At 38.3% G+C, this 72,089-nt stretch overlaps 3 protein-coding genes and 1 long non-coding RNA gene across 5 annotated transcripts; all 4 read right to left on the bottom strand.

Annotated features, from left to right (window-relative positions):
• Positions 1-323: 323 nt before the first annotated feature.
• LOC110702393 lies at positions 324-1,278 on the bottom strand. The gene is made up of 2 exons (XR_002507460.1): positions 647-1,278; positions 324-533 (listed from the first exon to the last, which is right to left on the bottom strand). It is a non-coding gene; the product is annotated as an uncharacterized LOC110702393 (long non-coding RNA).
• Positions 1,279-16,045: 14,767 nt separating this feature from the next.
• On the bottom strand, positions 16,046-32,142 carry LOC110702619 (sialyltransferase-like protein 1). The gene is made up of 11 exons (XM_021880357.1): positions 31,724-32,142; positions 31,534-31,613; positions 30,617-30,703; positions 30,448-30,525; positions 30,278-30,369; positions 29,912-30,113; positions 29,204-29,294; positions 28,820-28,878; positions 28,138-28,286; positions 17,090-17,171; positions 16,046-16,979 (listed from the first exon to the last, which is right to left on the bottom strand). Exons 1-11 carry the CDS (start codon positions 31,830-31,832, stop codon positions 16,587-16,589), a joined length of 1,422 nt encoding a protein of 473 aa, XP_021736049.1. The 5' UTR covers positions 31,833-32,142; the 3' UTR covers positions 16,046-16,586.
• A 1,008-nt stretch (positions 32,143-33,150) lies between these two features.
• LOC110702618 (serine/threonine-protein phosphatase 7 long form homolog) lies at positions 33,151-35,068 on the bottom strand. Of its 2 annotated transcripts, XM_021880356.1 has the most exons (4): positions 34,872-35,068; positions 33,878-34,784; positions 33,717-33,804; positions 33,156-33,627 (listed from the first exon to the last, which is right to left on the bottom strand). In XM_021880356.1, exons 2-4 carry the CDS (start codon positions 34,176-34,178, stop codon positions 33,624-33,626), a joined length of 393 nt encoding a protein of 130 aa, XP_021736048.1. In that variant the 5' UTR covers positions 34,179-34,784; positions 34,872-35,068; the 3' UTR covers positions 33,156-33,623. The 2 variants fall into 2 exon arrangements, with proteins under 2 accessions (XP_021736047.1, XP_021736048.1); XM_021880355.1 differs by lacking the exon at positions 34,872-35,068 and having other exon boundaries at positions 33,151-33,627; positions 33,878-34,811.
• LOC110702330 lies at positions 34,868-37,433 on the bottom strand. Its single transcript, XM_021880034.1, has 2 exons — positions 36,789-37,433; positions 34,868-36,700 (listed from the first exon to the last, which is right to left on the bottom strand). The coding sequence occupies exons 1-2, from the start codon at positions 37,431-37,433 to the stop codon at positions 34,868-34,870; spliced, it is 2,478 nt and encodes an 825-aa protein (XP_021735726.1).
• Between the last annotated feature and the right edge of the window lie 34,656 nt (positions 37,434-72,089).

Below are 72,089 nucleotides of genomic sequence, written 5' to 3'. Positions count from 1 at the left end.
ACAAGAATTCTGGAAAAAATGTCCTCTTTCCAAAACATGTTGAAGAACCACTATCAATATATGCATATAATTTATATTTATTATAAGGAAATTTTGTAAAAAAAAAACCATTTATAACAACCTTTTTGTTGGAAAAAACCTTATAAAAAATTTTTGGCAAGGAGAAACCAGATTGTAAAATATTTTTGTTGAAGACAACCAAAAACCCCTAATTCACATAATTAACCTCTAATTTCTCTTATTTCTTCTAATTACACTTTTAACTCTCATTTAACTATTTAATAATTAAATTAATGTACAATTTTTTTTTTTAAAAAAAACAAAACAAAACAAAACAATAAAAAACCACCACCACCCAGCCACCCCTTTCTCCTCCCTATTCAAGCCATCGCCTATATTCCTATAACCCCCACTCTCGGCAACCAATCTCCAATCCACCACTGCGTTCGCGACCTTAGCTGTTGCCCGCCGAGCTCCCCTGCTTCGACCAACCAAAAGTTTCTTCCATTCTTTTCTTGTCGTGCCATTTGCTCCTGCCGACAAACAATTCCATGGCAAAATCAACATCTCACAACAAATTTAGGCAATTCAACAACAACAAAAACGAGAGAAAATCACAGAGATAAGAGAGAGAAAGAGAAAAAACCTCGAGGATTGACGACGAAGACGAGATCAGAGCGGAAACAAAGAAGATTAGCGGGGGAGAGAGAAAATTAAGGTGGCATTGATGGAGGATTATTCATTCTGAGCCTCACAGTCACTATATTGGGTGATTTTTTGGGTTAGGGTTTATGAGAGTGGTCTCCGCGAAGATAAAGGGGAAAAGGAAGAGGTCGGTTCGGCGGTGGAGGTTGGTCGGTGGGGGTGGGGGGTTCCAAGCAGCGGCTGGGGATGGGGGGGTTGCTGCCTGCTGCCATGGGAGGGGGAGAAGGAGAAGGTGGCTGGGTGGTGGTGGTAAGGGTGGTTTTTGTTTTTTGTTTTTATTACTTAAATTAACTTAATTATTAGTTAGTTAAGTGACAATTATTAGTAATTAGAAGAATTAAGGGGAAATTAGTAGTTAATTGAGTGATTAGAGATCTTAGGTTGTCTTCAACAAAAATATTTTACAAGCTGGTTTCTCTTTGCCAAAAACTTTTTATAAGGTTTTTCCAACAAAATAGTTGTTATAAATGGTTTTTTATGACAAAATTTCCTTATTATAATCATCAATGCATATATCAATTGGAATATAAATGCTATTAGGATTAGTACTAGATATTTCATTATAAGCTTCCATTTGCATATTAATTTCATCTTCATATACTGGTTCACTCACGGTTTTAGTTTTATATCCAATTACCTTTCTAATATGATTATTTGGATCTTCATTTAACTCTAAAATAGAACATGACCCCATATCAATGCTATGCCTTGCCGGTTGTTTTAAGGCTTTACTTTCATATTTTTCATTTACTTTCTTTAGTAGAACTAATATTTCTTCTTCATCCTCTTCTGGCTTTTCATCACCTTGTTTTTTCATTCTTTTTATTGTTGAATTTTGTCTACTTAGACTTGGTGATCTAAAACTCAGATTTCTCTGTATTTTAGGTTTTTTATTCATTCCAATATGAAGTAATCCTGATCATCAATTAAAATCTTACTTGATCTATTACTAACTGCAGGGTTCATAAAGAATTCCTCCCAAGTTTTTTCAATTTCACTTTCATTAGGATTTACTTTTATAGGAGTAAATTTCTTCTTAGGGTCTCCTCCTTGCTCATATTTCTGAGCATCGACTATTTGTTTCTTAAAAGATGAGTCTATAGTGTTTACCAACTTATAAACCACCTTCCATCTTAATTGTATTGGTCGTGTTCCTTTATGCATTTTCACTCCTTCTGTTAATAGCTTGATAGCTAAAAACTTTGACGCAAAGGAATCCTCTATGCTCACATAATATCTAGGTTCACATATATAGCTTATCGTTCCTTGACTTAAATGACATGTGATACCACTGATTATTTGATCATAAAATTCTTTATGTCTAATATCACAAACCAAGCATTTAACATCCTTGCCAAAATCTTGTAAAGGAGTTATGTATACTTGTACTGCACCAATACAAATATAGCTATAATTTCCTTTTTCTTTATGTTTTTTTTTAATACTTTTCCAGTTTAAAGTATTAATTTCGGCTGCTTTTTGTTCATAATATTCGATTACTATGCGTCCTTCCTTTTCTTCACATACATATTTAGTTCTAGTTTTAAAGAAAGAAGTTTTAAATATTTTATCCTTAGTAATCTGGGGAAAATTCCAACTTTCTTTGTTTACTTGATCTAGGTCATTATCTTCAAATGAATGCTCAGCTCTTTTTAGTTGACCAATCGTCATTTTGATTTTATCTTCCTCATTGTCATCTGATTCTAATTTTCTGACTCTTCTCCTTCCATCATATTATTTATTTCTTCATAATTTTCATCTTCAAACTCATCACTAACTTCAGGTTCTTCATTATATTCATTTTCCTCTTCTATGATTTCTACTATTCCTTTATTATTACATAAAGCCAATTCTAAAGCCTCGTCTTCTGGTATTTCTATGTAATCCCAACTTCCTAAGGCTTCCATTAGTTTATGATTAGCTTTCTTACATTCATTAGAATAATGTCCTAATTCTCCACAAGACCAACACTTACATGTCTTCTTTTTCTCAAGACAATATGTTGCCTTTCTGAAAAACCTACTTGGTTTCCTATATTTATGTTTATGATACTTTTTCTTATAAGTTTCTCCTCTTGATCGGTCAAATTTATTTTTATTATAATTCCTTCTTTTATTATAGTTTTTTTCTTTCACATCCATAGTTGTTTGGGAAATCCCAACAAGTGAGAAATTGTCTCTTCATTTGTTGAGTTCCTGCAACCTCTCTACATTTCTTTTCAATCCATTTTCTTAGAAAAGCAATTCTATTACCTAGGGCATCCCTAGCTAAGAATTTCTCTCTCCATTCTTGATATTTTTCACTAATTTCTTCGTTAAGGGGACTGGGTAAGAGCACTCCAAGATTTGTTTCGTTTTCACCAATTTTATAATAATATGTTTCAAATTCCATAATGTAATTATCAACATATTTCATATTACAGATGGACAAATTACTTAACTTCCTTTGATATTCCATTCGTTTTTCATTAGGATCGGCTCTAGGACTGATGAATTCTAACTTAATATATTGACATAACTGTCTGAACATTATATTAGGTGATTCACTAGCTCTTAATGCAATTTTGACTTCTTCCTCTATTATTCCATCGTACCAGTGTTCTGAAAGGAATGGTGTCCTTCGAACAAGTGTACTATTCCGTTAGTGGGTTCAGAATTATTAGAAAGCTAATATATTCAGTGAGGTTAAGTGATCGGAATGCCTGGGTGGAGGCCGCTTCCGATCAGTAATATTAATGAATAATTAATATTACAACTTAATCTTGACTGAACCCTTCGGGTCACACCCAAGCATTCAACAAACCGAAACGACGAATTAATTCGAAAGGAATTAATGAGTCGACCGAGTAATATTTATTTAGACGTCGGAAATTCGAGCTTAGAGCGTCGAAACCGAGCGTCGGAAGTCGAGTCGAAAAATAGTGAAAGACGAGATGAGAAATAGTAATAAATCAACAAAAGACCAAAATACCCCTAGCATCGGAATGCCCAAGCAAACCGAGTGCTAAGGGCGTATGGCCTAGCAAAGTGGCTAGCATGCGCACCAAACCGAGCCTAGGCTGGCTGGTGCATGCTAGCGCACCCATGCTAGCATCGCAAGGCTAGGCGCTGCCTAGTGCTTGGTAGCATGCTAGGCACAGCCTTGTGCGCGTAATGGCTAGAAAGCCATGCCGCAACAAGCTGCAGCAGCTAGCATGCTAGGCGCGCCAGCTCGCCACAGCTAGTAGCAGCATGGCTAGGCCATTGCTTGCTGCCTAGCAGCGCTGGCCAAGGCACAAGGCCAGCAGCAGCCCGCACAAGCATGTTGGGCTTGCTGGCCAGTAGCGCCCGGCAGCCCGCATGCGAGTGCTGGGCTTGCTGGACGTGGCTGCCACGGACAACAGCACATGCCAGCCCACCTTGGCTGCCTTGGTGCCCAAGGGTGGGTGCCATGTGGCTTGTGGTCCTTGAGTGTGTGTGGAGTGAGGTGGCCGGTTATGGGAAAGGGAGTGGGGAGCAAGTTTGGTCCCCCCCCCCCTTCTCCAAGTGGTCCTCACCTAACCACTCACATGAGCTTGCCACTTGTTGATTTATTACTAGCTTGATTATTAATTTTATTTTAGCTTTAAAATAAAATGGAAAAATCATACTATCCCACATTGATGGGAGAGTAAATGATACTCCCATCATTTCCTATAAATACCCAAGTATGGGCATTGGGAATGATGCTTGAGTAAGAGTTTGAAAAGGCATCACAATTAGTGAAAACCTTTGAACTCAATATAATTACTCGGGTTTTATTGGTCGGGTCTTGCTAACCCCAAGACATTGGACCTAGTCGGCTTTGTTGGTGCGGGTGGACTTCGTTGGAGGTCTCCGTGTGAGCGGGACTTGAAGCTTTCAAGTAAGAGCTCATTTTGGAGCGAAGCACGCGTCAAAGGTAATTAGCTTATCTTAATCTTGTGATTAATTTAATTATGTTTATGGTTATATTTATTGCGAGTGTGGTCTTGTTTTTGGGTTTGTTTCCGCGGTGAGTCAGACTCACCAAACCCCAACAGCGGTATCGGAGCCTCGCTCGTTTATTTTTAAAATCATAATATTTTCAAGGTGTTTTTATGGCTTAATTTTTCTGGTTTTAAGTTGCTAATTAGATTAGTAACTCGTTTTTTCAATTTTTACCTTGTATTAGAGCTGTCTTCAGCTCCCGAACCCAGATTTCAACCCAAAAATAGTGAGTTTTGGGTGGAAAAGGCGTTATGGAAATGGTTTTCCCCTTACAGAACTCGGTTTTAGCCAAAAAAAGACCAGAAATGCATTTTTCGAGGGATTTTTCGTTTTGACGAAAAATTTGAAGTCTTTCTAACCTTGAAAATTGATTGCATATTTATGGTGGTTATGAATTTGGTTCTTTCCTTTTTTTATATGCAATTTTAGACCACTTTAAACATGATTACTTGGTAGTAATTGGTGCTTGAAAGTTTGGTTTTATTTTTCACATAATTGCAAATTGATTGCATTAAGTGTGAAATTGTTATTCTTTGTTGCTTCCAAGTACTAAAGATTCAATCTTTATTTATGATAAGTGATTGAAACTTTGAGTTACTAAATTCCATGAATTTTGGTTAAACTTTGTTGATTTAATCATTTTTTAGTTGATTGGAATCATAAAGTTTAAAACTTGTGATTGAAATTGGTTTATCTTCATATTGCAAGATATAATTTTTCATGAAGTCACAAGTATTAAAGTTGGAGTCTTTATTGAACTTATGTTCATTTTTTACAACTCCCTTTTATTTTGTCAAAATCTCAAGATTAATTTAAAGTGATTAAATTAATAGTGAGAATTGCCCTAATTTATTTCATTACACCAAGTTAAACCAATTTATTAAAGAATGGTTCTTGGAAATAAATTTGGTTAATTGCTTTTGGATGAATTATTTAAGTTGGACTTGTAATTTTTCATTTTTCCTCAAAATTGATTCTAAAATTAATTTAGAATTGATTTATAATGTCACACATAAAATCGATAATTTTCGAAACATTAGCACGCAACACGAGGCCTAAGAGCCCCGAGCTAGCTCTCGGCCAGCTGGGCTGCTCACGCAACCCATATGTGGCTGTCAAGGCTGCTGGGCGCTTCGTTCTTAGGTGTGTGGTGTTGTGCGTCTGTGTGTGCGAGGAAAGGCGTGGGCTGCTGCTCGCTGCCAGCAGCATAGCGCGCCAGCCAGCAGCAAGCAGCAGCATGGCGCAGCAGCATAAGGTTGTACGCGCTGTGCGTGCTGCTACGCTTGGCTGGGCTGGGCGTAGCGCATGCGAGCATAAGCAGCCCACATGCATGCTAGGTGTTGCGGGGGTGCGCATGGGCATACTACGTGATTGTTGTATGATACGTACAATCCCATAATTGGCACAATAACCCCGGGTTATTAAGGCGATGCTATTTTAAAGTTAATTTTAGCGTTGCTTAATATGTAAGTAAGGATAATTTTTGGACTCCAAGTCTTAGTGCTAGGCACTTAGACATTTTGGAAATACGTATTTTGCTTAAATTGTCGTTTTAATTATTGTAATTATTTTGTTTATTTAATTAAAATTTTTGGAGGCTAGGCCTCGGGTTTTGAGAGACATTTGCAAAATTAATTTTGGCAAATATTTGGGTTCACCGACTTAATTAATTGGATTAGTTAAGTTGGATGCGGAATTTAGTGGGAGCGTCTCTAAGTTATTACCATAACTGGTTAAAACAACTTTGACTAGTTTAATTAGGCGTGTTAATTGGATTAACCACCTAGATTAGTTACTAGTTCTCGCGCGTTTTATGCATTGTTACTTGTGTATCGTTGTAAAATTCAAGGGCCATTCACAGATAGTAAATGGATGAATGGAATGTAAATTCTCTCACAGGTTTTATGAAATGGCAACTAGTGGGGCCCGATTAGGATAGAAAATACGGACAGTGATCCGTGATGTATTTTTGTAAATCTAAATACGGTCTGCGAACCGTTGAGTATTTTTGTACCTTAATATTTAGATTAGTCCTAATCGTAGACACTAGCAATTGTAATATTTTGGTCAAGTCTTGAAGACGGGGTTCTTAGAAGACAAAGCCATGAAGTTGCAAAAGAAGACCTTTTGAAGACTTGAAGATCTCAAGGGGTCATGCTAGTTGCCAAATGCATCTCTATTTATGTTTTCGATATATATTTGTGTTTATATATATATGAATTATAAGTTAGATGCATGTTTAGGATTTTGAATGTTGAGATGATTAATTAAGTTCACTTAAATCAACCAATATAGAAACCCTAGGTCCCTAAAATATTGAGTAAAACTTGCCATTCCAAAACACACTTACCAACCGAACGAGGGTAGTGGTGGGCTACGCCAAAGCGAGGCATCACTACTTCTCCAAGGAACGTAAGGCATACCGGGTATGCAAGGTGGTTTTGGTTATACTCAAAGATATGAGTGATGGAGTCCTAACATGTCGTGGCAAAGTGAATAAATTTTTTAGAGAGCATTGGATGCGACGATTTATTCAACCAAGAGTGGCTTGGAGCCATTAGCAAAGCGTTGCTTACCTTAGGATATTGAGTGTTAAGACAAGCCAAAGCATGCTTAACCACTCTTTGTTTCTTTGGATCTTGGAATCGACTTATTCTCACCTAAAATGAGGACAATCTTTAATGTGTGAATAAGACGTTTTAAATAAGTTTGATTAAAATGCATGAGTTCAATCTTATTTAAGTATAATGAATGGTTTTTCATTTCAAATTCTTTCAAGTGTAGAATCATGTCTTCAACTAATGTCAACGACCTTATGCTCCCGGAATTGCCCGAAAAGTTGCCAATTTCTCTGAACTTGGTAAACTTTAAGGAATGGGAAGAGGAACTCCGAAAGACCCTCCGAAATTGCTACCTAGAGCACATTCTGGACACTCAAATCCCAAGTTTCTACTCAAAGGGGATTATGAGTGATGAGGCACATGAGGTATGGAGTGTGGATTGTAAAAGAGTTTCCAGACTCATGGAAAACTCCATCCCGGTACAATGGAAGTGGAAGTTCTCCAAATATTTTCCGGACATGATGCTCAAAGCTCTAGAAGATGTAGTCAATTTGAGAGTCACCAAAAGTACCAGAGGCAACTATGATGGACTTGTGGAAGATGTGACTAGGTCACTCTCGAACATGAGGATCAAGCCACCGCAAGATGGGTGTCTCACGAAAGAGAGACAAGAAGTATGGGCTAAGGTCTATAATGCAAGACTTAGACCCGGGATGCCACTTCAAGCTCATGTGCTCAACATGACAAGGCTATTCACTCATCTGGAGCTAATTGGCAAACCAGTGGACGATGAGCAAGCGGCTCTCATGCTACTAAGCTCACTCCATTCGGGGTATGTTGCATTAAAGATGCAGCTTACGGCCAAGCGGAACAAACTGTCCTTGATGGAAGTTGTTCAAGAGCTCCAGAAAACCTATTCTTGCAAGAAGGCTAAAGTTGCTCTGAGACCAAAGAAGAAGGAGTTCAAGAACAAAGCTAAGATGCGCTGCTTCTATTGTAGTAGACCCGGACACTACAAAAGAGAATGTAGCATGTATCTAGAAGATGAGGCGAAAAGAAAAGTAACCTCAATCTCAGGTATCATCTTTACACTTGAACATAAGCCATTTATAAGGTATTAGATACCGGAAAATTGGCTCACTATATGCTCCTGTTTCAGGAACAAAGTGAGCGGTGCTTTTCAAGTGGATATGAGTACACAAGTGGAAGAAGAAGATAATCTTTCAAAGAAAGCTTGTAATCTCATATTTTGTCTAGATTTAAAACTTGTTTAGTTTTATCTACCATATTTTGATCTTGTGGCGTTGGACGTCATTTTGAACTTGATCACAAGATATATCATCTTGTTTATATTTATGGAATGACACGTTTGTGTCTTTGGACAAATTGTTTATAATGATACCAAAAGAGCTAAGACCATAGAGTCAAATCAGACTTACTTGTGGCATTGTCGTCTTGGCCACATCAACATCAAACGCATTAAGAAACTTCTACAAGAAGGTGTTCTTGACTCTTTCAATTTAGAATTGTTTGAGAATTGTGAGGGATGTCTATTAGGCAAGATGATTAAACAACCATTCTCCAAGTTGGGAGAAAGGGCAAGTGACTTATTGGGTCTTATACATACCGATGTATGTGGACCAATGAGCTCAACCACAAGAAATGGACATCGATATTTCATCACTTTCACAGACGACTATTGTAGATATGGATATGTCTACCTCATGTCGCATAAATCTGAATCATTTGAAAAGTTCAAAGAATTTCAGAGTGAAGTTGAAAATCATCTTGGCAAGAAAATCAAAGCCCTTCGATCGGATCGAGGTGGTGAATACTTGAGCCAAGAATTCAATGACCATCTTAAAGAAAAGGGTATACTTACAGAATTGACACCTCCAGGAACTCCACAATGGAACGGAGTATCCGAAAGGAGAAATCGAACCTTGTTAGACATGGTACGATCAACAATGGGTCTTAGTGATTTTCCTATCTCTTTCTGGGGACACGCACTTCTAACTGCGGCACTAACACTGAACCGTGCTCCATCAAAAGCTGTAGAAAAGACTCCATATGAATTATGGACGAAGAAACCTCCTAGGTTATCTTTTCTAAAGATATGGGGATGCGAAGCATATGTCAAGAAATTGATTTTTGACAAACTTCATCCCAAATCTGACAAGGTTTACTTTGTGGGATACCCAAAAGAAACCAAAGGGTATTACTTCTACAACAAATTGGAGAACAAAGTGTTTGTTGCTCGCGATGGTGTCTTTTTGGAGAAGGAGCACCTTTCCAAAATGACAAGTGGGAGGAAAATCAAACTCGACGAAGTTCGTGAGGATGAGCAACAAAATCATAATGACAGTCAAAGTGCTCAAACAGCATCTGTTGACGCAGGTCAAAATGATCAAAATGTGCAAAGTTGAACCGACAATGCAAATGCTCAATCCATTACCCTACGTAGGTCTCAGAGGCCGAGATCTCAACCTGATAGATATCTTGGTTTAGTATTAACCGAGAATCAGGACATCCTGATTATGGATGGAGATGAACTGGCAACCTACAAGCAAGCGATGGCAAGCATCGACTCTGCTAAATGGCAAGAGGCCATGAGATCTGAAATGGATTCCATGTTTGAAAATCAAGTCTGGGACTTGCTTGACTTACCCAAAGGTTATACACCTATCGGATGTAAGTGGATTTTCAAGTTGAAAACCGACAAAGATGGAAATGTATTCATTTACAAAGCTAGATTGGTGGCAAAAGGTTACAGACAAGTTCATGGTATTGATTACGACGAAACCTTTTCACCAGTCGCAATGCTTAAATCCGTTTGGATCCTCCTAGCGATTGCTGCATATTACAATTATGAAATATGGCAGATGGACGTCAAAACCGGCTTCCTTAATGGTTATTTGGAAGAAACTGTGTATATGACACAGCCTGAAGGTTTTGTCCACCAAAACAATGCTAGGAAAGTTTGTAAGCTTAAGAAGTCCATTTATGGATTAAAGCAAGCAAGCAGAAGTTGGAATCTGCGATTCGATGAAGCCATCAGTAAGTTTGGTTTTATCAAGAATCCAGATGAATCTTGTGTTTACAAGAAGGTCAGTGGGAGTGACATTGCCTTCCTAGTCTTATATGTCGATGACATATTGCTCATTGGAAACAACATTCCGTTGTTAGAGTCTATAAAGGCCTGGCTTGGAAAGTGCTTCTCAATGAAAGACTTGGGAGAGGCTCAGTACATACTAGGCATCAAGATCTATAGGGATAGATCGAAAAGGATGATTGGATTGAGTCATGGTACTTATATTGATAAGGTACTTGTTCGATTTGGCATGGAGGAGGCCAAGAGAGGTCACCTGCCAATGTCACATAGCATAACCCTAAGCAATAAGCAGTGTCCACAGACACCTGATGAGCGGGTAAGAATGAATCAGATTCCATATGCTTCGCTTATTGGATCGATCATGTATGCCATGGTATGTACTAGGCCAGATGTATCGTATGCCTTGAGTGCTACGAGCCGTTACCAATCAGACCCAGGAGAGGCGCATTGGACTGCGGCCAAAAATATCCTAAAGTACCTGAAAAGGAACAAGGATAAATTCCTGGTGTATGGTGGTGCAGAGGATTTAGTTGTGGAAGGTTATACTGACGCAAGCTTCTAGACAGATAGAGACAATTTCAAATTGCAATTTGGATATGTGTTCTGTCTAAATGGAGGGGCGTTTAGTTGGAAGAGCGCAAAGCAGAGTACAACTGCAGATTCTACAACTGAAGCCGAATACTTAGCAGCTGTTGAAGCAGCTAAGGAGGCTGTTTGGATTCGTAAGTTCGTTGGTGAACTTGATGTTGTACCCTCTATAAAGGGTCCAATAGCCCTCTATTGTGACAACAATGGAGCTATTGCTCAGGCCAGAGAGCCTAGGGAACATCAGAAGGTCAAACATGTCAAGCGGCGATTTCACATGATTCGAGAATGGAAATCAGAGGGTGAAATCAGAATTTGCAAAGTTGGAACGGATGACAATGTAGCCGATCCACTTACTAAACCTTTGCCTCAAGTGAAGCACAACAAGCACGTTTAGGAAATGGGAATCAAGCATGTAAGAGACTGGCTTTGATTTCCTTGTTTAGTGTTTTAGTTAATTTTGAGAAAAATTAATGTAAGACGCTAAGGAAAACCATTCATGTTTTGAAGTAATGTAAAATTTCATGCAATATTTTATTACTCCGTTATGCAATTTAATTGTGGTTTAGGATTAAATAATGAGTCCATTCGATTTTGAGAATATTCAAAATAGGGTATCAAGACCAGTCTTGGTAAGGAAACACCTATTAAGTGAACATTGAATATTATAATCGAAAATTATCCCTAAAAGGTCATTTAAACGATGGACGATTAATGACCAATTGAGATTAGTGTGTAGTTTGATTTATAGCACCGTTTCATGTGCTACAAGGACATGATTGTCATAAATCATTTGCACAGGTATTGGTTTAGAACCATACTGGATCGACCTATGAGAATACTTTAAGAAATTAAAAAATTTGTCATAAGTATACTTCTCATTAGGCTATCGGAACCTATTTCCTCGACCATGAGTATTGTGAATTCTCTTGTTTGAGTACTAGTTCGCTTTGATGTTGTCAAACGTCTGCCGTAATAGGGGATTATAACGGCAACACTCGGGCGACTAGGTCCTCTCAGTAAGAGGAGCTACATTACAAGACTGGGAATGTCCCCCTACTAAAATATGGAAGATGTTTTTGTTGTATACAAGGCCTCTTGTAGAGCGAGACTGTAAAATGCATGGCCGTGCTCGGATGGATTTTAGAAATCATCTGTTTATTGACAGTCGGACTCGGAATCGGGAAACACTTCTGAGGGACGTAATAAGGATGAAAAAATAAATCTTACCTTATAGTTCATGAAGAGACATTAAGCGACATAGGAAAAAGGCTGTACACAAAATGCGCACTTGTCCGGAAGGACAAGTGGGAGATTGAAAGGAATTGTGTCCTTCAAACAAGTGTACTATTCCGTTAGTGGGTTCAGAATTATTAGAAAGCTAATATATTCAGTGAGGTCAAGTGATCGAAATGCCTGGGTGGAGGCCGCTTCCGATCAGTAATATTAATGAATAATTAATATTAGAGCTTAATCTTGACTGAACTCTTCGGGTCACACCCAAGCATTCAACAAACCGAAACGACGAACTAATTCGGAAGGAATTAATGAGTCGACCGAGTAATATTTATTTAGACGTTGGAAATTCGAGCTTAGAGCATCGAAACCAAGCGTCGGAAGTCGAGTCCAAAAATAGTGAAAGACGAGACGAGAAATAGTAATAAATCAACAAAAGACCAAAATACCCCTAGCATCGGAATGCCCAAGGAAACCGAGTGCTAAGGGCGTATGGCCTAGCATGGTGGCTAGCATGCACACTAATCCGAGCCTAGGATGGCCGGTGCATGCTAGCGCACCCATGCTAGTGCATGCTAGCATGCTAGGCACAGCCTTGTGCGCGCAATGGCTAACAAGCCATGCCGCAACAAGCTGCAGAAGCTAGCACGCTAGGCGCGCCAGCTCGCCACAGCTAGCAGCAGCATGGCTAGGCCATTGCTTGTTGCCTAGCAGCGCTCGCCAAGGCACAAGGCCAGCAGCAGTTCGCACAAGCATGCTGGGCTTGCTGACCAGTAGCGCCTGGCAGCCCGCATGCGAGTGTTGGGCCTGCTGGGCTTGCTGGACGTGGCTGCCACGGACAGCAGCACATGGCAGCCCACCTTGGCTGCCTTGATGCCCAAGGGTGGGTGTCATGTGGCTTATGGTCCTTGAGTGTGTGTGGAGTGAGGTGGCCGGTTATGGGAGAGGGAGTGGGGAGCAAGTTTGGTCCCCCCCACCTTCTCCAAGTGGTCCTCACCTAACCACTCACATGAGCTTGCCACTTGTTGATTTATTACTAGCTTGATTATTAATTTTATTTTAGCTTTAAAATAAAATGAAAAAATCATACTATCCCACATTGATGGGAGAGTAAATGATACTCCCATCATTTCCTATAAATACCCAAGTATGGGCATTGGGAATGATGCTTGAGTAAGAGTTTGAAAAGACATCACAATTAGTGAAAACCTTTGAACTCAATATAATTACTCGGGTTTTATTGGTCGGGTCTTGCTAACCCCAAGACATTGGACCTAGTCGGTTTTGTTGGTGCGGGTGGACTTCGTTGGAGGTCTCCGTGTGAGCGGGACTTGAAGCTTTCAAGTAAGAGCTCATTTTGGAGCGAAGCACGCGTCAAAGGTAATTAGCTTATTTTAATCTTGTGATTAATTTAATTATGTTTATGGTTTTTTTTATTGCGATTGTGGTCTTATTTTTGGGTTTGTTTCCGCGGTGAGTCGGACTCACCAAACCCCAACATCTTCTACACAGCCATAAAGACTATGTTCGATATAGTTTAAGAAATTTTCTGAAGTTCAGTCAGTGTTTAAATTAAGTACACTACTCATACTCTTCTTCCACTGATCTAAAACATCTTGTCTATCTCTTACACCGTCTAGCTTAAGTTTATAACCAGTTTGACTTATAGGTCAAGAGTCACTTCTTCTTGTTTAGGTATATGATTAGGCATAACCTTGACACTAAACCGGTTAGTCTTCCTTGGTATGTATCTTGGTCGTGTGCAACTTCCTTCTCCTTGATACCTAGGTCCTTGGATAACATTGTTTACATTAATGTTTTCATTAATAATTTCCTCTCCAACATCATTATTATCCATTACTCTTTTTCCTAGTTTATTTTCAATCTTTTGTCGAACAACTTCTATGGGTAGAAAGTCTAGATCATTTAACTTCATTAATCCCATTTGTTGATATAAATCTTCCTCCAAAGTAACGTAATTACTTTCCTCTATTTCATTATCAGAAGCAATCCCTTTTTCAGTAATGAAGTTCATGATTTCGTTAAGCTTATTAGGGTCTTCTTCTTTAACGAAAAGGGCTTGTAATTCGTTGAGTGTTTTCTCTTGAAGATGAGGGTTCATCTTTAGTCTCTTTATTCTTTTCTTGGTTACTAGTAGGGCTTTTAGGGAGTGATACAGTTAACCTTTTGTTTTTATCTAGATTTTAAAAAGGATACTTATATTTATATGGGACAATTTTTTCTTTATTTGGTGATACTTCTTTTCCGAATTGATGTCTAATTTCGTTTGTTAAAGCAAGTTGAACTTGTTTAACCTGTTCTTTTAGATCGCTTACTTTTTTTTTTTTTTTATTAATATCAGTTGTGGTTATTGATATCTTATTCTCAATATTAATACAACGAGCATGTATGCTATCAACTTCTGATCTTAATTCACCAATTTAATCTACTATATAATTAAGGACCGGGCCAAAATTACTAGTATTTTCAGAAATATGATAATAATGCTTAAAATCAGGTTTCTTACACTCAGTAGAAGGTCTAGTATTCTCCAGTTTTATATAATTATTAAATTAACAACTTAATTTATCTGTTAACCATATGGCTCTATACCAAATCACTCAGCTTAACAGTTTTTAATTTATAATAACTGTATTGTCTTCCTTAATAACAGATTTCACTTATATAATAACAGTATTCAAATATTTAATTTCTAACACAAATACTTATCCTCTTAATATATAAGTACTACTGAAAAGAGCAAAATCACCTCGAAAACAATATTGAAGAAACATATAACAGTATTAAATTTTATTTTAACAGGCTCAAACTTAAAATAACAGTATTAAAATAGGAAATAACTTTTTTCCAATACTTAGCGGAAAAAAAAAATTTCAACTGAGGTATGGACTTTCCTTGTCCCTACCTGGTAGCGGGCAACACTTTCTCGGAAGTATATATGAGAGGATATATATTTTTATTATATAAGTGGGGATCATAGAGGAGAGAAAAATGATAAAATAATTTAAGTGTGGTTTAAAGTTAGAGAGAGAAATGATTAAATATAGTATAAAATTTTGCCATCAAAGTACTTTAAAACCAAATTTTGCCGCAACCAACTTATCAATTTTATTATCACATGCATTATGACTGGTATCACAATCGTGACCAAAACCACGTTTTTATTTCATGACTTAGGGTTCAATCCTCTCTCAAATTCAACTAGCCTTCTGCCCCGTGCAATGCACAGTTTATTTATAGATATACTATATAAATAATTATTTTTTAATATATTTATATTGGCAAATGAATAGTTTTCTAGAGGAGAAGAAGAGGTAAAAATCGAATGCAATTGTAGTAGAAATTAAACTAGAGGAAAGTGAACCAAACAACATTCAATAATTTATACATATATTGAATTAAAGTTTTTTTTTTTCATATGAGAAAAGGGATTAAAAAGAAAGATTAAATAAAGTGACTTGTGGCATTGGAGAAAAAAAAAATGAAATTTACATGTGGCATTATAGGGATAATGATTTTTGTTTTTAAATACTAAGTATAGAAGTATAGATATAGATTTAACTTCATTCCACAATCTTCTACTCTGCGTGGCATCTACTTGGTCAAACAAACTCATTGTCTCTTTTTACATTTATAATCGGATAACTATTGATAATAAAATAATTTATCATCTTGATCTATGTGTCATAAGACTCATAACCAGTGTCAAAACTAATCTAAAATGGAGGTAGTATCTTGTAAACATACATGGTCCGCCATTCTAATTGATTTTTTCTTGTCACCTGAGTCAGGACAGGAGTACCTTCTGAGATCAGAGTAGAGGAGACATCATCATCATATGAAGTTAAGAACAGCAAGGTTAACAATGCTAAATCATGAATCTCTTTTTTCTGTAGTTTTACATAAATATACCAGAAACCAAGTACTATAACCTGACAGATACTAATCTGTTTTTACTAACATATAAAAAAATAAAATAAAAAAAAAAATAAAAAAAAAAATAAAAAAAAAACAAATTGGAAGGGGGAGGGGGTGGAGAAAAAAATAATACATCAGTAGTGGAAATATTTCCGCTTTACAAGGAACAGACCAGCAATCAGATGAGTAAAAATTTGTTCCCAGAGTCTATAAATTACCCAGACATCAGCGACGGAACAGAGGGGGGCAAACAGCTACCATATTTGCAAACCCATTACTTGGAGCGAACCAAACACCCTCTAAGAGAAGTACCACAAGGAACCTGTTAAGATCATTTAAGGACTGCATTTCCGCACACTAAATACTGCAACACCCTAAAAGAATCACTACTAGATCTGCAGAACCACTGGCATGTCAGTAAATGGCTCGGAAAAAGAGTTCCTAGGCTTAATACTATATCAACTATTCAGAAGATTTTGAAGCGTGTCTTATACAAACAAGATCATCCAACTTGTTACCATCCACCTTATACAAGGAAACTCCTTCCATTTGCTGGTAGTATTCTTGCGCTTCCTTTCTAAGGCTCTCAAAAGGCATCAATTCCCACTTACTGTAGTTTGAGTTCTTTCTGACTTCACTCATGTCTGGAGAACCAGAGACTGGGCCGTTGTAATCAGCCCCCTTTTCACCCCAGAACTTGCAATTTCTGAACTGCCCCTCGTCACCAACCTGACCTGTCTCACTCTGCTTTAAACGTATAGCTGCAGTGTGAGCTCTCTTTATTGCATCTCGGCTTGGTATACTTGACCAGTCCTCCTTCCTCTGAGCTCTCATCGGTGAATGTATTCTTATCACCTGTATTGTACAAAGTGCTATCTGTTATCTAAGCCTTACTTAGACAAGATAGACACTATTGGTAAAGCCCAGAAAAGTAGGGATGATAGTAAGGAAAAAACAATTCATACCCCTAGGCACTCGAGTAGTTGATAGTACGCCCTTCCTTGAAGTGGGTTGTGTCCCTTTCTTGGTTCCGAGAAATATCTAGTCCTACAGGAATTACAGGATAATATAATAAGTTTATAGAGATTGCAATTTCATACAATTTGGAAGATATTTTCTCTAAAATCATATTGTGATGATAAGTCTTAAACTCCATGTAGACTATAATTTTTTAATATTTTACTCTGTTTTTGTTTAAGTGCCCAGTTTGAATGTAGAATTTTGACCAATAATATAGTCAATAAATATAATTGATAAAATGCTGATCTTCGAAAACTACTGATTGAGAAGATTCCAACAAAGTAGCCACATAACTAAATTACTAACATTGGTCAAAAGTAAATAGTGCAAAGTCATAACGGGGCTTTTCAAAATAGAGGGAGTATCACTTATTAGTGATTGGGATTGAATATAACACTCAAGCAAACAATATAATTCCGAACAATTACGCACCAAGTAAACAATTCTCAAATCTCATGAGCTTAAAACATCAAGATGAACGGAACATGAAAAGCATAATAAGCATTCCCAGAACATGAACACCACCAATGTTGGCAAGATTATAGTTGATATTTTCAAAAGCTAATTGAAATAACTGAGACACATATCAAATATCCTACAGCCAAACTATATCAAGCTAATTTAAATTCTGCCTTCAGATAGTTTTACCCAAAGTCTACATTAAGAAACCACAAAAATGAAGAATAAAAGTTCTCACCAGCTTCTACCAGAATGTGAAAAGGCATCGCAATAAACTAAGTGAGGTTAAAAAATAAAAAATAAAAAACCACCATAACAGGGTAACTTTATATTGGGGACTGAATGAAATAAAAGGGAATAAGATTGTAGCTAACTAGTCTGAAGTATCAATCTTCTTAACCATATTGCAAATATATGAATCCAGTGACAACTCTGATTAAAAAGAAAAAAAAAATCAAAAAAGTAATTCATTCGATCACTACATCTTGCATACATATCCCAAAACGCTACAAGTTTGAAAAAAGCTGCTTTCTTAAGTTTGTTTCTAGAGTTGAACTTCCACAGAAGGCATAGTCAACAGCAGAGACATATCATACCAGCAACAGAGACAGACAGGAAAAATTTTAAATAAAAAAAAGTAGTGTAATAAAAAACATCCGTCCTTCAAAAGTCACAGTTTAGCAATTCATGTGTAGGAACTCTAATTTTAAGCAGGTGCATCTTAAAAGTTATGAACTGTGATTAATCATCTCCATCTCTCTAGTTCCCTTCATTGCCTTCTTTCAGAACTTTAACAAGTCACAAACAAACACCTGATGTGTGCGGCCTGTACATTAAGTTTTTGCAGTTAAAAATTTTCTTATTACGCCACCATCTATTATGTCCTTCATTTCTTTCTCCGGAGAAGCTTATAAAATATTTTTCATCCACAACAGTAGACTAACCTTTGCAGACTTAAGATAATCATCTTGTGCCCATAAATGCGACTTTAATCTGCCATCTCTAACAGTAATTATTTTACTTCTCATGTTCAGTAATGTTCATAGTAAACTTTATCTCTTCCCAGAAGCATATCCCATCTCAAAATTTCCTCACAATTATTTCCAACATTCAAATGCTATACCATTCAAATTTTCCATTTAATGTGATTTTTAATACTTCTTGAACTGAATTTAACCATCAGTCCACTCCCCTATAAACAAAATCAAAATAAAATTTTAATTACCTCCTCAAATAATACGATCACATTGTTAGGAATGGGAAGGTAAGAAGGACAAGAGTCAAGGGACAAACCCATTAACAAGTACCCTAAAATCCTGAATTATCTTTCCTACTTAATCCCCCGTCCCTAACAAGCAGTTCAAAGAAAATGACTTTGATGGAAAGATCAGTTTCAGCATTTAGAGAGTTGTCAGAGTTCAGATGAAGGTCCAGGCGCTCCATAGAAATAAGTCAAAACTTTGACTGATGAGAGATGGGAAGAGTTAAAAGAGTTGACATCTATTCAACTCTATCTATCCAAAAAGGTGCTTCAGGAAGTCATTTAAGAAACTATAACTCAAAGTTTATGGCAGAAGATACCCCAATCCTAACTCATTTTAACGAGTTTTAAAATTTTCTTAGTGATTTGAAAATTAAGTTTCCAAAATTGATGATGTAGATAGCACAATATTTATTGATTGTCTCACTAGGTGAATTTTGTTGGCCGTTCGGAAATCACGCTATATGGCAAAAGTGTAATTTTGTTGCATGGAGACGTTAAGCCTAATCTCCTATAAAAGGACAAGCTTTGAAAATGGGACAAAACCAAGTGAAGGTCAAGGTTTGTATACTAGAGATGGCTGTTGTAATACAGGTACCAATAATCGGTCCATATAAATTATCAAAAGAACATAAATACAACAGTTTCTGCAAATTATACAAGATAAATGGGCACAATTTTTTAGATTGCTCAAGTTTGAGAAAAAGTTTGGTTGAGAAGAAAAACAAAGAAAACAGCAGAGGTCAATTTTGGTGGGATAAAACAAGATCTTATTATGTTCTTTTGATAACTACTCCAAGAAGAAATAGCACTACTAATTGGGTACTTTATTTTGGTTTTGTGTACTTATTTGTTCTCAATAGGACCACTTTGTCAATTAACAACTACTGAAGAATAGATCCCTTTCTATGGATAACGGGCCAATGGTTCCCATTTCAAATTTAATGGAACTGGCTCCATTTGGATCAAGACATATGGTAAAATCAGGACTTCTACTAAGGTCCAGCTTCAGCATCTTTCTAAATCTTAGATATTTGGGTGCTCTTGATTCTAGAGGGTGAAATACTGAAATATTTAGAATCAAGTAAGTACATATTGCCTCCATGGGTTCTCATCAACTTTCAAAGACCATTAGACTTAAAAATCACTATCTAATGCAGGCTCTTCAATTCTGGAAACATCATACTCAACCTTAGTTTGGCATCAACGCCCTCGGGTTCTAGCACGTCACCTTTCCTTTAGCCTTGAGTTTCAATCAAATTGAACAAGTGACATATCACATCTACACATTACCCTTCGAGGTTTATACAAAAAGTGACATGAAATTTAGTGGAGATTGTTGGGTGTAGCCCATATTCCTTGGTCCATTTCAAACTTCTAAATTTTTATAGTGAGATTGGTAGACTCACATGATTTGCTGCTTTAAATAATGAGTATTCATGCAATGTTAAAGACTTAAAGGCATATTGAATTCTCGAATTTTGACGAAGTAGCTAGACAAGCTCCTAGACAATTCAAGTTCTTGCGAAAAATTTGGAAACATTTGATGCGTAGATGATTCTACACAAAGCTAAGTGTATGCTAGCCTACTTAATCCATTGACATCAAAGCCCTACAAATATAGAGGTTGTGCAACATATTTTATTCAAAATGACCCACAAAATTGTGATTGTTTTTCTACATGCACCCGATCTCCATATTCCACGATCCTACTAGAATACTCCCTGGTAAGTTTATTTCTATAAAAACGTTCACAATTAAAATGTTGCTTATGAGTAGAACCATGAACCCAGTTATGTACTAATCAATTTCACATCATGAAATACTGTGAGCTAGTTTATGTCTCAACTCACACAAAAGGGGACCCATATATACTATATCATCTATATTAATATATTAAAAGGTGTTTATAAAAACGTCCAAGTGCCACGCAGATCCTTTTAAATTACGCCACGTAACTTCATAAACACTTCATGACACCACATCACCTATCCAACATCTATTTATGCCACATCATCACTTAATAACCTTAATCACTACGCCACGTCACCCAAGAAACCCACATTACTTCATATAAAAATATAAGGTTAAGAGAATTCGAACACCCAACCATTTATAACGAAGTTGGCTATTTAACCATCTTAGCCCATAATCATACATGTTATAAATATGAAAAAGAAATATACGTAAGTGTTAACTACATGATTTAATTATTACTCCTTAAAATTGGAAAAAATAAATAAATATATATACATTCAATAATGTAGATTTCGGATTTTAAAATCCTAAAAAAAAACAATACCCCAATTGCACGATTACAAAAGTAGTAACCCTGGGCAACGCCTATTGAATTATTTAGAGTATTGGTGACAAATATTCATTTGTTTGATTGAATTTCTAAGGTTAAGGTGTTGAAATTCAATTGAACAAGTAAAAGAGCAATTTGTATCTTGGTTTAGAGAAATGTTCTTCCTCTAGGTTGTAGCCACCGCCCGTTAGGGCGCGAGAGCAAAGGAAAATTTAGCGTTGTCACCGCCCGGTAGGGCCATCGTCGCTCGGCAGGGTGAGAGCAACCGCCGGTAGGGCGCGAGAGAACCCAAATTTTTCTGGGTTGCTTGATTTCTCTCGCCCGGCAGGGCGCGGTAGGCAATATTGACGGTTATTCTTCAGTTATGCTTGGTTCATTGCTCTTAATATAAATATTAGAGTTTCATGTTGATGATAAAACTTCAAGAAATCAGTTTTTTTCTCATTCTCTTGAGACCTTTTGCAAGTTATTATTCATCATCACAAATCACAAAAGCTTATCTACATTGTATTGTAATCATCCTACTTGTGATTGCAATTGTTCTTCGTTGTATCTCCCGAGTAATCCGTGATACTTGATCGTAGTATAGGGTTGGAATTATACTTTTAGGAAAGTGATCTCGTTCACACCTCGATGATTTTTCCATTAATTTTGTTTGCTTTCTTTGTGACTCTTGTAAACACAAATTCCCCAACAATCCAAAAGTAATAATCTCAACAAAGATGGCAAACGTGAAGGAGTTGATGACCAATTTTCAGAAGTTGGACAAATTCGAGGGAGTTGATTTTCGAAGATGGCAGAAGAAGATGCATTTCTTCTTGACTACAATTGGAATTGCTTATGTTCTTGCTACTCCAAAGCCAGAGGAGAAGGAGGAAACAAGGAAACGCAACAAGTGGGAGAATGATAATTAATTACATTTGTTGTGGCCATATTCTTAATGGTATGTCTAATGAACTCTTTGATGTTTATTAGTTTAATGATTCTGCTAAGTCTCTATTGGATGAATTAGAGGCTAAATATATGGCTCAAGATATTTCTATCAAGAAATTTCTTGTTAGTAAATTTAACAGTTACAAGTTTGTTGAAAGTAGCCAATTATGCAACAGTTTCATGAAGTTCAAAGAATATTAAAAAGTCTTAGGCAACATGACATAATTCTTTATGAGACCTTTGTAGTGTCATCTATAATAGACAAATTGCCTTTTTCTTGGAAAGACTTTAAAAGGGGTTTAAAGCATAGAAAAGATGATATAAATCTTGAGGGTTTGACTTCTCACATCCGGATTGAGGAAGAAATCCGGGTGCAAGAGGGAAATAAGGATCCAAATCCTAGTTCTACTACGGTAAATGTAGTGGAGAATCTCAAGCCAAGTGAGAGGAAAAAGGGTAATGACTCAAACAAAAATAAGGGCAAGAAGCCTAAGTTTAGCGGTGATGGTTCAAAGTCACGTGCTTGTTTGGTTTGTGGTAAACCAGACATTTCAAGAAAGATTGTACAATCTGGAAGAAAAAAATAGCAAGAAGAAGGCTCAAGATGGGAATGACAATGCTAGCCAATCCCAAGACAAACAAGGTATATCTTGTGCACAAATTTCATTTAATTCATTTATGGATTATATGTGTATGATTTCTGAAATCAATTGTGTACAGACTGATTGTTCGTGGTATATCGATTCGGGCGCATCGAGGCACGTGTGCAAGGATAGATCATAAGAAGGTTGATGATGGAGATATTCTCTATATGGGCAATGACTCTACGACTAATGTGTTTGGCAAAGGACAAGTGGAGCTAGTCTTTAGTTCGGGAGTCTTTTATTTTAAGAGATGTATTGTTTGCTCCCGAACTTAGGAGGAATATTGTTGAGTCAGATAAATTTATTTTGTCTTGAATCGATTAAGTTTTGGAATATAGTCTTGAATCGATTAGGTTTTGGAATGGTGTTGAGTCAGATAAATTTATTTTGTCTAAAGGAGGTCAATTCGTAGGACTTGGTTATTTGTGTAATGGTATGTTTAAGTTAAGTATTTCTAATACTTTGAATGTTGTTGTGTATGTTGTTAATGTCAATTCTTCTCTATGGCATTTGCGACTTGGTCATGTTAATTATAAAAAGTTATATTTTATGTCTAAGCATGATTTGATACCCATGTTTGATCAAAGAATAGAGAAGTGTAAGACATGCATGTTAACAAAAATCACAAGGAACCCATTTCCTAAAGTTGTTGAGAAAAATACTTCATTGCTTAATTTAGTGCATAGTGACTTGTGTGATTTTCGCAACACACCTTCTTTAGGGAATAAGAAATATTTGGTAACTTTTATTGATGATTTTTCAAGGTTTTGTTACATTTATTTGTTATTCTCTAAAGATGAAGCCCTAGACAAATTTAAAATCTACAAAAGTGAAGTAGAATTGCAAACCAATGGAAAGATTAAAAAGTTAAGAACCGATAAAGGAGGTGAATACTTTGACCCAAGTTATTTCCAATCTTTAGGTTTAGTACATGAAACAACCGCGGCATATAAAAATGGTGTAGCGGAAAGGAAGAATAGGACATTAGAATAAATGGTAAATTCTATATTGTCATATTCAAGTTTAAGCGATGGATTTTGGGGTGAAGCCGTTTTAATGGCTTGTTACGTGTTAAATCGTGTTCCCATGAAAGGGAAAGATGTAACCCCATATGAGCTATGGTATAAAAGGAAACCAAACTTGAGTCATCTCAAAGTTTGGGGTTGTAGGGCAATTGTAAAAGTACCGGATTCTAAACGTAAAAAGTTAGGTGAAAGAGGAGTTGAATGCATTTTTATAGGATATGCGGATCATAGCAAATCCTATAGGTTCCATGTAATAGAGCAAAATGACTTTTGGTTGGTTCACACCACCATTGAGTCAAGGGATGCATTGTTTGATGAAAATCGATTTTCTTCAATTCCTAAACCAAAGGACATAACTCCGAATACAAATGCTCAAAGTCTTGATCAAATTGTCATTGATCAAGAGGTGGATGATCAAACTCATTTAGAGGATGCATCTACATCATCATCACAACCTAGGAGAAGTAAGAGGGCAAGGAAAGAAAAATCTTTTGGCCCGGACTTTCATGTGTACTTAGTTGAAGGATCAAGGGAATCTATTTTGACACAATTTCCATACATTTTTAATGTGGAAGATGATCCTTTGACCTATGATGAGGCTATAAGGTCTCGTGATGCTCCATTTTGGAAGGAAATTATTAATGATGAGATGAAATCTATCATGGGAAACAATACTTGGATTTTAGCTAATTTACCACCAAAATGTAAACCAATTGGGTGCAAATGGATTTTCAAAAGGAAATTGAGGATTGATGGAAGGGTTGAAAAGTTCAAAGCCCGGTTAATGGCACAAGGTTATACACAAAAGCCTGGTATACATATGCACCTGTTGCTAGAATCTCTCTATAAGGTTGTTAATAGCACTTGCGGCTATCCACAAGTGATCCATCAAATGGATGTCAAGACAGCATTCTTGAATGGAAATCTAGGGGAATAAGTTTACATGCGACAACCAGAAGGGTTTGTAGTTGAGGGTCAAGAAGCAAAGGTTTGCAAGTTGATTAAATCTTTGTATGGGCTAAAATAAGCACCTAAGCAATGGCATCAAAAATTTGATGAGATTGTGTTATCTAATGGTTTGGTTTTTAAGCTGAACAATTCAGACAAGTGTATTTATAGAAAATTTGATGACAACGGTCAAGGTGTCATAATTTGTCTATGTGTAGATGACATGTTGATCTTTGAAACGGATTTGTCACAAGTTAAAATGACTAAATCTTTCCTTAGTTCAAAGTTTTCCATGAAAGACATGGGAGAAGCGGGTGTCATCTTGGGCATAAGGATAAAGAGGGAAAAAGAAAAGTTGATCTTATCACAATCTCATTACATTGAGAAGGTGCTAAAGAAATTCAATGTGAGTGAAGACACTACTTTTCTTTATTCAACACCTATGGATCCTAGCATAAAGTTGATACCTAATGAAGGTAATGCGGTTTCACAACTTGAATATGCTAAAGTAATAGGTTGTTTGATGTATGTCATGACAAGTACTAGACCGGATATTGCTTATGCAGTCTGAGCAGGTACATTAGCAAGCCTAGTATGCTACATTGGCTTGTTGAAGTACTTTAAGAAAACCAAGGAGTTTGGTTTGTCTTATGGCGGATATCCATAAGGGCATTCGGATGCAAGTTGGATCTCTAACAAAGATCATTCCTCCACAAATGGATGGATTTTCTGATATGGGGGAGGTGCCATTTCATGGGCTTCTAAGAAGCAAACTTGCATTGCGGACTCCACAATGACATCGGAGTTCATTGCTTTGCATTCGGCTGGTAAAGAAGCCGAATGGTTGAAGGATCTCATGTTTGGATGCCAAAACCGATATCACCAATAGTGATACATTGTGATAACAGTCCTACCTTGGCAAGGGCATAAAGCTAAGTTTATAATGGTAAGTCATGGCACATTGGAGTACGGCATAGTTACATCCAAGGGCTTATTAAGGATAGTGTGATCACTATTAATTATGTTCAACATATCTTAATCTCGCCGATTGTTTTACAAAGGCATTGGCTAGAGATGTTAACAATAGGATGGCAATCGGTTTAGAATTGGAGCCCTAAATAATTACAAATGAGGGAGTCTTAACTTAACGCCCAATAAGACGTTGGGTCTTAAGTTCAATAAGATTAACTTTCTCATTTGCTAATTACAAATGAGGGAGTCTTAACTCCAATTTACTGTAATGAAAAGAGGTTGGTTTTAAACTTAATAGAATTCCTGATAAAGTGCTTTGGTCACGGGAGCATGTTGGAAGTCTACCTATATAAGTACAAGGTTTAGCCGTTTCAAGAAGCTATTAGGGGCATAGCTTTGATGTACTTATGAATAGATATGGACACATAGCTTATGTGTCAAGTAAATATGTATTTAAGTAATTAATCTTGTGTGTGTAATATCTTCAAGTATCCAATATGTGTTGCTTTTGGTTCACACGTTTTACGATACCGAATGGATACAGATTCTTGAATTGTATGTTGCACTAAGTGGGAGTTCAAGTCTTTTTACACTTTCATTTATGCATGAGATTGTTTTTGTGATGATGATGTTTTGCAGTGACTCAAGTTTAATACTTAAATGGGCGAGGATTGTTGAATTATTTGGAGTATTGGAGACAAATATTCATGTGTTTGATTGAATTTCTTAGGTTAAGGTGTTAAATTGAACAAGTAAAAGAGCAATTTGTATCTTGGTTTAGAGAAATGTTCCTCTGTAGCCCGCCCGGTGATGCGCCCGGCAGGGCGAGCCATCGACCGGTAGGGCGCAAGAGCAAAGGAAAATTAAGCGTTGTCACCGCCTGGTAAGGCCATCGATGACTGGTAGGGCGAGAGCCACCGCCTGGTAAGGCGCGAGAGCACCCAAATTTTTCTGGGTTGCTTGATTTCTCTTGCCCGGTAGGGCGCGGGAAGTAATATTGACGGTTATTCTTCAGTTATGGTTCATTGCTCTTGATATAAATATGAGAATTTCATATTGATGATAGAACTTCAAGAAATCAGTTTTATTCTCATTCTCTTGAAACCTTTTGCAAGTTATTATTCATCATCACAAATCACAAAAGCTTATCTACATTGTTGGAATCATCCTACTATTTATTGCAATTGTTCTTCGTTGTATGTCCTGAGTAAATTTCCGTGATACCCGGTTATAGTATAGGGTCGGAATAATACTTTTGGGAAAGTGAGCTTGTTCACGGCTTAAAGATTTTTCCATTAATTTTGTTTGCTTTCTTTGTGACCCTTGTAAACACAAATTCACCAACAACGCTCGGGCTACTCACTAGTTATTTTTTAAAAGCTGATATCTACAAAATAAATATTTAAAAACAAAATTTAACCAACTGTCATAATATTAAGTAAGAGAGAAAATGTAGGATAAAGAAAATATGATTAGGAATGGTGAATGAAGTATGAGAGGGATGAGTTACTTTATATTATGTTCATGAGAGGGATGAAGTTTGGTGCATAAAGTTCTTACCATGAATAAAGTTATGTGGAGGAGAGAGGAAGGGGAAAGCAAAAGAACTCACGGAGTAGCATTTTTGATGTTTGTGAGAACCATTAAAATTTTAAATGGTTCTCACCTATTTCTAAGACACGTGCATGCCAAATGAATCAGTTCAATGATCAATACCTCGTTTTTTAGCAAATGTGAACGGTTATTGTATTGCATTAAATAATTTAAGGACATGGTACATAGAATCCTTAGGGCAACACAAGGAGCGAAAAAGGGAATATTAAGTTAAGTCAAACACAAATTACACTAATTGAAGTGTGATTTTGTCAATGCATTCCTAAAAAAATACCTATAGTGTGATTTTGTCAAATGCTTATAAACACCCCCAAGGGTTGCATATCTTATTACCCAAAGTTAAATGTACAAATACTCTCGGATTCATCAATTATTCTAGTGCTTGTTGTGGACATCTTTATATCTATATTTAGGAGGCTTTTTCCACATCAAATTATGCGTTTCAAACCTTGCAAAAATTCATCTCTATCTACTTTTCTCAATTTCTACCTCTTTGCTTTTGCTCGAAGTCATAACCCTATCACATAACTTTTGCAAGCACTGCATATTTTAGCCCCAAGAAAACCAGCTTCTCCAAAAATTATCTCCTTAAAAAGGATGTTCTTGCTACTACTGTGATAGAAAGACCTTCAATGCCTTTAAAGTCCCCATTCCAGACACCGTACCCTCATACTAAAACATATAACCATTTAACTTTGATAAGTTCCCTCTCCATCTAACCTGCTACCCTCTTCATTTTGCCAAAAGGCTATAAGTATTTACTGCTACATAAGTGCAATATCATAAACTGATCAACATTTAAAACAATATAATTAGTTGAAAAACTCACCATTCCTTATACCCAGGGTCAACAGTAAAACCATATATGTCAACGATGTCACACATTGAAAGCGCAAGCTCTACAGATTTCATCCCTGTCCCTTTGGCTCCTCTCCGCAGCACAATTCCTTGGAACAAGTAAACTGGATTTGCAATACTCTGCCACCCAAAGATTTAAGATGAAAATTGTATTAGATTTAACATGAACCAGTAAATAAAGAACATCTCAATATGACAAAGGTAAAAAGTATTTTCATATCTGTTGAAACACCTAAACTGACCAGATAACACCACAAAAGACGTACCTCCCTTATCATAATTCAAAAACACGATCTAAGTGAGGAAAGAACAGGAAAGTCAGCTACTGATTTAAAAAAAAAATATTTAAAAAAAAACAAAATAAAACAAAAAAACTAGTGTGTTAACAGACCTCTCACCACCCTAGGACAAACTGAACAAAAAGGGGGGGAAACGTGAACAAGATAGGGCCATGCATAGATTTGCTAAAAGAAGATAAGAAGATGCTCATTTCTTATTCCATTTTTCTAATTGATAAGAGTGTTAAATACTAAGTACTCAAAAGCAACATGTATATTCATAACAACCCATAATAAGTAAAAGAACATCCAACAGCAATTGAAGGAGTTAACAAAACTACAAAATCATATGAATGCATTAAAATGTGAAATCACCTTTATCATCTCATTGAAGTCTCTATGGGTCACACTTTTGATGATAAACACTTCCTCAGCTGCGAGAAAAAAAATAAAATTATAAATAAATAAATTATTGAGGTAAGAGCCACAATAAATGTTCCACTCCCTAATAGCTACCAGTCAATTTCCAAAAGGATGAGGGATTTCCTTTTCTCGTTTCAACTACTTAATTTTTCAATTACTGTCCTTTGTAATGAGGTTTGCATCAGTTCTGATGCCAGCCTCCTACAGGAATCTATTTCCCTGCAAACTCCATCACGCTTCTTTTAACCATACTTGGAAATGAAATAAACTTCACTGATTTTTGAGAATAAAAGTATATTGACAGATTAATAAGCAAGAATTGGGTTAACAACTTACGGGCCCCTTTGAGAATGTTAATCATGTTGCGAGCAGTGCCTCTAACTCCAAGGCGCAGGGTGCGCTTCCTACCAACGTGCTTGGCATATTTCTGCATTATACCCATGGGAATAATATGAGATAGTTTTTTAAATACCCAAAGGGAAGAAAAAAAAAAAAAAAAAAAAAGAGTGGAATGCAAAAAGGCTGCAGAAGATAAGATAACTATGACGAGATTGACCACATATTGGCATTATATGAATTAATACAAGGGAATGTGGTATCTACAGCACTAACTCAAATTTGATTCAGGTTCATGAAGGCACCAGTATCAGCATGACCCATTCTCTGACCTTCCAACTAGCATAGAAGACTTTTTCATATAAAGTAATCTACTGAGACAGATTAGAAATTACTGGGTACTATGGTTGCTGCAGCATATTACTATTAAAACATCATCAGCTTTGATAACAATCAAAATCTTATTCAATAAAAAAATTTCATTTGCTGATTCTCATCGCATGTACTTTGTATTTCACTACGAAAAGCCAAAGTAAAAATTAATCCCCCCTTTTTCGCCAACAACAACATGTGGGGTGTAGAGGAAAGAAGTAATGAAGATGATTGCACCAAATATAAGAAGGCCAAAGTTTGTGTCAGAATTCCATAGGCAATATAACCAATTCAAAACAAACAATTACAAATTTATTATAAATTCTAGAGATTCACCTCATTAACAGGAGCCTCATTATCTCTAATCACTGCATCATGACTGTCAATTTCTTCACCAAACTCTGTCAATAAAAGATCTCCAGAATTTCCAACAACCGCACATCTTTCGAATTGACGAGGATGAAATGGAGGTGTGGCTGGTAAAATAGGACTGAGAAGTTCATCACAAAGAGATTTGTTGTGGCATTTTTTATCTCCCCTGACACAATGTAAAACAGGAGACCAACTTTATGTGAGATAACCATATAATCTGCAGTTATTGTCATATATATATATATATATATATATATATATATATATATATATATATATATATATATATATATATATATAAATGCATTTTTCATAAAGTCAGAATCATACAATTGGGCTATCCTTTTTGCTGCATAATCAAACCAACCATCTGGGCGAACATCCAGATATTCTCTTGTCAATACTGTCGTAACATTGCGATACTGCAATTATTAACACTCTATTACACATTATTTCCAAAAATCATGATGCATCCACTGTTAAGAAAGAAGTGGCTTGACCTGTTCCCAGAGTAAAAGTGCTTCACAGATATCATAATCATACTCTAGCGGTTCCTTCTTCTTGAATTGCGCATTATACTGCAGAAAAGAAACACTTCAGAGAGTAGTTCAGAATTTAACTTATTCACTGGAAAAAAAAATAAATAAAGTACAGATCTAACAGATTTACCCATGTGCTGTTTGTGCCTTCAGGATACTTGAGTTTCAATTTGCAGTGATCAATAATATCCGCTGTAAGTCCAAGCCCTCTCTTTGCCTACGTAAGTTTCGGTACATTTGTAAGTCAAAACACAAGACTCATAATGGACAACGATAATGGAAATAACAAATAAGTTTCACATAGTAGACCTAAGGAAATTCCTTGGGTTTTGTCAAAGCAGAAAAGGAAAATTCAGTTAGAAAGCTACTCCCAAAATATGTTAGTATCACTTCCGAATTACTGGAAAAACCTTCACACAAGAGTGGTATTAGTGTGAATCAAAACCTAATTCAGACTATTTTCTAAAACATCCCAATGAAATGAGAAGAGAAAAACAGGATGGAGTATCACAGTAATGTCCGAAAAAAACTACTATAAAGGAACTAAGAAGCCTAGAAGGTTATTGCCATCAACAATCCATCACTATGTAAAATACATTACTTCCTAATCGTCAAAATTACAGATATTTGTCACACTGTAGACCATATCATTATGATCATGCAGCAGATTAGAGCTAATGCAGCACATTCAATACATCCACATGAGCATTATACAGCAACCCAATTGCTCAAGATCGTCGGAATTGTCTAAAAAAACACAACCAAAATGTCTCAAGGTAATTCTCAAATGGTAATTGCCAGCTAGAGATAGGCTACAACATGCAAAGTTTAATACTATTCCAAATCAGTGTTGGAAATTCAAACTAGACAAAAACCTGTGAAGAGGGCTCAAATTTTACAATCACAAATTACAATGTCTCAAAATTTATAATAACCAAATCATTATTTTTTTTATTTTTTTTAAAAAACCAAATCATTATAATTTTGGCAGTAAATCAATAATATAATGAAGAAAATAAACCCAAAAATAAATATAAAAAAACTCACCACACATTGCTGGACATTGCTTTGAAACTGAGACAGAATTTCAACTTCCAATTTATTCAAAAGTTCTATCTTTCCACCACCTGCACCAAAAAAAAAAAAAAAAAAAAAAAACAGAAAATTTCACAAATTATATCGATAAATTCCATTGATTAAGATATAGCTAAGAAAAACAAAATTAAGGGCAAATTACCGCTGAAGATAGAAGATTGAATGAAGAAGACGAAGAGACAGAAACAAACGAGTAAACCAACTAGATGCATAATAGAATGTCGGTGCTTGCTTTGTGATTGAGCTCTCATCTTTTTAGCTTAATTCGAAGATTAACCCAATTAATAATATTCAGATCATTAGATGCGAAGAAGAATTGTTTGCTAACGTAAAATTTCTGGAATTTGAACTCAAGATTAAAACAGCAGTTGTTCAACAATTTCGAGAGAGTGTAGCTGGGAAGAGGAGAGTGATGTTTGCGGAAATAATGATACAGGCTCAGTAAATTGCGCGGAAATCTGATGATCAAGCAACAAAAAATAGTGTAGATTAAGAGCTCTTTCCCAAATTAAGGTCAAGAAGAACCGCAATTCCCAAATTGCAGCCAAAGTTTTAAGTTTTCCCATTTTACCGTCCATGTAAGCACGGGTTAAAAAACCGGTTTTTTTTTTTTTCCGGTCCAGGGTAAACCGCTACTTCAAGTAGCGGTTTCTTTGCAATAAACCGCCACTTCAAGTAGCGGTTTTTTAGTTTAAAACCGCTACTTGAAGTAGCGGTTTGTTTACAAAAAACCGCTATTTAATGTAGCGGTTTATTTTGGAAAACCGCTACTTCAAGTAGCGGTTTACTTTAAAAACCGCTACTTCAAGTAGCGGTTTACTTTAAAAACCGCTACTTCAAGTAGCGGTTTACCCTGGACTGGTTTTTTTTTTCAAACTTGCATAATCACTCAAAAAAAAACCTGCAAGTTGTGTACCTGTAAAACATGAGATATATAGCATATTTTCAACACAACCACCATAAATAACAAGTTTATGAAGATCTAAGGAAGTCGAAATTGCAAAGTCGAATATTTTTCAATTGATTAAATATAACAAAATCCAATTCTAAGCATTTACAAAAAAATTAGTTTAGTTCCAAAATATACACTTAGCTCGGGCGTTGCTTCTTCCCATGAGGTGACGATGAAGATGATGCAGCTGTCTCCCCTGGAATGTCATCCAGGCCAACTCCAACCCCAGACGTAGTGTTGCTACGCCGTCGGTTTCTCTGATACTGGCGATGCACTAGTGGAGGAGATGTCATGATAGTATGCTGAGAAGGAGTCGGTGGACGGAAGGCACGTGCTGAATGGCCTCCACGATGAGGTGGTGGTCTGATCGGCATAGTGTGCACAGTAGAAGATGAAGACGTGGACGGTCGAGGCTGCTGAATAAGGTGTGACTGCCCCACCCTAGACAAGGTTTGGCCACAAAATGATGTAAAACCCTGCATCGTCTGTATGGCAAATGGTATAGCCGTCTCTGGTGGCAAGTGGGAGATGGTCTCAGTAGCTCCCGATAGCTGGACGTGCAAATCAGCAAATGAATGTGCCTACATTTAAGTGTAGTTTTAATGTTAGTAAAATGAAATCAAAAACGTAAGAACTAGATTGAAATGAAGTGAAGTTCATACAAGCAGGAGGTCCGAGGTAGCTGGCTGGTAATGACTCGGGGGGCGCTCCTGCGAAGGTGGAGTAATGACCAGTCTCGTGATGCGACGGTACCAAGCCATGTACTCTGTCATGGCCGGGGAAGAAGTCCCAGTGAACGGGTATCCCTGGACGACTAATGCCTCTCGTCGACTCCACTCGTGTACATGGTCCGAATGCCGAATCTCCCAATTACGCTGTCCCCTTCGATCCTTCCTGTGTAGAGCAACGTCCGTGTCTACATCCTGTGGGATCGGCTGGTCTAACCCGAACTGACGAAGGACTCGGTCTGGGAGGTGGAACTCAACGACGTCAAAGCATATCAGAGGTGCCCGTGAACGCCAAATGTGCATGTCTGAGCGACAAATCTCCGGAAGTCGATCCATCACCGCCTCAGTATATGGCTGCCAAATCATCTAATTCCCAAAACAAGTATGTCAACATGTATATGACTAACATAATGGAAGAAATACAATGCACAAAAAAAAAGAAACACCGATTGTACCTGGTCCTCGCGCTGATGGTCAAACGCATCTCTGTAGTATGGTAGTCCAGAAGCAGTATGCGCACACGATAGATGGACACGTAACCACCTGTAAAGACATGTTAATAATAATTCTTGAAAGATAGAATTGTAAGAACATGAACTTGAAGCAAACATTGTACCTGCACGCCAAAGGGTCAACACCTCGCTGATGCTGAGTCCCCAAAATGTCATCCTCATCCTCAGCCTCAGGGTCCTCCTGTGGCGGATCTCGAGGCCTCCTAATGTATGGCCGGCCAATAGTAATATGCTCCCACGACCACAACTGTAGTAGGATGAGCGGGCCTCCAATCTGTCTTGAATCTCGCTAACATCCTCGACATAGCTGCCGATACAAAAAACCAAGAGTCGCACTCCCCCAGCTGTAGGTCGAAGCTGTCCCCCAGTCTCGAAGGAACGGCAAGTAGTAGAGTGACACAGCATCGCCACTCTTGTCGGCGAACAGAATAGATCCCATGAGAGTGAGAATGTAAGCACGGCTATGGCGCTGAACGGTCAAGTCATCAGCTCCCTCTGGCATCTGTGAGAAGTGACGTCTGAGCCACGTCAACTTCAAAGTAGATCCCTCCAGAAACGGCTTACCGTTATCATCATGGCCAGGTCGAACTCCCAGCAACTCCTCAACTAGGTCATGCCATCCCTCAAATGGAGGTCCAATGACAGGAGGGCCGTGCACTCTCAGACCTAACAGGACGGAGACATCCTGTAAAGTAATGGTGGCCTCACCTACCACTAGGTGGAAAGTATGTGTCTCCTGCCTCCACCTCTCAACCAACGCCGTAAGAAGAGATCGATCAAGCAAAAACCCTCCTCCCAAAATCCTATGTACACCGTAAAACCCAGCAAGCCTAACGTACTCTAGTACTCCGCCATCTACCCTCCACTCACGTCCCACGCTGACCATATGCTCCCTAACTGAGAGAACTCTATCAGCTACGCCACTCCAAACATCGTGGCTCCTATGGGAAGTCTGCAAGCGTAGAACAGATGGATCAACTGGGCCTGGACGAATCACCGGCTCCATGGGACCTACACGATAACAAAAAATTGAATTAATGTTAAGCGTTCGAGAAAAAACATAAATATTAAACAAGAATATATAATTAATCATGTTACCCAGATGATCCAAATCCACCAATAAGAGTAGGACATGTCTTCTTGTTATGCCCAGGTCGCCGACAAACACTGCATGCCTTCTTCACACGATTGGGACGCTCATCCATTTCATTTCGAATTCTAGTGGACCGTCGGCCTGGGCCTCTTTTCAAATCTGGGTTGGCAATAGTAGTAGGACCATTGTAAGCTAACCAGTGGCAAGGATCAGGAACTGGTGCAAAACACTTCGCGTATGAACGCCTGTATTCGGCGGTCATGAAAAAAGAATCCACAAAGTCTGCATGTGATAGGCTTCTATGACGACAAACTGCTAGTACATGAGAGCATGGGAGCTTGTATATTCTCAATTTCTCACAAGTACATGTCTTGCTCAACAGATTCACAGTGTGGGAGTTACCACCTTTACCAGCTTTTCTTCTTCCACGACCGGTCCTAACCTGATACAACCCGATGGCATCATAGTCAAAAGCAACAACCTCATGGTGCGCGGCTTTCTCCATGTTGGCTTCTATTGTCTTCTTAGCCTTTTCCGATAACTCATGGCCCTCTTCAAGTCTTCTTTTACTCCAACTTCTTCTAGTTGCAAAATAGGAGTTAACCCGGAAAAAGGTCATTTGCACTAAAGCGGTTATCGGGAGACATCGAGCCCCCTTTAAGACTCCGTTGAAAACTTCCGACATGTTTGTAGTCTTCACACCAAACCTGAAACCACCATCATGATGAATGGACCACTTACTGTACGGAATTTCCATCAAGTACCTACGGGCCTCTACATTCAAGTCACCAATTTTGTTGATGTAGTAGTAATCAAACTTCTTCTTCTGCCTTGCAGTAGCTGCTTTGCCAAAGAGGTTCTTTATGACGACACTTTTAAATTTTGAGTTCACATTAGAAGCCAAGTGTCGTGTACAGTACTTGTGGTAGGCATTGGGCTCCTCCCAACCACTTCCAACTTCTTCCATTGCTGCTAAAATACCAGCATGTCTGTCAGATATCACACATAGCCCTTTCCTATCTGTAACTCGAGCACGAATACAAGCCATGAACCAAGACCAACTATCATTGTTCTCTCCTTCGACAACCGCAAAAGCAAGGGGGAATAGTTGAAAATTGGCATCCGTTCCCATAGCAATGAGTAGAGTGCCTTTGTATTTTCCATATAAATGAGTGCCATCAATGGTGATAAGGGGTCTGCAGTGACGGAATCCATCAATACATGGCTTGAATGCCCAAAAGACTCGTTGAAAAACATGTGTTCCAGGAACCGTACACTCTAACAACCTCCACTCAACAACAGTTCCAGGATTTGATTCCTTGAGAGCTTGCATGTACTTAGGCAACTGTTCATATGAACCCTCCCAACCCCCATAAATGAGTTTTATTGCCTTTTGTTTCGCTAGCCATGCTCTCTTGTAGGTTATTTGGAATCCATCAAATTTCTCTTTCACAAGTTGCACCATTGTCTTGATTTTCAATGAAGGATCAACGCGAATGACATCTAGAAGAGCATTGCAAACGAACTCGGAAGTCAGTAGCTTATGATCTCCCGAGTCGATGTCACCAACACAGTTACTTGCATGAGGGTCGTTGTACCTCACAATTTTAAACGTAGAGAGTGTTGGATCTTTCACTCCTCTAAGCCTCCACGAACAACTACATTGTTCTTTCCTCTTGCACTCAACAACATATTTCTCTGGCTCTGCCTCCACAACTCGAATTGTTTGATTTCTAGCTATGGAGTAAGATTTCACAGCATCTTTCAGTTGTTGCAATGAGTCAAACTTCTGACCAACCTCAAATTCCCCCCCCATTGTTATATGTCTCATTTCCTAACCAAGACATCCATGAGTTATTCAAACGAGGATCAACTTGCGCCACTTCATTGAAGTCTGAAGTGGGGGCGCTTCCTTTAATTGCCTTATCACGAGCTTCAATTACCTCTTCATCATCATCTTCATCAGTGTCATTCATCTCTGCATCGCCAAATACATCAACATTGTTTGGGTCAAGAGAATCAAGAATGCCTTGTGGTTGTGTGCTTGTCGAGGTTCCAACATTAGGCGATGAGGCCGGAGACCTAAACTGTGAGAGATGGTCATTGACATAATGTGGATCAACAAGCATTCTTGTGAATGACCCTATGCCCACACTTTGAACACCAGTGGAAAACGGTTGATCCACACTACCAAAAAAATCCATCCCCGGAAAGGAACCAGTGTTAGTTTGCACAACTGGCTCCTTTGGAACTTGTTCAATGAACAATTGCATTGCAACAGAAGAACTCTGAGTCACAGCAATCCACATAGCTCTAACAGCGTTGTCGTCATTTAACGGAATTGCAACATATGCCCCAGCCATAGGATAACGCATAACCACCTTCAACTCCACACCTCTAGGATCAACACTCAATTCTTCATATAGCTTGTTCAGAACTTGTGAATATGTCATCGCAGAATGTACAAACACAAATTTTTGATTCCCACCCCTATACGTTATATCGCTATCTTTGTGGACAATTTCTCCACCCCAATAGCAATATAGAGGGTAGTTCGGAACCTCCATGTTTCATTCTAGAAAAGCCCATTATTAATCAAAGATATTAGATTGCAAAAATTCATTAACAGTGTGGCAATGTCCTAACATCAAGCAAGCAAACTACACAATTATAGCAACCTAAACTGAGCTATGAAGGTCTTAATACCTCTTGAAGCTCAACATGGGCATAAGTCATGACTACATGTACTTTGAGCTCATGTACTTTGTGTATAGAAGCTCTATTTTCACTTTCAAAATCAGCAATTATAGCAACCTAAACTGAGTAATGTGATCGAAACCATTAATAATTCTACAAGGGTTATATGTAAGGTAAGTAAATCAACAACAACAACCAAAACCAACCACAAACATACATACAATTCTGAAACTCAATAACAACAACAATAAACAAGAACACTAACAACAACAACACAACCAAAACCGAAACTCAATAACAACAACAATAAACAAGAACACTAACAACAACAACACAACCAAAACCAACAACAACAACACATACATACAATTCTGAAACTCAATAACAACAACAAACTCAATAACAACAACAAACCCAATAACTGAATACAAAAAATAATTAGGGCACTTACGACAAACAAGAAGATCAGCACGTTTCTTCTGAAATTAGCGAAGCCGACCACTAAAGTCGAACCCTCGGCGTCAACAGCGGCGACCTTCGTTGCTGAGGAATGCTCCGGCGGCGTCGGTGGATTCCTTGGCTGCGCCGGCTTCCGTTGAAGGAGGTGTGATTTTGGTGGAAGGCGTGGATGGGATTTTGGTGAGAAGACGAAAATGAAAGAGGAAAGTGAAATCGGGAAATTATACCTGCTAGAAAACCGCTACTTGAAGTAGCGGTTTATTAAACAAAAACCGCTACTTGAAGTAGCGGTTTATTAAAAAGAAACCGCTACCTGAAGTAGCGGTTTATTAGTAAAAACCGCTACTTCAGGTAGCGGTTTTGCTGTAGACCGGATTTAAAATTTCTTCCCCTTGAACCGGTGACGTGGACGGTACTTTGGGAATTCTTAAAACTTTGGCTGCAATTTGGGAATTGCGGTTCTTCTTGACCTTAATTTGGGAAAGAGCTCGTAGATTAATCAAGTGTTAAACTTCTCAAAGAATATAATATGGTCTGTATGGCAAATAAGTAGATTTGCTAATATTTGAGAAAATGCAAGTCATTATCATCTTGAAGAAAATAACAAACCCCTTTTGAAGGGGTAGAATACTTTTTCCTAAATGCAGAATAAATTAATTTTTTAAAAAAGCTTTTATTTCAATTCTACCCTTATTATAATTTAATCCTTTACACTCCTACCTATATAATCATAATTTACAAGCATATTTAAACATATTCAACCTTTCACCGCAACCTTTAATATTCAATAATATACAAGTCATGGACAATAACGAAGTGCACTATGATGATTTTTTTGAGGTATGAATATTATGTGCTATAACTTTTTTTCCGCAAAATCTAAATTATACATGAACAATCAAACAAGTTAAAATTTTCGTCTTGCACGGAACATCAATGTAGACACCTAAAAATGTCTCCCCAAAACCAAACCCGATGATAAACAACCTTTCACCGCTACTATTGGCCAGGTTCAGTATTTAATCCCGAGAGTGCATAAAAAATCGTATTTGATCAAATTCGTATTTTTGAACAGTCCATGGATTAGTCTTGATGTTTGGTAAAAGCATAGCTTTAATTTCAGCCCAAATTTATTATTTAATTTCAGCCCAAACCTTTTTTATTTTATTGTTTTATTATTTATTTTTGGCCCAAACCTTTTATTTATTTTATTTAATTATTTTCTTATTTTAGCCCAAATAATAATAAATCAGAAAAACGCCCGAAATTATCAATCGACACTTAAAATGCTGAACGAAATTAGGGTTAAAAATGTATTTAGATGGAAAAGCGGGATGAAAATTCCCGCCCCATGGCAGGAATCCACCGTGTCACGGGAATCATTCCCGTCTGGCGGTGGGATTTCCCGTGACACAGGAAACCTGCTGTGACACAGGAATTTTCGTGTCCTTTCCGCGTAAACCCTTAACGCGTTTTCTTCCCCGTTTACTAAAAATTTCCCGCGTCACTCTAAAATTGCACCGTGTCACGAGAATGTTTCCCGTCTGACGGTGGGACCTCCCGTGTCACGGTACATTTTGCCGTGTCGCGGGATACTTTTTTAGGGTTTTTATCATTTTAGGGTTCCGTGTGTTCCCTGAGCACATTTTCTCTATAAATACCCCCTCATTTCTGATGCACGGGGCATCAATTATTCTCTAGCTTTTTCTCTCCTCTATGCTTTAGCCTAAACACTAGCCTACCCTTTATTCTTTCAAAATTCCTTCTTCAAGTACTCCAAGGAGTCCATACTTTACTCGTGGTTCTGTCCTTAAGCCATGGCGTGAAAGGTAGAACTGTTTGAGGGTTTGGCCCCAAATCAACTCTACTTTATTTAATTTAATTTAATTATTGTTTTATTATTATTTCCTTGAAGTTACTAACTCGTTTATTATTTTGTAGTTGCAAACAAACAGAATCAAAGTAAGAATTATGTTCCTCTTATTTCTATTATTTTTCTAACGATTTTGTATTGTTGGAATTATTGTTAAATTGCTTCCAATATTGATGTTATTCTATTATTATTTATTGATCACCATATTGCATGTTTAAAGGGAATATGTAATTGAAAATCACGCCTAATAAGATAATTTGAACAACCGGTTTAGGTTCCTTTTTAATCTTGTTGTTAAAACAAGTGATCACAAATATTTTAGAACTATGTGTTGCATTAATATTAAACCAATTTAGCTTAATAATAGGTTGGAGCAAATTGAATCTTTGTTTTTACGCCTTTGAGATCGCAGGAATGCTTTTCACTATAAGAATCGAGTAGAGGCCAATACGGGCGAATATGACTCCATGACTCACTTCGTACCATCATCCCCGATCCTCCTTTCGTGTTTCCGAACCATATGGAGTTAGTAATCTCATGGATTATGAATGGGGTGTGACCTTCACGGGTCAATCGTTGTCCCTTATTCGTGGTTGCCTTTTATGATCCGTGAACGGTTTACAAGTTCCATAAAAACTTGTTCGCGGCTCCCTACTTTATTTGTCCCTAATCATATTATGTCAATTCCCACTTCCTATGAGTGCCAAGCATATTCACCACATGCTTTAACGTAGGCGCATTTCGAGCGACGCCTACAATTTGGCGACTCCACTTGGGAGGATTCTTGGTTATTTATCTATTTGAGTGATCGGTATTTAATTAAGATGAGTGGATGAGACTTGAAAGATTCTTGAAAAATATTCCTGTGGTTAATTTGGCATTTTTGCATATGCATAGACGTTTTAACGTCGCATTTAGGTCTGTCCCGTAGGAAAAATTGAATAACTTGATTGCGTACGAAGGAAAATAGGGCACCAGTCAGATTTTCTAACTGCCGTGCCACGACAAAATCTGTCGTGACACGGTACAGTACACCATCTGACGATGTGCCGTACCGTGGCACGGGAATTTTTGTCGTGTCACGGCAGCCCTAAAATCAGTCTGGTGGCTTATTTTCTCTTCTCATAGTCAACTTCCTTCGATTTTTCTGAAAAAACGTGTGTGTTCTACATGCGTCTTAGCCCCGGGGGGTTTAAGCTCTATCAACCCAAAAACGCTCATGGCAATAAGGGTTCATCCGAGTTATTAAATCCACCCAAACCATGGAGTCGAGTTCGATTTCATCACGAACTCGCGGAGCCGCCCGTTGGCATACACCCTCAAGGGAGGCTGCCTTGCTAACGCGTCCAAACTCTTAATTATGGTACCCTTTTGACACCCAAAGCTTGACCAATAGTTGAACATAGATCTTGACTCTAGGTTGCGAACTTTTTTTACATCATCGTGACTAAATGCTACATGGTTGTTTGGTGTTAACCTTCATGTGTTTACTCTTTTTGTTTAACCCATGACCGAGGGTTTTTATTATCACATAGTAACTAGTACGGACCTAAAATCGACCAAAATCTGGAAAAAATCACAAAACAGACCTGGAACTGCGCACCGTGTCACGACAATTTCTGCCGCGCCATGGTGAAGAGTGTCGTGACACGGGGCTTTCTACCGTCTGACGGTAGGCTGCACCGTGTCACGACAGTCAGCACCGTGACACGGTGCCCAGGAAATGTGTCCCGTTAGTCTTTTTTCGGTTTTTGTGCCTACGTATGTAGTTTATATGTCCAGTTTGGTGTCATGTCTAGCTGTACGGTCAAAACACACGTCCATAACCTCATTTAATCACTCACATATCGTGTTCACACTTTTTCTTTTCTTTAGTCGTGCACCACTTTTTGACCGTATTTTAGGGTAGTCTTTTTTTGTGTCGTTTTTTAATAAATAGAATTTCAAAATTATAGATTTTTAAAATTCAATTTTTTTACAATTCTTAATTTTTTTCATGTCTTATTTTTTTATCCGGATGGGTTAAGGTTAAGTTTGGTCATTAAAGGTGTGTTTGTTTCGGTGTCACAGCACTTGTTCAAGAAGCAGGGGTAGATTGTTACGGTTCGAGTCAATACCTCAACAACCTCTAATACCAAAGAGGCGTACAAGGAAACCACCACAATCATCTCCACAAGATCCATCTCCAGTCTACTTTCAACCAATGGCTACTAAAGAAGATATCGAGAACATCAACAAGACAATTGAAATGTTTTCTAACATGATGCAAACACTCACCACTAGAGTCAACACGGTAGAGAAAGACAATCAAAAAAATGTCACTACCGCTGCAATGGACAAGATTAAGGAACGAATGAGTAAGATTTCCGAAGAATTCACTTATGTGGAACAACTTGTCACCTCTTCGTCCATAAGGGACAAGCTTCCTGAGAAGTTTTCCACTGCTGACATTCCCAAGTTCAAGCCTACTGATAATCCTCTTTTCCATTTGAAGGCTTTTTCTGCAACCATGGCTCTTAAGGGAGTAGATTTGGCACTCTTCCCTACAGTGTTCCCTCTTTCCTTGGAGCATGCCTGTCAACAGTGGTTCTACTCTTTGGCATCCAAACATGTCGCTACCTAGGAGGATGTTGCTGAAAGCTTTATGAATCATTACAAGTGTAACATTCAGGCCAAGACTTCTGAAAGTGAACTCTCCATTCTCAAACAGAAAGAGAATAAAGGCTTCACCACTTATTTAAGCAGGTGGAGGGAAACAGTCGCGCTCTTGGTGGACCCCCCCAAGGAAAAAGAGATGGTTCGTTTGTTCATTGCCAATCTGACTCATAAGTACAAGCAACACTTGAAGTTTCTGCCTCTGAGTACCTTTGAAGTTGTATACGATATTGGGATCAATATCGAGGATGAACTGATGAAGACTGCTGGTAGCAACAATAATAACAGCACTTGGAAAAACAAGAAGAACGACACTCCTTCTTCTTCGTCTTCCAAGCCCAATAATGCTACCAACAATATCAATATCAACGATGTGCTGGCCCTTACTGCTCCTCCTCAAAGATTCCAAAGGCAAAGGAGGGTTTACACGCCTTTGGGAATGACTTATGATGCTGCTTTTAACCGTTTGCATGGTCAAGGACTGATTATGCCAATTGGACCATTTCCAGAACCTCAACTAGAGAATAGGACCGCTAGCTATGACCCCAATGCTTATTGCAAGTTTCATCAAGGCAAGGGTCATAATACTGAAAAGTGTTGGAGGTTGAAGGATGCAATCCAAGACCTAATTGATGCTAATCAACTTCCTGTCCCTCCAGGGGGCAAGAAGCCTAACATTCAAACAGGTCCTCTTTCCGATGCTTTGGCTATCATGGGAGATGAAGTCTCCTTTGATCCGTCAATACTCATTCAACCTGTGAATGAACCTCTGGCAAAAGTTGTATTTGACTCGAGTTTTGAAGAAGTGAATGGAATTTGGGATAGTGACAATGAAGACGTCTATCTCAAGGATATAGCCTGTTCATCTCTTGGCACAAGTGAAGATGTTTGGGGAGACTTTGAGGTCAAGGTTCTCACCAAAAGTGGACGGTTACAACAACATAGTCCACCTCCACCTCCACCACAATCACATCCGATAGTTGATCCCATCGACCCTGTGAACAGCGATGTGGTCAAACAATTGCAAAAGACCAAGGTGGAGATGAATGTATGGAAGCTTTTGGCCACCTCCCACGAGCATTGAAAGGCTGTGATGAACGCTCTGGTGAAAATAGGAGTTGATGATGACATGACTCCTCAAGGACTGGTCAACTTTCTCACTACTGAATTGCCAAGTATTAGCAATCTGATTTCGTTTTCTAACAAGGATCTGCCCCCGGAAGGAGACCAACATAATAAGGCCTTACACCTCACTGTGGTGTGTAGGCAGATGAATGTTCCTATGAGCCTGGTTGATAATGGCTCTGCAATCAATGTATGCCCACTCCGCACTGCAAAGAAGTTGGGCATAAAGAATGAAGAACTGACTCCCTCTACTTAAGGGATTCGAGCTTATGATAATACTCGCCGCCAAGCCGTGGGTACTATCATACTCAACATAGCTACTGGAGCCATTGAACGTCGGACCAAATTTCAAGTGGTGGACATTAAGGCCTCTTTTAATCTGTTGTTAGGACGCCCTTAGCTTCATGAGCTAAAGGAGATTCCATCATCGCTGCACCAGAAAGTGAAAGCCATAGTTGGAGGGGTTCCAATTACCATTGATGCCTCTCCTATGCGCATTCAAGTTATTGACACTCCTATCGTCCATGTCGAACATGACGAAGAAGACGAAGATCTTTGGGGGTTTTTACTCGATGATGTTCTCGTGATTGAAGAAGAGGAAAAGTGCCATCTCGACTTCGATCCCTATGCAAACACCAATATTAATGCCATTCTGAAGAAGCAAGGGCATTTCCCTGGAATGACCCTCGGACTCAAAAAGAAAATGGATGAATTTTGGGACCATCCTGGTGCACTCAAGAAGGATACTTTTGGCTTGGGATTCAAGCCGACAAAAGAAGATGTGAGACAAGCCCTCTTGAAGATGAAGGCTTGCAACAACGCTCGAATCATGAAGACGGAAATGGCCATGGATTCATATCCATTAACCCTCAATGGCCAGTACATCAAAGAAGGGGAATACTTCCCATGCTATGAATTCCCTAAGCCATTCGTCCATGATGGGAAGCGTGAACCAGGATTCGAGATGTTCCTCGATTGTGATTTTCTTGATGAAGACGAAGAGCTCTTCACAACTGAGAAACCAGCTAGCCCAAGTTCTGATGATCTAGGCATTAACCTTCTTTTTGGAATAAAGAAGAATGAATCTAAGCCTGTCTGCAATGATAATTCCGAGCTTGTTCAAGCTGTTATAGCAAACAAGGATTTTGACCCCTCCGAGTTAATCGTCCAAGCTGATAACATTTCAAGGGGATGGCTGACAGGGTAAAGTCGTATCCCCTAATCAAAAGTAAATACCTAAATCCTCTAACTAAAGTAGATAGGGAAGTAGGGTCGATCTCCACAGGGAAACAAGTCGTTTTACTCCTAATTAATTATTATAATCTAAATTATCTAAGTAACCAATATTTATATTTGAGTATGAAACTAAACTACAAAGAATAAGAATAGGGAGAAAACAATATATAAAAGGATCTAGGGCATAGGTTCACCAATAAATAATATTCCAGGTTAAAACATAGTAATCAATCATCAATGCATACATTAATCAGATCATAAAGGGCTTTCGCTACGTATTACAATCACACAATTAATTTACCGGTATTAAATCTCATCTCTCGAATCTTGACTTAACCATTTATAAATTAACCTGCCTATTGAAACTAGACCTAAACATCAATTCTCATCTGTCGAATCTCGAATCAATATTGTTAAACTCATGCATAAAATATCTGCGCAAATCTAGTCACAGAGCATTAAATCAATCAATAGGAAATTAATCTAGCATTGATAATCAACAAAAATAAATTACCCCTTCATATTATTTATGGATCCCCATAAACCCTAGAAAGAAAACTACTCACACATAATTAAATCTAAACTAATCAAAGCAATAAAATAAGTCATGATGAAGGGAAATAAGATTAAGAGAAGAGAAATCGTTACCAAACTAATCTGTATTAATGGAAATAATCAAGAACAAGAGTTAAGAGAAGAGTTAAGAGAGAGAAAATATCCTAAGTAGAGAGAGAAAGTCTAAGAAAGAAGATCATCTAAAAATTCCGTACAAAAGCGTATTTCAACGTTTTCTAAAACAAGAATTAAAACTAAACATCATCAGGTCTTCTAAAAACGCGCGCCCGATCGGGCGCGCCTTTTTCTTCGCGTTCTTCCCAAGTAGCATTGCCCGATTGTGCTAGATGCTCGCACGATCGGGCGCGCCTTAGCATGCACAGCACTATGGTTTGCCACGCCCGATCGAGCTAGAGGTTGCCCGATCGGGTCTTTGCTCCTCTTGAGGCTTGGACTTCAATTGGGCTAGATTTCTCGGCCCAATCCGGATTTCCTCTCGGGTCTCGAATACTTGGTCCAAATGCCTCGGGATCCCAATTACCGAGCCCTTAATCACCGGCTCTCACCGATCCTGGGCTTCAAAAGTGGTCGCGTCCTACTAGCTTTCGTAGTTGATCCATAAAGCCCGGGAAAATGCTCCAAGAGTGCAATTTCCTGTAAAATACAACTAAAACTACGAAAACACTAGAACACACAAATTAGTCATAAAAGTGGCCCGAAAGAGCCAAAAACACTACTAATAAAGACCAAGGGACGGGGGTAAAACACTATATAAAATGGACATATCAAACTCCCCCAAGCCAAACCTTTGCTTGTCCCTAAGAAAAGATCTCATCAATGAATCAATAAATATGCTTCACCCCAATCCATAAAAATCAAGCACAAACGATTCAGGGTAAATCAAATAAACATGCTTTAAAATCAACCAATCAAATCCATCTAATCACCAATCTTCCTAACAGTTGTCAAACAGACCAAACCACAAGAGCATATAGAATTCAAGACTAGTGCTCACACACTCCACTCTCATTTATGTGGCGAGTAAAAGATGTACTCGATCGCTCTCCATCCAACCCCTTTATGTGAACAATGCCCTCCAAACTCACACCCTCGTGTGTATAAAACAATGAACGCTCAATCCTACTAGTCGACTCGAAATATGCCAAGTTATAACTTGCATTGATAAACAACACTTTCACATTCATACAATTCTATGCACAAAGGTCGGAAGGTCTTTAAAACTTGAAATGTAAGGCTGGGGTAAAGGGTAGGATAAACTTGGGAGTATGTGAGAGAAAAGCTATGCATTAAGGGAGCCAAATCCTATCAAAACCCATGATCAAAATAAATGATGATCATACATCTCCATCAACATAACTAACTCCAACAAGAATCAAATGCACTCCAATCATAATAAATAAACCCAACTCTTACAATTTCACTCATAAGATATAATAATGAAGAAATAGAGTGAATAAACAAACTTTATTTTCCAAACTTGAATTTTTTTTCATTGAGGCTCTTATTTTTTTCTTTTGATCAACCTCCAACTGGAACATTTGAACATTTTTTCTTTCTTTCGAAGTTCACTTATTTTTTCACATTTTTTTTTCTTGAACTTCTCTTTTTTTCATAATATCATGCTTTATTTTTTTCAAGAAAATATAACTCTCAAATGCATCAAAAATAAACATGAATAACAACAAAACAACTTCTCAAAGTCCCACCCAAGTTGTGCAAATAATAAGCACACTACAAACTCCCTCACCTCACTCACTAATAGCTCCCCCAAGCCAAGCTTGGGACTAGTAACCAATGGGGAAAATTAGGCTTGTAATGCGGCTAATAAACAACAAAAGGTCAAGGCAACAACATGAGTAGCAAGAAGGGAACAAATGTATCTACAATATCTGGAGGCTACCTAAAAGAACAAATGCCTTCATCCTCCACAATGTGCATAATAATGAATCATATAAATATTACTAATAGTTGCAAACCAATACTCAAATTCATTGACATACCAGGAACTATGGAACTATCACACATTCCTTACCAAATCAACTAGTCAAGCACTATATTCACAAGTAGTTGGACAAAATTGACGCATGTAAAGGTTTCAAGGCAATCAAACATCAAATCATGATCAACTAATCCACAATGCCTATCATCAAATACAAGGAATCAAAACAATTTTCTCAAGTAAGGGGCACAGGGAAACATAATTTACAATTCATTGGAACGTATTTTTGGATTTTTTATTTTTCAATTTTTTTTTTGTATTTTTCATATATAAGAAAGCAATAAAACTAACCTAGAAAGCAAGAAATCTAACCTAGGAAAACACACCAAAAATAAAAGAAAAGAGAAAAAGAAAAATACCAAACCAAAATCTCCCCCAAGCCAAAATTAGACAATGTCCTCATTGGCTCGGAAACTAGCCCAGCATAGCTAGTCCTCTTCATCATCCATCCTCTCATATCCTCCTCCATGACTAGAATTGGCACCACCCTGGTTTGGTCCAGCACCACCATAACCCGAACCACCTGCAAAGTAGTTAGGGTCCACATTCCCACCCATACCCCCAAAAGGAGCATCACCCCCATATCCGTGGACTGAAGAGTAGTCCACATAAGTACCACACGCACCGGGGTGAGAATACCCTCCTTGGGGGTATTGGAACCAATCGGGAGTAAGTGAACCGGGAGGAATAGCCCCCCGACGGGCATAATCGTCATACATGGGGTATAGGCCCCTCCCGAGGTTCCTCTCTATGTAACCAACCCGCCCATCTAAGGTGCTTAACCTAGAATCTAGGGTTTTCATCATACCCTCAACTCTCCCTTGCCCCGTCTCGATACGGTCTAATTGGTTCCTAAAAGCCGAAAAGTCATAAGGGGCATTGGGGTCGACGTTGTAGTCGACCGAGGAAGTGGGCATGCCATAGGTGAAGGGTGGAGGTGGTTGGTAGTGTGGTGAATGGTGAGTGGGGGAATGGTCTAGGGGGGATTGGTGGGGTTGTGATGAAGGGTGAGGTGGTTGAACCTCACCTTGACCATTAATCTCGAAAGTATAAGAAGGCTTCCCCTTCTCAAATTTGGTCAAGGTGGGGTTGGGTAAGGTAAAGACTTGATCCCTCCTACCCGATTGTCGGTGGACTATCCACCAAGTATCACTTCCCACGGGTTGCACCCAGTTCAAACTCCCTAAATAGGCTAGGTCCATGAGGTTTGATCCTACAACTTTCCTATGGCAATCCGGGTTCCAACCTAGGTGTTTTCTAGCAATGTGGGTCACTAACCCCCCAAAATAAATAGGCCTACTAGCCTCGGCCACATTGGCCGCCCTTTGGAAGTGATTGGCTATCCTATGGGGTATTTTCAATTTTTCGGCGGTAGGAATTATATAGGATGCCAAAAGTTCCAATTCATCTCTCCTAACATTTGTCGGTTCATGCCTCCCAAAAATAGTGAGGCCGGCAAATCTTTGCCAAGGTTTTGGGACGGGATGTTGAATCCACGTCCCTTTGGCATGCTGGAGGTTAACTAAATCCTCCCTAGTTAGCCTCTTATAGACCACGACAATGTGGTCTTGAGAGGGTTCAATTGGTTTATCCGATTTCAATTCAAACAACTTTCCGAATTCTTTAAGAGTTAGTCTCACATCGTTGTTTAATAATCGGAATTGTACATGAGTAATTAGTGTATTTATTTTAATAACATTAAAACTTGAAATAAATTCTAATGTTAAGTAGACATACGTATCATGGCACATTTGAAAGAAACCACTCATGCCTATACCTTTGAACAATTTTTCCAAATGTTTATTTAAGCCTACCCTAACTAGTGTAGGATGATGAATAAAACGGGTAGAGATTACCTGGCGATCGATAAGGTTTAGCATCCTAGCCCGTTGCTCCTCCGAGGTAATGACAACCTCCTCCCATCCCGAAATTTGAAGATCCGGGTTGACCGTTGGTTGTGGTGCCCTCAAACTCTCACCCCTTTGTGTCCTTGAACGTTTTGAGGCCATTATATGTGGAAAAATTTGATGCTTAGAGCTTTCTCTCTCTAGGGGTTTGAAGGAAGTATGAGAGAAAGTGGGAGAAAATAGGTGAGAAACGTAGAGGAAGATGTGAGGATTAATAATATGTAAGAATTTTGAGGTTTTGATGGATGAGTTTGAGGAGATCTTGCAAAAGAAGTGAGTTTGAAGGTGTAAAAATGGAGGTTTTAGAGAGAGAGAAAGTAATGTAGAAGAAGATGAAATAAGAAGAAAGTGAGGAAAGAAAGAAGAGGAAAAGGTTAAAGGGACGGTCAAAATAGGCACGCCCGATCGGGCGAGCCTCGCCCGATCGGGCGGATAATGCTGAAATCCCAGAACACAGTTGCGCGCCCGATCGGGCGAAATTTGCTCGAGTTTCTGACGGCACTTGCGCGCCCGATCGGGCGAATTTTGCTCGATTCCCAGCTCTCCTTTTGCGCCCAATCGGGCGAATTTTAGGCTAGAAATATATCATGCTTGCGCGCCCGATCGGGCGAGCTCCGCCCGATTGGGCCCATGCCCGGTCTGAATTCCTTAGCTATTTTTTTCTTATTTGTCTTCAAATTTCTTCTTAGTCTTTCGACCTCTTAAACCTATACCTGTACAAAAACACTTATAAACGGTAAAATTTCACTCTCCTCGCCTCTCTAAAATAAAAATAAAAAATAAAAGGGAAAACTAGTCTAGAAAGCAAGAAATACGGGTTGCCTCCCGCGAAGCGCTGGTTTATCTAGGTCCCGCACGACCTTCTTACCAAGGACAATATCTAGGTCCCTTGGCCTAACGCTTGATCGGGTGGTTTCTCACCCGGTCTAGTGGTGTTCAGGCTGTGATGTGGCTTTCTGACATACCCTGTGGGACACCAAATCACCTTATCTGGTGGATCCTCCTTGACTTGGACTGGGGGATCTTCAATGCTACGCACTAAAAATCCTCCTTCGATCGAAGGTTGCTCCAAATTGTCATTGCGTTCAACACTTGCAACTCGATCCGGCGGAACACTTACCGTGGGCTCGATTCGCACAACTTGCTCGATCGGTTCCACCTGTTCATCCTCGAAACCAAGACCAACGGTGTAAAGCGCTCTTTCTATTGCATCGAATTCCTTCTGCCATTTGTCTATCTCATCTGAAAAGGATGCAACACAATATACCGCCTCCAAGGGATCTTTTTCAAGATCTTAGGGCTTGTTAGAATAATTTTCAACCACATTAACACTGAAACATTTCTCCTCAGTCATGGAGCTTTAAGGGGCATTATTCAGATTAAAAATAACTTTATCATCCCCTACTGATAGTGTTAACTTACCACTTCTTACATCTATGACTGCTCTTGCAGTGTTAAGGAATGGTCTACCCAAAATAATTGGGGTTTGCATATCCTCAGCCATATCAAGAACAACAAAATCTACAGGTATATAAAATTTACCTACTCTAACGGGGACATCCTCTAAAACACCTAAGGGGTATTGAAAGAACGGTCGGCCATTTGTAGAGTTATATTGGTAGCTTTTAATTTACCCATATTCAACTTAGAACACACAGATAATGACATGACGCTAACACTAGCACCCAAATCACATAATGCATTATCAATCAAGAGATTGCCAATATGACAAGGGATAGAAAAACTACCCGGATCTTTTAACTTAGGTGGAGACTTATTTTGAAGTACGACACTGCATTCTGCAGTGAAAGCTACCGTCTCTACCTCACTAATAGACCTTTTTCTCGTCAATATTTCTTTCATAAATTTTACATACGAGGGGATTTGTGTGATCAATTCAGTAAAGGGAACTGTTACCTTCAAATCTTTTACTACCTCCAGGAACTTACTAAACTGCTTATCCAAGTTTGTCTTCAATTGACGATTGAGGAATGGAAGTTTGATTATTGGCTTTGGAGCATTATTATTCTTGTCTGGAGTAGCCACCTTCTCTGGAGTTGTACCCTGCAATGTAGAGTTAGATATGTTAGTATTATCCTTTAGCCCTGCAGGGCTATAAACTACATTGTTTGGTTTAACGGAATCAAGTTTAGCATTATTTAATAAAACAGGTTCATCAGCTTTGGGCATAGAGGGCCCTTCATAGTTTGAACCACTCCTTAGAGTAATTGCAAATGCTTGATCCATAGGTCGGGTTGGCTGTGCCGGTAGAGCTCCCTGTTGGCGGGCTTGTAGAGTAGCGGAGAGTTGCGCAATTTGATTATCTACAATTTTATTATGCGCTAGAATTTGATGAATTATCGCATCTCTAATCTCCATGTGCTTTTGCATATTAACCAACATTGCTCTAATTTCCGCCAGAGAAGGGTCGGAAGATGAGGGGGTTTGTTGTGGTTGGTTCTTCTGGCTAGCATTGGGATGATAATATTTCTGCTGCTGTGGCGCCTGTGGTTCTTGTGGTGGTGGATTTTGAACATTAGTGCTCTGGTAAGAAAGGTACGGATGATTCCGATACCTAGGATTGTAGGTGTTGGAGTATGGGTTATTCTGCCTATAAGCTTGGAAGGCATTAACTTGCTCCGCGGAACTCCTGCAATCTTGCTCCCAATGACCTACAATACCACAATTTTCACAGAAAGCCTCTTTAGAATTATTATTAATTGCAGAAACATTAGCTACATTAGTAGTGCTCAGATTATCTAATTTTTGGCAAATAGAGGTTAGTTGAGCTTGCAAAAAGGATACATATTCGACAATATGCTTCCCCTTGTTAGCAAATCCTCTAGGATTCCCATATTGGGAATTGTGTATCGCCATGTCTTCAATAACCTGACTTGGATCATCAACATTAAGATTCATAAATTTCCCACTAGCTGCAGAGTCTAAAATTATTCTAGAGGAATTTCCAATGCCGTTATAAAAGGCTTGGATTAACTGCCATTGCGCTAAATTATGGTGAGGGAATTCTCTTTGTAAGTCCTTGAACCTCTCCCAAGCCTCATATAAAGATTCATCGGCTTCTTGGGAAAAGTTATGGATCGCACTCCGTAGTACTGTTGTTCTCTCTGCAGGATAATACTTGTAATAGAAATTCAAAATAAGAGTTTCCCAGTCAGTTATACCAAGTGTAGTTCTATTTAAGCCATTAAACCACAATTTAGCTTTTCCAGTTAAAGAGAAGGGAAAGAGAATCTCCCTGATTTGGTCTTGAGTGACCCCGGCTTGCCTAATGGTGTTGCAATATTGACAATAGTCGGCAATGTGAAGATTCGGGTCTTCACCCTTGGCTCCACTGAATTGCTTCCTCTCTATCATCGTTATTGTAGGGAATATTTTCAAGCCTTAAAAATCCCACTAGCTTGAACCCCACTGTGATCATACACTAAAGTACAGTGGCGTCCAAATGGGAAGAAGATAGAGCAAAAGAGTCGCCAACAAGTTTTTAAGGAGCTTGTAAACCGTTCACGAGGTGAAGGTTACACCCCTTAACGATCCAAGAGATCGCCAACTCCATAAGGTCATGAACCAAATAAGGGTTCGGGGATGAAGGTACAAATCCAACCTAAAAGAGATTGAACCTGCCCTAATAATAGGCCTCTACTTTATTCTGCTCTTATTCATGTGCGCTTCCTGATTAACATGCAATCAATAGATTTAACCCTAAACCTGTTTAATCTATGTAGGTTGAATTTAATGCACAAATAAATCTATTATTGGTGATCACTTGAACTATAATCACAATTAACCTAACAAGATTATTAATTATCTTATTAAGCGTGATTGCAAATACCAATTCCCTTTAACCTGCAATAAAAGGTGATCAAGCAATAACAATATACAATAATATGCATATCAAGCAACATGATAAATAATCATCATAAAAATAATCATAAATGTTAGAAAGAACATAGGAAGCATCATACTCTTAATCAAGCTTAATATTAAAAACACCCTAGACATGATACTAGGAATCATAATAGCCATAAATGTGATGTCTACATCATAAAATCAATAAAGTACTTACTTGGATGCCTCGTACCTCTTTCTAATAACAAAATACACACGTTAGTAACTTCAAGGAAAATAATAATAAAAGCAATTAAATTAAATAATTGAAAGAGAGATTTGGGACCAAACCCTCAGAAATTAAAACCTTTCACGTCTAGGGCGAAGGCAACTTCGAATATGGCTAGGTGTATCAAGATCTTGTGAATGCGGAATTTCGTATGAAAAAGCAAGAAAGAAAGAATGCTAAAAGATTAATGTTATTGAGAATTGATGAAAGAAAGATGATGAATGAAGAGAATTGGATGAATGATAATTGGTTAATGAGGAAGACTTAAGAATAAGGAGAATTGGTGAATGTTGGTGATTGTTGATTGATAATTGATGATCGAAACCGGAGTTTTTGATACGATATTTATAGAGAAAATCGTCCAAAAAAGATAATTTATCAAAACAGAGTCTGAAGACCAAAGAACCACCTTGGCGCCAGCCCTGGCTTATTGGCGCCAGGACTAGTGGCTAGCGCTAGGCGCCAATGGCTAGCGTCTGGCGCCAATCCTGGTTCCAGGCGCCAAGGCCTGGGGTTGGACGCCAAGCCGGCTTTTAACACATTTTCAAAAATCTGATAATTTTACCATACTGGAAGATAAAATAATATAATTTCAATCGAAAATACTATTTGATCTAATTAAAACTCTAAAGAATCCTAATTGAATTAAGAATGATAAAACCTTCTAGAATGCTCTAGAAGACCAAAACCATTCCTAATTACATTAGGAATGATAAATCATATTAGGCCCTCCCCTAGATCATTGGGCCGTACTTAAAACTCAAACCGGGCCCAGTTTAGTAAATTGGCCATAAATTCCTCAATATTCATCGGAATTGGGCTTATAATATAATTTAATCAAACCCTTTTCAACATTATCCTTAAGGAAATGATGCCTTATATGAATATGCTTAACTCTTGAATGATGGACTGGATCTTTAGATATGCAAATTGCACTAGTGTTATCACAGTAGATAGTAATGCAATTAAATTTAATACCAAAGTCACGTAACTGTTGTTTAATCCAGAGGACTTGAGAGCAACAAGCAGCTGCTGCTACATACTCAGCCTCTGCAGTAGACAATGCAACAGTATTTTGTTTCTTGGAACCCCAAGAAACTAGACAAGAGCCAAGGAACTGAACCATACCTGAGGTGCTTTTCTTATTGACTAGGTCACCTGCATAGTCAGCATCTGTGAATCCTCTAAGCATAAAGTCATCACTTCTAGGATAGAACAGACACAGGTCATCTGTTCCTTTAAGGTATCTCAAAATTCTCTTAACAGCCGTTAGATGTGATTCTTTAGGATTAGACTGAAATCTAGCGCACAATCTAACACTAAAAGAAATGCCAGGCCTACTGGCTGTTAGATATAGCAATGAACCAATCATACCTGTGTAAGTGGTTTGATCCAAACTTGTTCCTTATGGATCCTCATCAAGTCTTGTTGCTGTTCCCATAGGTGTATGATTTGTCTTGGCATTTTCCATGTTGTACTTCTTCAGAAGTTCCTTGACATACTTCTGTTGGTGAATCATTATTCCTTCAGCTGTTTGCTTTATTTGAAGTCCAAGGAAGAAATTTAATTCACCCATCATGCTCATCTCAAATTCACCACCCATTAGCTCAGTAAAGTAATTGCACAAACCATTGTTAGTAGCACCAAATATAATATCATCTACATAGATCTGCACAACTAACAAATCAGTTCCTCGAGATTTAAGAAAAAGAGTTTTGTCTACTTTTCCTCTTTTGAAATCATTTTTCAGTAGGAACTTTAAAAGCCTTTCATACCAGGCTCTTGGAGCTTGTTTTAGCCCATAAATAGCTTTATCAAGCTTAAAAACATGATTTGGAAATTTTGGATTTTCGAAACCTGGAGGTTGTTCAACAAACACCTCCTCATTTAAGAAACCGTTTAAAAAAGCACACTTCACATCCGTTTGATAGAGTTTGAAACCCATAAAAGAAGCAAAAGCCACTAGGATTCTAATAGCTTCTAATCTAGCTACAGGAGCAAAGGTTTCATCGAAATCAATACCTTCCTGTTGGTTGTAGCCCTTCACAACCAATCTAGCCTTGTTCCTTACTATGGTGCCATGTTCATCAAGCTTGTTCCTGAACACCCATTTGAGCCCAATTATTTTCTTTCCCTTAGGCTTTGGCTCAAGGTGCTAGACCTTGTTCCTTTCGAACTTATTGAGTTCCTCTTGCATGGCCACTATCCAATCAGCATCTCCCAAGGCTTCTTGATGATTTATTGGTTCTAGAATGGACAGAAATGCATGGAATGCGCAGTAGTTCCTCATCTGTGATCTCGTTTGAGTTCCTTTTCCTATATCACTGATAATTAGATCAGTTGGATGGGAACCTCGATACCTGAATGGCCTGGGTTGGAATTCCCTTGCTGGAACTCCAATTTGAGGAGCTTCTGTTTCTGTTCCTTCTGCTTCTTCTGCTTGTTCCTCATTCACCTGTTCATCTGGTTGAGGAACCTCTCCATTTTCTTGATGTTCCTCTTCTGGAGCACGCTGCTTTTCCTTGGTTTGCTTTTGAGTCTCTTCTTCATCCCTGTCTCTTATCAATCCAATTTCAAAATCATTATCATCTTCTCGTTCCTGCACACTCACAAACTGGTTAACTTCATCAAAAATTATATGAATGCTTTCCTCAACACACATTGAGCTTTTATTGTAAACTCTATAAGCTTTGCTATCAGAGGCATATCCTAGAAATATGGCCTCCTCACTTCTTTCATCAAATTTCCCTAGGTTTTTCTTACCATTGTTATGTACAAAGAACTTACAACCAAAGGCTCTAAGATGAGATATGTTTGGCTTTCATCCCCTAAATAGTTCATAGGGAGTCTTGTTGATGATACTTCTGATTGTTACCCTGTTAAGGATGTAACATGCTGTATTCACGGCTTCAACCCAGAAGTTCCTTGGCAATCCACTTGCAATCAACATCGTTCTAGCCATTTACTCAAGGGTTCGATTCTTCCTTTCTACAACTCCATTCTGTTGGGGAGTCCTTGGAGCTGAGAAGTTATGATTCATGCCATTTTCCCTGCAAAACTCATCGAATCTTGAGTTCTCAAATTCAGTTCCGTGATCTGATATGAGATGGACTATGGAATGACCACTGATTTTCTATATTTTCTTGGCAAAAGCAACAAACTCGTTAAAAGTTTCATCTTTACTAGCAAGAAAAATAACCCAAGTGAATCTAGAATAATCATCAACAATAACCAAAACATATTTCTTGCCACTCCTGCTTTGAATTCTCATGGGACCACACAAATCCATATGGATTAATTCCAAAGGCTTTGTAGTGCTCACCATTTTCTTCAATTTAAAAGATGAGCGAACATGCTTGCCTTTCACACATGCATCGCAAACTTTGTTCTGTAGGAACTTGATAATAGGAAGTCCCACAACCAAGTTTCTTGACCTTAGCTTGTCCAGTAATGAAAAGCTAGCATGTCCAAAACGTTTATGCCATAGCAGGGGATCATCTTCAACAACACTCAGACATGTAAGGTTGTTCCTTGGGATTAAGTTGAGGTCAACTATATAAGTGTTCCCTCTTCTAGTTCCTTCTAGAACAACCTTTCCTGACTTGTTGTTGATGATGTTGCAAGAGTCAGAAGTAAAACTTACAGAATTTCCTTTATCACAGAATTGTGATATACTGGGCAAATTGTGCATTAAGCCCTCGATCAGGAACACATTATCAATGGAATGAGATTTTGATCTGCCAATTTTGCCTTTTCCAATGATCTCGCCCTTCTTATTATCCCCAAAGGTTACTGTTCCTCCAGGGTAGTCTTCTAGTGAGAGGAATTTTGATTTATCACCTATCATATATATGCTTTGAACAACCGCTGTCGAGATACCACGAGTTGTTCCCCCTTACTAGGACCTGCAAGAAAACTAAGCATTAGGATCAGGAACCCAGGTTTCCTTGGGTTATCAGTTTTCTTGACCCACACTTGTTTTACATTTCTTTTATCAGCTTCTTCTCTTATCCTACACTGTCCATAGAGATGTCCAGACATACCACAAAAAGTGCATACCTTCATGCTAGGAAGCTCAACATATTTCTTTTGCTTACCTTTCCTCTTGGTCATATAGCCAAGGCCTTCAGTTCTTTTTCCTTGAGCTTCAGCTATCCACTTAGGTATGACTTTTGGGTCAATACTTCTATCCTTTCTAGCATTCAGTTCAGATTCAAGTTGATCCTTTTGAATTTTTAAAGTAGAAAGCTCATTTTTCAAATTTTCAAAATCAACATTGAATTTAAGCAACTGATCGCTTGAGGAACTGCTAGAACTGATATCAGAATTTATGAGCTTATACTGAGTTAATTCAACATTCAGAAGAATACTTTCATTCTTAATCCTATCAGCTATCTCAGTTATGTGTTTGTATTTAAAATCAAGCTCTCTTAATTTGCTTTGAGACTTGGCATAGGCTGTTTCCAACCAAGAACCATGTTCTTTGCAAACCTTAAGAGCTTTTTCACATTTGTTCAACTTTACACATGTATCTCTAAAGAATTCTTCCTCTTCAAGACATATATCTATTAAAACATCTTTAGAGAGAGTTTTAAGCTGTTTAGGATCAAGAAATACCTCTTTCTGGAGTTCCTCAAGGTAAGCTTTTTCATCATCTGATTTGGCCATCAAACAAAGATTGGCCGTCTCCTCTTCTGGCTGGTCATCATCTTCTTCTTCACTCTCTGAGTCTCCCCAGGCTGCTATCATGGCCTTCCTCATGTCTGACTTCTGATAGTTTGCTTTGCTGAATTTTTCTCTTCCCTGTTCCTTAGCCTTTCCTTTTCCTTTATCATTTTCCCAAAGGGGACAGTCTCTGATAAAGTGATCTGGGGATCCACACTTGTGGCAGATGTAGTCAGGCTTTGGATTTGAGGTCTTTATCCCGAAGTTCCTTGAGGTTCGGCCTTTCTTGAACATCTTTTTGAATCTTCGCACAATTAGGGCAGCCTCATCCTCGTCCACTTCTGAGTCTTCCTCCTTATCAGCCTTAAGAGCCAATCCCTTGTTCCTCATGGGTTCATTGTTGACTCCAAGGTGTAGCTCATGAGTCATGAGAGAACCTGCTAGTTGTTCAATATTGAACTTGGTAAAGTCCTTCGTTTCCTGAAGGGCTGTCACCTTAGCTCTCCACCTCTCATCTTGTGGAAGACTTCTAAGAATATTCCTAACCTGCTCATCTGTAGGAATCTGTCTACCAAGGGAAACCAACTCATTTATGATGTTAGTAAAATGGGTTAGCATCTCTTGAATGGTTTCCTTAGGCTGCATTTCAAATCTTTCATACTTGGACATAAGTAGATCGATTTTTGAGCGTTTAACCTCATTAGTTCCTTCATGAGTAATCTGCAGCAAATCCCAGATTTCCTTAGCGTTCTTGCACCCCATAACACGATTGTGTTCGTGAGGTCCAAGTCCACAGTGGAGCAATTTCACAACCATAGCATTTATTTCCATTTTATCAAAATCCTCAGACATAGGCTTAGGGATTACCTCATTCTAAGCATTAGTTTTGGTGACTTCGAAATCACCAACCTCAATGACCCTCCAGACTTGGTAGTTCTCTGCCTTGATAAAGATCTCCATGCGGTTCTTCCAGTAAGTGTAGAACTTGTCGTTGAACATAGGAGGCCTCTGTGTTGAGTATCCTTCCTCGAGCTTCTCATGAGTATTCATTTTCTCCAAGACCTTTCTTCTTCAGGGTTTCCTGATTTTTCTAGAAGTTAGGCTCTGATACCAATTGTTGTTTTAATGAATACTACAAGAAGGGGGGGTTGAATTTTAGTATGAGAATTTAGCCAAACTTTTTGCGGAATTAAACTTAAGTTAGCTAAAGGAACTGAGAGATTAACTAAAGGAACTAAAGAATGCAAGAGAGATTTTACGTGGAAAACTCCTTGGCCCTAACAAGGAGAAAAACCACGACCACTTGGGATTTGGGAAAAGAATCTTCACAATAATAGGGCAAATGATCCTATTACAAGCTAAAGACTTAAACTCAAGTTCCTCTACGAACATGAGACCCTGAGGAACAAGTCACCCAAGTTGTTACTCTTCTCTTCTCTTTCTCTCTTCTCACTTCTCTGTTCTCTGTTCTCTTTCTCTTCTCTCTCTCTCTTCTCTTTCTCATACACAAACGTTCACTCGAACTTCCCCATTCCCAATTACAACTCGAAAGAAAAACAAACTCTAGTATAAGAACATTTAGAACACTCTAATAGACTTGTATGGAATTGGACTCTTAACTCGAATAAAAGATGAAAACTTATGTGAGCAAAGGGTCAGTTTTTCCATCTGAAATCAACAACTATTTATAGACCAAAATTTATTTAGGAAAAACTTCTTTGTGCAGCAAATCCATTACGCCACTTCTCATACCCACTAAGAAGATCATGTCCCTAAAATTAAGGGACCATGAACGCCTCAATGTGCAAGACCATGTCTAGAAGAAGAACATGGGAGAGTAGGCCTCAAGTTTAGAGAAAACGTGGAGATTTTATTTTGTCAAAAACATTTTCCGAAAATCAGAAAAAGAAAATAAAATCTTTTTAATTTAAGAAAAAGATAAAATTTAAATTGCAACAGTTTTCCTAAAAACTAGCATGCACAATATTTTATCCTAAGACCAATTCCATACTGATTTTTCGAGTGTAACTAACTTTCTTATACTTACATAAATCCTAATATATATAAAATATTTAGTCTTCATGTTTCTCTGATGAAGCTTCTACTCCGAGGCTTCTGTTCCTTGGAAGGAACTTCTCTTCTCCAGTCTTCATTTCAGAAGCGCCTGTTCCTTTGAGGGAACTCTTCTCTATGGCTAGCTCTGCTTCTAGCCTTCTTGTTCCTCATGGTATTTTTACAAGACACTTCATTCTCCTAGTCTTCGTAACTGAGTACACACTTAAACAATCAAGCTTTTATTAGTTTGTAAGTAACTGAGGTTGTGTCATCATCAAAATCATTAAGTCCAACACTGTCCCTCCAAGAGGAAAGAAGCCTAACATTCAAACAGGTACTCTTCTGATGCTTTAGCTATCATGGGAGATGAAGTCACCTTTGATCCGTCAATACTCATTTAACCTGTGAATGAACCTCTGCCGGAAGTTGTATTCGTCTTGAACTATGAAGAAGTATATGGAATTTGGGATAGTGACGATGAAGACGTTTATCTCAAAGATATAGCCTGTTCGTCTCTTCGCACAAGTGAAGATGTTTGGGGAGACCTTGTGGTCAAGGTTCTCACCAGAAGTGGACGGTTGCAACAGCTTATTCCACCTCCACCGCAATCACAACCAATAGTTGATCCCATCGACCTTGTGAACAACGATGTGGTCAAACAATTACAAAAGACCAAGGTGGAAATGAATGAATGGAAGCTTTTGGCCACCTCTCACGGGCATCGAAAGGCAGTGATGAATGCTCTGGTGAAGATAGGATTTGATGATGATATGGCTCCTCAAGGACTAGTCAACTTTCTCACTACTAAATTGCCAAGTACTAGCAATCTGATTTCCTTCTCTGACAAGGATATGCCCCCGGAAGGGGACCAACATAACAGAGCCTTACACCTCACTGTGGTGTGTAGGCAGATGAATGTTGCTATGAGCCTAGTTGATAATGGCTCTGTAATCAATGTATGCCCACTCTGCACTGCAAAGAAGTTGGGCATAAAAAATAAAGAATTGACTCCCTCTACTCAAGGGAATCGTGCTTACGATAATACTCGCTATCAAGCCGTGGGTACTATCATGCTAAACATAACTATTGGAGCCATTGAACGTCGCACCAAGTTTCAGGTGGTGGACATTAAGGCTTCTTTCAATCTACTGTTAGGTCGTCCTTGGCTTCATGAGCTAAAGGCGATCCCATCGTTGTTGCACCAAAAAGTGAAAGCCATAGTTGGAGGAGTTCCAATTACCATTGATGCCTCCCCAATGCGCATTCAAGCTATCGATACTCCCATCGTCCATGTCGAGCATGGAGAAGAAGATGAAGATCTCTGGGGGTTTTTGCTGGACGATGTTCTCATGATCAAAGAAGAGAAAAAGTGTCACCTCGAATTTGATCCTTATTCAAATACTAATGTTAATGTCATTATGAATAAGCAAGGGCATTTCCCTGGAATGACCCTCGGACTCAAAAAGAAAATGGCTGAACTTTAGGGCCATCCTGGTGCACTTAAGAAGGATACCTCTGGCTTGGAATTCAAGACAACAAAAGAATATATGAAACAAGCTCTCATGGAAAGGAAGGCTCGCAATAATGCTCGAATCTTAAAGACGAAATGGCCATGGACCATATCCATTCACTCTCAATGGCTAGTATATCAAAGAAGGGGAAAACTTCCCATGATATGAATTCCCTGAGCCTTTCGTCCATGGTGTGAAGCGTGAGCCAGGGTTCGAGATGTTCCTTGATTGTGACTTCGTCGATAAAGGCGATGAACTCTTCATAACTGAGAAACCAGCTAGTCCAAGTTCTGATGATCTGAACATTAATCTTCTTTTTGGATTAGAGAAGAATGAATCCAAGCCTGTCTGCAATGATGATTCCGAGCTCATTCAAGCTGTTATATCAAGCAAGGATTTTGACCCCTCTGAGTTAATCGTCCAGGCTGATAATGTTTCAAAGGGATGGCGCAAGACGGGGAAGATCACTACACCAAGTGGAAAGAAGTTGGAAGTGACCGCTGGCGAAGGTCCTATGTTTGATGAATTTGAGTCGTCTGGGTCCGAGTCCGAGTCTGAGTCTAAATCTATAGACGAGTCTTTAAAATCTGAGGCTGACCCTCTTTCTACTATAGAGTATAATGCCGAGTATCTCGTTGAGTCTCCTATTTCTATCCAAAATAATTCCAGCGAGGTCGCAGCTAACCTAGCCCTCCTTGATGTAATGACCAATGAATTCAATGAAATGAGTATCTTTGCTTACGATGCGTGTCATTCCCCTAACCCTGATCAATATTGCTTTGCTAATGATAAAAATGACAAAGAAATAATAAAAGCAATGGAAGAACACGAAAATAAAATAGCAATCATTGAAGATACAAAAACACTTAATATTTCCAATGATACAACTATCAAAGAAGTAAAAATTGGATTAACACTAAGTCAAGACAAACGCAAAGAGATAATTAACTTGCTTAGTGAATTAGTTGATGTATTTTCTTGGTCATACCAAGATATGCCAGGAATTGACAGGGATATAGCTCAGCGTACAATACCACTCATTCCAGGTATGAAGCATGTCAAACAAAAGTTGCGCCGTATGAAACCGGATGTGGCTCTCAAAATCAAAGAAGAAATCAGAAAGCAATTGGCTGCAGGTTTCATCAAAGTATCTAAGTATCCAGAATGGACAGCAAATGTGGTTCCAGTTCCAAAGAAGGATGGAAGGGTCAGAATGTGTGTTAATTACAGGGACCTCAATAAGGCAAGCCCGAAAGATGGGTTCCATCTACCTCACATTGACATTCTGGTCAATAACACAGCAAACTATGCACTCCTATCGTTCATGTACGGCTACGCCAGATATAATCAAGTATTAATGGCCGAGGAAGACATGGAAAAAAGCCACATTCATCACACAATGCGATACATATTGTTATACGGTAATGCCATTTGGATTGAAAAACGCGGGTTCCACCTACCAAAGAGCAGCCACAACATTGTTACATTATATGATGCACAAAGAGGTAGAGGTCTATGTTGATGATATGATTGTCAAGTCAAAAGATCGTCCAGGCCACATCATTGCACTTCGCAAGTTCTTGAAAAATCCACAAGTATAACATGAGATTAAATCCAGCAAAGTGCGCATTCGGAGTCACGTCAGGAAAATTATTGGATATGTGATCAGTGTTCAAGGGATTGAAATAGATCCCACAAAAGTCAAAGCAATCATGGCCATGCCACCACCCAAGAATGAGAAAGAAATTCGAGGCTTCATTGGAAGGCTGCAATATATAAGTAGTTCATATCAAAACTAAAAGGAATGGTGTCCTTCGAACAAGTGTACTATTCCGTTAGTGGGTTTAGAATTATTAGAAAGCTAATATATTCAGTAAGGTCAAGTGATCGGAATGCCTAGGTGGAGGTCGCTTTCGATCAGTAATATTAATGCATAATTAATATTACAGTTTAATCTTGACTAAACCCTTTGGGTCACACCCTTAGCAGTAAACGAACCGACTCGACGAATTAATTCGGAAGAAATTAATTCGTCGCCCGAGTATTACATATTTAGACGTCGGAAATTCGAGCTTAGAGCATCGAAACCGAGCGTCGGAAGTTGAGTCAAAAAATAGTAAATGACGAGACGCGCAAATAATAATAAATCGACAATATTTCCAAAAATACCTCTAGCATCGGAATGCCCCGAGCATCTGAGTGCTAGGGGCATAATGTGCTAAGCATAGGTGGATAGAATGCACACCAAGCCAGGCGTAGGCTGGCTGGTGCATGCTAGCGCACCAACGCTAGCTAGGGATGTACACAGTTTGGTCTAGACCGTAACCAAACCGTATTTTAGCGGTTTGGTTTTGTTTACGGTTTATAAAATTACGGTTTGGTCTCGATTTTTTCGTAAATATGGTTTATGGTTTGGTTTGGTTTTGCAAAAATTATAAACCAAACCAAACCGTAAACCAATAAGCCGTATTTTAATATTTATATAAGTTTTCAATAATTTTTTTATATTATATAAAAAAATTACAGAATAAATAAAAAACCATGAAAAATAGATAAAAACTATACCGTCAATACTCTATAATTAATGACTATAATGTAGTACTCATATGAATATCTTTTATTGTTATGTATTATTTTTATTATGTGTTAGCACTTGATATTTTTATTGCAACATTGTAGTACAATATAATCCGTTAGAGTTACTTATTTAAACATTATTATAAATTAGTGAAGTATTATTTGACTATTTTTGGAAAAAAAAAAATTAACATCTCATCATAAACCGCAAACCAAACCGCACCAAACCGTATTATTACGGTTTAGTTTGGTTTGGTTTCAATACTAATATGGTTTGGTTTGGTTTGAAAAATTTACCAAACTGTATTTTGCGGTTTGGTTTGGTTTGGACTCAAACCGCACCAAACCAAACCATGTTCAACCCTAACGCTAGCAGCCAAGGGTAGCCACGACCGAAAGCAACAGCAACAACAACAGCCCGCACAAGGTGTGCGTGGCTTGCTGGCCGCAAGCAACAGCAGCCCGCATCACCTAGGTGCGGGTGGGCCGTGAGCAAAAAAGGGAAGCAAGTAAAGGGAGGGTGCAAATGTGAGGGACATGTGGCACAAGGAGAGTATGGAATGGGGAGCAAGTATGGTCCTCTACTCTCCAAGTGGTCCTCACTTCCCTTTACATATAATAGTGACACTTGTAGATTTATTATTAGTTTGCTTATTTATTTTAATTTAGCTTTAAAATAAATTATGGAATTTCATGCTCCCACATTGATGGGATAGAAATTCCCACTCTCTCTCTTACCTATAAATACCTATCTTGGGTTTTTGGGAAGAGTGCTTCAGCAGGAGTTCAATAGAGCGTTGCATTAGCAAAAACTCTTAAACTCATATAATACTCGGGTTTTGGTCGGACCTCGCTAACCTCTAGGTAACAGACCTAAAAGTCGCTAGTAGTTTTTGCGGGTGGATTTTTGTAAGAGGCTCGCGTATTTTCGAAGCTTAAGCTTTCAAGTAAGAGCCCGACTTTGAGGGCGAAGCACGCTTCAAAGGTAAATTCCGATTTTATTCTTTTATGTTTATTTGTATGCTTTATAGTTTTATTATTTACAAGTGGTTCTTTGGGTTAGGGTTGTTTCCGCGGTGAGTCGGACTCACCAAACCCCAACAGTGGTATTGGAGCCTCGCTCGTTTATTTTTAAAATCATAATATTTTTCAAGGTGTTTTTATGGCTTAATTTTTCTAGTATTAAGTTGCTAATTAGATTAGTAGCTCGTTTTATCTATTTTAACCTCATATTAAAGCTGTCATCAGCCCTGAACCCAAATTTCGACCCAAAAATAGTGAATTTTGGGTGGAAAAGACGTTTTGGAAATGGTTTTAATTATTTCCAGGGCTAGGTTTTTAGCCAAAAATCGACCAGAAATGCACTTTTCGAGGGATTTTTCGTTTTAACGAAAATTTTTAAGTCTTTCTAACCTTGAAAATTAATTGCATATTTATGGTGGTTATGTAATTAGTTCAATACATATTTTATATGCAATTTTAAACCTCTTTCGGCATTATTACTTGGTGGTAATTTGTGTTTGAAAGCTTGGTTTTATTTTTCACATAATTGCAAACTAATTGCATTAAGTGTGAAATTGTTGTTCTTTGAGGCTTCCAAGTACTAAAGATTCAATCTTTAATTATGTTAAGTGATTGAAACTTTAAGTTACTAAATTCTATGAATTTTTGTTGAACTTTGTTGATTTAATCATTTTTTTTATTGATTGGAATCATAAAGTTTGAAACTTTGTGATAGAAATTTGTTTATCTTCATATTGGAAGATATAATTTTTCAAGAATTCACAAGTATTAAAGTTAGAATCTTTATTAAACTTATGTTCATTTTTCTAACTCCCTTTTATTTTGTCAAAAACTCAAGATTAATTTAAATTAATTAAATTGATAGTGAGTAATTGCCTTCTTATTTTTTTTATTGCACCAAGTTAAACAAATTTAATTAAAGAATGATTCTTGGGAAATATTTTGGTTAGATGCACTTTGAAAATTCTAACTTGTTTAAATTTTTCATTTTGCTCAATGAATTAGTTCTAAAATTAATTATAATGTCACGGAAATTTTTGGGATCAAAGTCCCGTGGCTATGGCACACAAATCAAGGCATAAGCACCTTGGCTAGCCGGGCTACATAGCATCCCGCATGTGGCTGCCAAGGGGCTGCCTTGAGGGTGCGTGCAGCCAAGTCGTGGCTAGTGCGCACGGCCGCATAGCAGCAGCATCACAGCAGCAGCACACTGCCTTGATGGTGCGTGCGTGCGTGGTGTATGGACTACTGTGGCGCGGGTGTGGTGCACGAGCATGGTGTGCTTGGGCTTGGTGCATACGTCGTGTAAAAGGGAATATAAATAGACGTTGCTTGCAAAGCAATGTAGTGCAATGAGTTCGTACAACATGGCCATCAAGGGCCACGTTATTGATGTGTGAAAGTTCGCTAATGTGAGCGGTCTAACGCTTAGCGACATCGGGCCCACTCCCACGTTCATTGAGCATCAAACGGTTGTTTGGGATGTGAGCACTCCATGTCTTAGTGCTAGGCACTTAGACATTTTGGACTACGTAATTTTTTCTTAAATTGTCGTCTTAATTATTTTATTAATCTAATTTGGTTTTAATTATTTTAATAAATTTTGGAGGCTAGGCCTCGGGTTTTGAGCGGCATTGGCAAAATTTATTTTGACAAATTTTGGGTTTTGCCGGCTTAATTAATTAGATTAATTGAGTTGGATGCGGAATTTAGTGGGAGCTTCAAATATTAATTGCGCTTATTTACATAACCGGTTAAAACAACTTTGACTAGTTTTAATTAGGCGTGTTAATTGGATTAACCACCTAGATTAGTTACTAGTTCTCGCGTGTTTATGCATTGTTACTTGTTTATCGTTGTAAAATGTATGGGCCATTCACAGATAGTGAATGGATGAATGGAATGTATATTCTCTCACAGATTTTATGAAATGGCAACAAGTGGGGCCCGATTAGGATAGAAAATACGGATTGTGATCCGTGATGTATTTTTGTAAATCTGAATACGGTCTGCGAACCATTGTGTATTTTTGTAACTTAATATTTAGATTAGTCCTAATCATAGACACTAGTAGTTGCATTAATTTTGGTCAAGTCTTGGAAGACGAAGCCATGAAGTTGCAAATGATGACCTTTTGAAGATTTGAAGATCTCAAGGGGTCATTCTAGTTGCCAAATGCATCTCTATTTATGTTTTTCGATATATATATATAATATATATATGTGTGTGTGTGTGTGTGTGTGTGTGTGTGTGTGTGTGTGTGTGTTTATGTATATGAATTATATGTTAGATGCATGTTTAGGATTTCGAATGTTGTGATGATTTATTAAGTTCACTTAAATCGACCAACATAGAAACCCTAGGTCCCTAAATATTGAGTAAAACTTACCATTCCAAAACAACACTTACCAACCGAATGAGGGTAGTGGTGGGCTACACCAAAGCGAGGCATCACTACCACTTCAAGGAACGTAAGGCATACCGGGTATGCAAGTTGGTTTTGGTTGTACTCAACGATATGAGTGATGGAGTCCTAACATGTCGTGACAAAGTGAATAAATTGTTGAGAGAGCATTAGATGCGACGATTTATTCAACCAAGAGTGGCTTGGAGCCATTAGCAAAGCGTTGCTTACCTTAGGAGATTGAGTGTTAAGACAAGCCAAAGCATGCTTAACCACTCTTTGTTTCTCCGGATCTTGGAATCGACTTATTCTCACCCAAAATGGGGACAACTTTAAATGTGTGAATAAGACGTTTTTAAATAAGTTTGATTAAAATGCCTGAATTCAATCTTATTTAAGTAGTATGAATGGTTTTTCATTTCAAAATTCTTTCAAATGTAGAATCATGTCTTCAACTATCGACAACATCTAATGTTCCCAGAACTTCCCGAGAAGTTATCATTTAGCTTGAATTTGGTAAACTTCAAGGAATGGGAAGAGGAACTCCGTTTGACCCTCCGCAATTGCTACCTAGAGCATATCTTGGATACGCCCAACCCGAGTTTCTACTCAAAAGGGATTATGAGCGATATGACTCATGAGGAGTGGAGTTATGATTGCAAAAGAGTCTCTCAACTCATGGCAAACTCCATACCGGAACAGTGGAAGAATAAATTCTCCAACTACCTTCCGGTTGTACTTCTCAAGGCTCTAGAAGATGTGGTCAATTTGAGGGTAACAAAGAGCGATAAGGGCAACTATGATGGACTCGTGGAAGAAGTGACTAGGTCATTTTCTAACATGAGGATCAAGCCACCGCAAGATAGATGTCTCAGCAAAGAAAGGCAAGAAGTTTGGGCTAGGGTCTATAGTGAAAGACTTAGACTTGGGATGCCACTTCAAGCCCATGTGTTAAAGATGACAAGGTTATTTAACCATCTGGAACTGATTGGTAAACCGGTAGAGGATGAGCAAGCAGCTCATATGCTTTTAAGCTCACTCCTCTCGGGATACGTTGCAATTAAGATGCGACTTACCAACAACCGGAACAAACTATCCTACAAGGAAGTTTCCCGAGAGCTTCAGAAAACCTATTCTTGCAAGGCGGCTAAGTTTGCTCTAAGGCTCAAGAAAAGGAGTTAAAAAACAAGGCTAAGATGCGCTGCTTCTATTGTAGTAAGCAAGACCACTACAGAAGAGAATGTAGCGAGTATCTGGAAGATGAGGCAAGAGGAAAGAAAGCCTCAATCTCAGGTATCATCTAGACACTTGTAAATAAGCAATTTATATGGTATTAGATACTGGAAATTGACTCTTTTTATGCTCTTATTTCAAGAGCGAAATGAGCGGTGTTTTTCAAGTGGTCATGAGTACACAAGTGGAAGATGAAGAAAATCTATCCAAAGAAAGCTTGTAATCTCATGTATTTTGTCTAAATTCTAAAACTTGCTAAGTTTTATCTACCATACTTTGATCCTGCGACGTTGGACGTCATTTTAACCTTGATCACAAGACCTTTTGTTTAAATGTATTGTTTATATTTATAGAAATTACACCTTTTGTGTGTTTAGACAAAATTGTTTATGATAATACCAAAAGAGCTAAGACCATGGAGTCAAATCAAACTTACTTATGGCATTGTCGTCTTTGCCACATCAACATCAAACGCATCAAGAGACTTCTACAAGAAGGTGTTCTTGACTGTTTCGATTTAGAATCGTTTGAGAATTGCGAGGGATGTTTATTAGGTAAGATGATTAAACAATCATTCTCCAAGTTGGGAGAAAGGGCAGGAGACTTATTAGGTCTAATACACACTGATGTATGTGGACCAATGAGCTCCAGCACAAGAAATGGACACCGATATTTTATCACCTTCACAGATGACTATAGTAGATATGGTTATGTCTACCTAATGTCGCATAAATCTGAATCGTTTGAAAAGTTCAAAGACTTTCAGAGTGAAGTTGAAAATCAGCTTGATAAGAAAATCAAAGCCCTTTCATCCCAAATCTGACAAGGTTTACTTTGTGGGCTACCCAAAAGAAACAAAAGGGTATTACTTCTACAACAAATCGGAGAACAAAGTGTTTGTTGCTCGCGATGGTGTCTTTTTGTAGAAGGAACACCTTTCCAAAATGACAAGTGGGAGGAAAATGGAACTCGACGAAGTTTGTGAGGATAAGCAACAAAATCAGAATGACAGTCAAAGTGCTCAAATAGCATCTGTTGACGCAGGTCAAAATGATCAAAATGTGCAAAGTCAAACCAACAATGCAAATGCTCAATCCATTACCCTACATAGGTCTCAAAGGCCGAGATCTCACCCTGATAGATATCTTGGTTTAGTATAACCAAGAATTAGGACATACTAGGCGTCAAGATCTATAGGGATAGATAAAAAAGGATGATTGCATTGAGCCAAAGTACTTATATTAATAAGGTACTTGCTCGATTTGGCATGGAGGAGGCCAAGAGAGGTCACCTGCCAATGTCACATGGCATAACCTTAAGCAAGAAGCAGTGTCCACAGATACCTGATGAGCGGGTAAGAATGAATCAGATTCCATATGCTTCGCTTATTGGAACGATCATGTATGCCATGATATGTACTAGGCCAGATTTATCGTATGCCTTGAGTGCTACGAGTCATTACCAATCAGATCCAGGAGATGCCCATTGGACTGCGGCCAAGAATATCCTAAAGTACCTAAAAAGGAACAAGGATAAATTCCTGGTGTATGGTAGTTCTAAGGATTTAGTTGTGGAAGGTTATACCGACGCAAGCTTCCAGACAGACAGAGACAATTTCAAATTGCAATCTGGATATGTGTTATGTATAAATGGAGGAGCGTTTAGTTGGAAGAGTGCCAAGAAGAGTACAACTGCAGATTCTACAACTGAAGCCGAATACTTAGCAGCTGCTGAAGCAGCTAAGGAGGCTGTTTGGATTCGTAAATTCGTTGGTGAACTTGATGTTGTAACCTCCATAAAGGGTCCAATATCCCTCTATTGTGACAACAATGGAGCTATTGCTCAGTCCAGAGAGCCAAGGGAACATCAGAAGGTCAAACATGTCAAATCAAAAGGTGAAATCAAAATTCGCAAAGTTGGAACGGATGACAATGTAGCCGATCCACTTACTAAACCTTTTCCTCAAGTGAAGCACAACAAGCACATTAAGGCAATGGGAATCAAGCATGTAGGAGACTGGCTTTGATTTCCTTGTTTAGTGTTTTAGTTAAATTCTAAACATATAATGTAAGACACTAAGAAAAACCATTCAAGTTTTGGAGTAATATAAATTTCATGCGATATTTTATCACTCCGTTTGCTATTTAATTGTGTTTTAGGATTAAATAATGAGTCCATTCGTTTTGAGAATATTCAAAATAGGGTATCAAGACCAGTCTTGGTAAGGAAACACCTATTAAGTAAACATTGAATATTATAATCAAAAATTATCCCTAAATCAAGGTCATTTAAACGATGGACGATTAATGTCCATTTGAGATTAGTGTGTAGTCTGATTTATAGCACCGTTTCTTGTGCTACGAGGACATGATTGTCATAAATCATTTGCACAGGTATTGATTTAGAACCATACTGGATCGACCTATGAGAATACTTTAAGAGATTAAAAACGTCATAAGTATACTTCTCATTATGGCTATCGGAACCTATTTCCTCGACCAAGAGTATTGTGAGTTCTCTTGTTTGAGTACTAGTCCGCTTTGATGTTGTCAAACATCTGCCGTAATAGGGGATTATAACAGCAACACTCGGGCGACTAGGTCCTCTCAGTAAGAGGAGCTAAATTACAAGACTGGGAATGTCCCATCACTAAAATAGGGAAGATGTATTTTTTGTATACAAGGTCTCTCGTAGAGCGAGACTATGAAAATGCATAGCCGTGCTCGGATGGATTTTAGAAATCATCTATTTATTGACAGCTGGACTCGGAATCGAGAAACAATTCTGGATGTAATAAGGATGACAAAATAATCTTACCTTATAGTTCATGAAGAGACATTAAGTGACATAGGAAAAAGGTTGTACACTAAATGCGCACTTGTCGAGAAGGAAAAGTGGGAGATTGAAAGGAATGGTGTCCTTCGAACAAGTGTACTATTCTATTAGTGGGTTTAGAATTATAAGAAAGCTAATTTATTCAGTAAGGTTAAGTGATCGGAATGCCTAGGTGGAGGCCGCTTCCGATCAGTAATATTAATGCATAATTAATATTACAGCTTAATCTTTACTGAACCCTTTGGGTCACACCCTTAG

This window comes from Chenopodium quinoa, unplaced genomic scaffold (assembly GCF_001683475.1).
Source record: "Chenopodium quinoa cultivar QQ74 unplaced genomic scaffold, ASM168347v1, whole genome shotgun sequence".
In the NCBI taxonomy this organism is placed as follows: domain Eukaryota; kingdom Viridiplantae; phylum Streptophyta; class Magnoliopsida; order Caryophyllales; family Amaranthaceae; genus Chenopodium; species Chenopodium quinoa.
The sequence above is the reverse complement of the archived record's forward strand: the minus strand, read 5'-3'. Positions and strand labels throughout refer to the sequence as shown.

Coding starts and splice junctions, on each gene's coding strand:
- LOC110702618 (XM_021880355.1), bottom strand. CDS start 34,779: ATGGAGCCGGTGATTCGTCCAGGCCCAGTTGATCCATCTGTTCTACGC.
- LOC110702330 (XM_021880034.1), bottom strand. CDS start 37,433: ATGGAGGTTCCGAACTACCCTCTATATTGCTATTGGGGTGGAGAAATT. Junction 36,701..36,788: donor TAATTGAAGCTCGTGATAAG/GCAATTAAAGGA, acceptor TGTCTTGGTTAG/GAAATGAGACATATAACAAT.
- LOC110702619 (XM_021880357.1), bottom strand. CDS start 31,832: ATGAGAGCTCAATCACAAAGCAAGCACCGACATTCTATTATGCATCTA. Junction 31,614..31,723: donor TCAATCTTCTATCTTCAGCG/GTAATTTGCCCT, acceptor TTTTTGGTGCAG/GTGGTGGAAAGATAGAACTT. Junction 16,980..17,089: donor AACTACTCGAGTGCCTAGGG/GTATGAATTGTT, acceptor TGTACAATACAG/GTGATAAGAATACATTCACC.